Source organism: Alligator mississippiensis, chromosome 15 (genome assembly GCF_030867095.1).
Source record: "Alligator mississippiensis isolate rAllMis1 chromosome 15, rAllMis1, whole genome shotgun sequence".
NCBI classification, from domain to species: Eukaryota; Metazoa; Chordata; order Crocodylia; family Alligatoridae; genus Alligator; species Alligator mississippiensis.
The window spans coordinates 36829765-36901853 of record NC_081838.1 but is presented as its reverse complement, the minus strand read 5'-3'; the positions used below and the strand labels follow the sequence as shown (position 1 = coordinate 36901853).

The 72089-nt window shown below is 46.8% G+C and overlaps 1 protein-coding gene and 2 pseudogenes across 1 annotated transcript; 1 reads left to right on the top strand and 2 right to left on the bottom strand.

Moving 5' to 3' along the window:
- Window positions 1–783: 783 nt before the first annotated feature.
- On the bottom strand, window positions 784–1749 carry LOC132245569 (olfactory receptor 13G1-like; annotated as a pseudogene).
- Window positions 1750–15571: 13822 nt separating this feature from the next.
- LOC132245568 (olfactory receptor 13G1-like) lies at window positions 15572–25072 on the top strand. Its single transcript, XM_059718153.1, has 2 exons — window positions 15572–15838; window positions 24257–25072. The coding sequence occupies exons 1-2, from the start codon at window positions 15572–15574 to the stop codon at window positions 25070–25072; spliced, it is 1083 nt and encodes a 360-aa protein (XP_059574136.1).
- A 16156-nt stretch (window positions 25073–41228) lies between these two features.
- Window positions 41229–43178, bottom strand: LOC132245567 (olfactory receptor 6F1-like; annotated as a pseudogene).
- Between the last annotated feature and the right edge of the window lie 28911 nt (window positions 43179–72089).

Sequence of the window (72089 nt, the reverse complement as noted above, 5' to 3'; positions counted from 1 at the left end):
ATTCATATGGCAGTGGGGCCAGGAAGGCTGGATGGGATAGAAATGGGCAGGGCAGAGAGCATGGGTACCTGACCCCCACCCCACAACTGTAGTAGTGGGGGTGGAATTCAAGACAACATGCCAATACTTAGCTTTTCTACCCAGAAAAGTATAACAAATATATTATTTTTCTATATCTAGAATCTAATTATTGCAGAGTCATCTTGTATTCAAGGTCATCTTATATTTGAGTAAATACAGTGTTATGTTGATATGTTTATAAGATTTTGTAAATCATCTATTCATATCACCTCGTTACAATGTCCCTCAGCTCATTAATTTAACATGTCTACCTGCTCTGCAGGAAAGAGGTGTGATTGTGTTTCAGTGCGCTCAGTTACATGTGTTGTGATTCGCCAGATGGGATAAGGATCTCTTTGTTCAATTTTACAGCTTTCAAATTATACTCAAGTTAGACTTCTAAACAAGTAGCATTTTCCCCATTTCAGAGGAAGGGACAGCAAAAACTACAGAGCAAGTTTACGTAATTTCTGATTTCATGGCCATCGTATCACACATACAAAACATCTGACAATAAATGATCATTTTCATGAAGGTTCTTCCTTTCTCTCTTCTTTCCTTGCTTCCTTTTTTTCTCTCAGCAACAGGGTTTCATCATGTTTCTAAAGTTTCAAATAAGTAAGAAAATACGACAGGTTATAAAGCTGTGAGTTACATTCTTTGTCGAAACCTTAGCAAATTAATTCCAAATCACTTTTCTGGAGGAAAGCTTGTACCAGGTACTCAAGTTTGACAGTAAGCCCATTCTATGTTTTCTGTCGCAACCTGTCTCCCAAGATATGGAATTACTTTCTTAAGGGCCACTTTGACTTCTTTCTTCCTCAGGGTATAAACTAGGGGATTGAGGGTTGGAGTCACAAGAGTATACAAAGCAACTACTATCTTGTCCCTGTCAAAGGCATAGCTGGAGGCTGGCCTGATGTAGATGTAGATAACAGTGGAGTAATAGAGAGACACCACAATGAGGTGAGAAGAGCAGGTAGAGAAAGCTTTTTTCTTTCCTTCACATTTCCGGATCTTCATGATGGCCTTGAGAATGAAGCAGTAAGAGAGACACATCAACAGGAAATCCCCCATGGCTAGGAAGATGTCTGCAGTGAAGACCATGATCTCATTTATCTTCACTGAGGAGCAGAAGAGGGCCAGCAGTGGTGGGATCTCGCAGAAGAAATGGTTGATAATGTTGGGTCCACAGAAAGTCAGCCGCACAATCAAGCCAGTGTTCACCCAAGAATTGGTCACAGCAATTATTGTCAACACAGCGGATAAACTGCAGCACACTCTTTTGTTCATCATTGTGCTGTAATGCAAATGTAGCAAATGGCCACATAGCGGTCATAAGCCATGACAGTGAAAAGCACCATCAGTGCCCAGGCACCGTGTGAAAGAGTAGAGTTGGGCTATGCACCCAGAGAAGGAGACAGTACTTGTGATGGTCACTAGATTCTCAAGCATCTTGGGCATGATGGTGGTAGTTCAGATGATGTCTACTATAGCCAAGTGGAAGAGAAAGAAATACTTAGGCTTGTGCAGTCCGGGGCTGAATAGGATTGCGACAATGATGGCAAGGTTGCCAAGCAAAGCGATGACATAGATGATGAGGAAGAAGGAGAAGAAGAGGATCTGGAGTTGTGGGTGGATGGAGAGGCCCTGCATGATAAATGCAGTCACAGAGCTTTGGTTCTTCATTGCTTCATACTCCAGGAATCTTTGCAGAGGTACGAATTGTTACAACTTCTTTGGGACATCAACAGAATACCTCATGCTGAGATGTTCAATCTTGCCTGTGGGTTTTATATGCACCGTTTTGCTCTGCATCTGTACATGCATAGCTGTGAGGAACATGGAGTTTCTATAGGAAACTCCACAGATGTACGAACACGCGCACACGGCAAAAATTTTAAACTTTAACTTTTTGACAGAATTAAAAGATCCAAACTTTAAGTTGTAAAGAACCCCTCCCCCCCCCCAACACTTTCAAAGGACACAAAAAAGTTCAACAGACCAAATTCAGTTTGAATTTAGAGAACACTAAAATGTTGTATTTGCATTACACTGTTATTACATTTTCCCTAGATGATCATGAGCTGCAGGAAACATGACTTGTTTAATGATATTTATTTTTGGACCCAGTTTATAGCTGAGAGACATTGTAGATGTAAGACAAGCTTGTGGCACAAACTGTCCTTGGGTAACCTGAGGAAAGGAACTTCATTCCCAGAAGCTTTTCTAAGATATAATAGGTCACCCAACAATACTGTTGATCCGGTAGCAAATGTAATCATCCTTTAAACTTTTTGCCAAAATGAACTTTGCTTATTTCAAGAAAAAAATTATACTTTCTGGAAAAAAAAATCAATATTCCCAAAGGGGAAAAAAAACATGATTTCAGCAAACCTACATATTCTTAACCAATTTTTTTTCAAGTTGAGATATTTTAGCCACCTCCACTGACATACCCTTGAAAATCTTTTAAATACATATTTTAAATAAAAAGTAGCAGTGGGGAGAGGTGGGTCATTATATATTATTTTCAAGATACAAATATTTTTGTTCCAGGTTTTCTTTGGTGAGGGGAGGGGGGGAGTTTGGGCTATTTCTTTTTACAAAATAAATACCTTTTTTCCCTTCCTTTAAATATTTATTCTCCAAAATACCCTTTTATATGGGAAAGCATCTTTTTTCACAAACAAAAAAGGGGACTCACCTACAATAATCTGAGATTATTGAAGTCTCTACTCTCAATCTGTTGACTGAGATCTGATTTATTTTAACCACTTGGACAAAGGAAGAGTTTCTCAAATAAGGTTTCAAGCAGATTACAGACCCTATGAAGAGCCTCCTGGGCTTCCATTCCATGACAGATATTCATCATTAAAAAAACAAACAAAAAAAAAACACATTAGTTTTAAACAAGTCAGTGGTCACAGGATGCATATCCAAAACACTGGGTATAGCAGTGGTCATTTTTTTTTTTCTCACAAACTGTTTTTTGATGATAACCCTGCAACCACTGACAGTGCATTGGGCTCAGATCAGGAGGAGCAAGGAGACCCCCCAGTTCCCACTGCTGGTATAAACCAAAGAGAACCCACAAAAGGATCAGGATGTATTTTAGGAGTCCATCCTTCTATTCAGGAGTGGTACTCACATGGTTTATGAGCTGTGACATGACAGCTCCTCCGCCACTGGCACCGATCATTCCAGCACATCCCAACAGACCAGCTTGTTCACATCACGCCCCATAGCCCAATCACCTCACAGTCCCCTTGAGCCAAATGTCTTCTCTATGTTACTGCTGCCTGTCTGTCACTATCCAAGAACACGTTCCCATCAACAGATGCTTGAGACAAGTTAACGTTCTTCCCAGCACTCAGGATTGAGCCAAGAGGAAAGGCAATACTAAACCACCTGTTAAGTTTCAGTGCCCCAGCCTGCTGTCAGTGCTGGTGCTCTTCCACCATACCCTCACACAGGTCAGGGCAAGATGCCCTACATTGTCATTTAAGGAGTAAATAAGCAATTTCTAAATGCCTATAGTTTCAGGGAGACATGCTTTCAGGGTGTGTGAGCTGGGTGGGGGACATGAATCACTTGGGGTTTGAGGACAAAGTTCCAGTTTCTATTTGCTGATGATGGACTTGAGTACCAGCTGGGGTGGGGAAGGCTTGCTAACAATGGGAGGGGGTGTCCTGAGATGGTGGGAGAGGGGGTGGTAGCAGTCAACATTATGTTCCTCAATGTTGGGGCTTGGCATGTGTGCATGGGGTGGTCACCAGGGTGATTGCCATACCCCCCAGGATGATTGTATTCAGAAGCTGTGCTAAAATAGAGGATGGTCACATCAGGGTTTTAGGACAATGGGCAACTTTGTGGAAGTTATGCTGCTCATTCCAGAGAATCATTTGTGGATTTAAATGATGGTTGTCCAATAGCTTACCATTAGGCCACTGAGCCCTATACAGTTTGGTCTGTGAAGGGGCTAACCTTGGCTATTTCTCACTCCCAAAAGTCTGGTGGAAGGAAAATTGCACTTCCTCTCCCCCTCCCTTTTCCCAGCTGTCCTCAATTTTGGTTTAGAGAGGGCTACCATGGACACTAACATCACTTTACTCCCCAACACCATCCTCCCATCATTGCCACTTGGTTGGTGAGGGCACTTGAGAGTGGTCATTGTTGGGTCAGTTTAGTGTTATTAAAATGACCTAATGAATTTCAGAGCTGGAATCTCAGATTCAGACAAGCACACTCAATACCATTGGCAAAAGTGTCATTGGTTTGTTTGCGTACAGAGGTAATTAAAGTTATGAGAATGAACTTTATGCCAATTAAATTAGGCAAATCAGCCCAACACCATTTTTAATTACCACAAATGCTCACAAAATCAGGAAATATGGACAGCTGTTGTAACCTGAGGAGGAGTGGCCAGGCTTCTTGCAATGTAAGATGGAGCTGGTTGAGATGTAAGTCAGTTCTAAGGTTTGATTCTGGGGTTGCCTATTTCTCTTTCTCTGATTGCATTTACAAACAACTTGTATATCTACTCATAAAACACAATCATTCACGACCAGCAGTTGGGTACAGGAATAACCATTAACAATTCAGAAAACATAGCAATGACCTCCAACAGACTGGTTAGACAGAGAAACAGTCATGCTCGTATCCTCTCAATGGTGATGCCCACCTCCCACACAGCTGATCCTGCTGTGGACTTCAGACTTGTTAAGAAAGCAGAGCTGGAAAGGATCCCACTAGGTGATCTACTCCAGTCGCCAGTGTGAGGCCTTACCAGCCTGGAAACTCTCTCTTAGGTGTGAAACTCAGAGTAGGCAAGCTTTCATGCACAGAGTTGTGTTATTAATCAAGTGTGGCTGTCAGTAATGTCTCAGTATTTGAATACACTACCTTTTTTCACCCAGTGATGCTCAGTCACGCGGTTGGGTAGAATCGAGTGCAATTGATGGACTGCCTTGGTTTAAGCCACCTCAAGGTACAGAACATTTCAGTGGGTGAAGCTATAGATTGTACCTGCCTAGGAGGGTAGTACTTGTGAATATCCAGCGGCAGTTAGCTTAATCCTGCCTAATAGGGGTTCACGTGTAGATACGCAGAATTTACTATGGAGCTTATTAGTCCACGCTGCAGGAAATGTTGCATGTAGATATGCCCCTCTAATTCTCTTCCAGGTCCTTCAAAATAGTCTTTGAGGACCTACCCCATGATTTTTCCAGATACTCATGTCTAACATATGTAACTCGTAACTAACATTAGTCTCAAAAGGGACCAAAGATCACACCAAGAATTCATCCTCTCACTTCCATTACAAACTTCTAGGGTTTTTTTTCCCCAAATGAATGGGGATTTTTGTGTTTGGGGTTTTTTTGAGTTACATGACTTCTACTTGTCTCCTCCTTTGGGGCATGTTTGAGTGAAATCTTCAACAAATCCACAAGGACTGAAACATTCTGTGTGGATGTTGAATCTATAAAATGGAAAGCATCTTCACAAATGTAAGCCAGTACTTAAATTATCATTGAGTTGTGATTGGGAGTCATTTGTGTGGATCCAGAAAGAAGTAAAGATTTTTTTTTGATTCATTTGCTCTTTCCTTTCTTAATTTTCTTTTCTTTAGGTCTTAATAAGAACTGCTGTGTCTTAAACAGTCACATAGCGATGCTTACTGTGATCTCTTATGCACAGCTGGCTGATGATCAATCCCTGTTTGGAAACTCATTGGAGTCTTGGACCAGCTCCTGAGATGGGTCAGGGCTGGGACCACCAGTCAGATTGTTGTTGATCCCAGCCACCGTGTCCTGTATCCAGTGTTGGGCCCCATAGTTTAAGATGGATGTGGAGAGATTGGAAGCAGTCCAACACGAAGTAACAAAAATAATTAGGGGGACTTGGATGATTGATGAGGAAAAGATCAAAGAGCTAGGCTTACTTAGTCTGGAAAGAAAGGGCGTATTTGATAACAATCTAATACTGGAAGTGTTATTACAGAGAGAATGGAGATGGCCTTTTCTCTGTGGTCAGGGCTAGGGGCAACAAGTTCAAGCAGCAGTGGTGGAAATTTAGGTTGGAGATGAGGACCAGCTTTCTGGCTGTGGAGGAGATTAAGAATGGGAACAGACTACCAGGAGATGTTGCAGAATGCGCAGAGCCTTGGAAGTTTTCACGGGTAGGTTGGATAGAAACTTGTCTGGGGGTGATCCTGCTTTAATCAGGAGCTGGCGTAGATAACCCTGTGACATCCCTTCCAGCCATGCTTCCTACCAGCCTGCACCTACTTTAAGAAGGAGATGAAGGAGGGTTTCTCTATAGCTTCCTTGACCTCCCCTTGGCTGTGATGGCTCTTTGCTTCCATCAGCTCTCTTTTTGTTGTGCTGGATGTGGATTTCTCTGAAACTGCATGTTTTCTCCGTCTCATACAAAGCTTGAGAGGAGCAAGATCTGTTTGGCCCAGATTGGGACTGCTTGGTTCAGACCAAGATGTTGACTCTGAAGTGATGCAGGAACCAGCTAGAAAGGTGCAACTCTCATGAAGCGCTCCACCTGTTTTAGTTCCTTCTTTGGACACGTGTACCCTTTATGTTCGGGCACTTCACCTTACAAAAGAATGGCCCACTTTTTGTTGGACTGGGCCATCAAGGGGGGCTTCATGGTGCAAGGCAGTGGGCTAGTCTTAAATATGTGACCACATGAAGGGCATGTGAGATGGGTGGAGGGGGTGCCAATATCTTATTAAAAGGCTAGGGATTTGTTTGTTGTTGTTGCTGAATGCTTTTTTGTTTCCTTTGGAGCAATACCCTTCCTCACTTTTACTGTCTACTTAGAATTTTTTAAACCTTTATTTAAAAAAAAAAAATTAAGTCTGTCTATCGATGGGCTACTTCATTATTTTTCTTCTCGGTTGGCTACACTTGTTTATCTTTCAATTTTCACTGTTGTAGAAGCAGAGCCCTCATGAATGGCATCCAATAAGAACACCGGGCATCTGACTTCATCCTGGAGGGGCTCTCTGATTATCCCCACCTCCGTGGTCTGTTCTTTGGCATCTTCCTATGTGCCTTCGTGGCTGCTGTCCAAGCCAACTCCCTGATTGTCCTGGTGATTGTCCTCCCCCCCTGCACAAACCCATGTACTTCTTTGTTGCTAACCTGGCTCTAATTGACCTTGTCTGCACCTCCTCTGTTCTGCCCAAAATGATGCAGAACCTGATACTGGGAAAGAAAACCATTTCCTTTAATGGCTGCCTGATCCAGCTCTTTCCCTTCACCTCCTCAGGAGGAACAGAGCTTATTCTCCTTAGTGCCATGGCCTTTCACAAGTATGTGGCCATCTGTTACCTTTTACACTACGTAACCATAAAGACCAAGAGAGTCTGTATTACATTAGCAGCCTGTATCTGGGTGCTGGGTGCTATAATTTCCCTCTTGCACACACTACTCATGCTGCTTCTAGATTTCTGTGCACCCGGTCTATACAGCACTACTTCTGTGAGATCCCAGCCCTTCTGGCAATATCCTGCAGCAAAATTTACCTCAACAAAATCATGATATTAATGGCTAACATTTTCCTAGGCAAGATGAATGTCTTGCTGGTCACCATGTCCTATGGCTTTATCATCAGGAGCAAGAAACATGTTAAGAAGCATTTGAAACAGGGTTGGAAGTCATGAAAGAGTATTTTGCAATTTCCATTTTTGCCATTATGTTGAGTTATAGATTGTTCTTATAGATAGTTCTACATGGAAAAATGCCATACACTCTTCCCCCCGCCACCCTGAAAGCAAAAAAAAAAAAAAAGATTAACTTTTTTTTTTCCCCCAACGAGGCTAGGGTGGAGAACACCACCATTTAGTTTTTCTTAAGCTATTGTTTTTTGAGGGGAAGACTATCCTAGAACTTATCTTATGTAACTCTCAGGAAATAGTGAGATCAAGGGTGGATACTATTTCACTTAGTGGCCATTTGGAGGACAGCTCATGGTTAATTTGGTGATACCTGTACAAATTGCAGGACTCTCTTTGTCCTGCTGCGAGTGCCTATGTGCCACAAGGATTGGAATTGGAAGATATCTACATGGCTCTGGAGGGCATCCATGACCCACACTGCCCAGCAATGGGTAATAGAATCACTCCTGCACTTTTGTCGGGTAACTCAGAGTTGATCACAAGCTGGGCAGCCACTAGGTAAAATCAGGAGAAAGAAGCATTATTTAAACTTTAAGGCATTCTTAGCGCAAGAATAAATGGAGATAAGCTTCCTGTGAACATTTTTAGGTTGGAAATTGCAGCAAATATCTCACCATTAAAGCAGCAAGATTCTGGTGAGACTCCCCAGAGAGGTAGATTCAGGGCAAGGAAAAACAGCAGGTTTAAGATGGGGTGGGGGGGTGGCTATACGCTGCGAAAGGCAAACTTTGAATATCAGCACTGGGATATTTAAGGGTATATTTTTTGAGGCAAGTCTCAGAATTGACGTGACAAGCTGTCCTACAGGCTAAGGCAGACAGAAGGCAAAAGAACATGGAAAAGGGAGAGAGGCAAAAAGAGGCAGGGAATGAAAATGATCTCTACTGGGGAAGGGCAACAGGAACCAAAGGCTCATAGGGTAGGTGCTCTGGGTTAAGTCCAAGCTTGTGTGGGGAGTGGTGTCAGCTTGGGTCTGCCCCTTGGCTTGCTCAGGAGTCCTTTGAAAATCAGGAACAAGAAGGATCAGTGCAGTCAAGTCATGGTGGACCCTGGGGTTGCAGGAGACTGGGAAGCTGGCAGCCCCAATGGAAAAAAAAGTCACCCTTCCAGTACCAACCATCTGGTTCCTCCCATAGAAATTCCAGTTGGACCAAGTTCCTGAAAACAGCAGTCTAATCCTTGAGTCCAGCTGGAGCCTATGCTGGCCAGCTGCATGGACACTCAGATAAATCATTGTGCATGTGCTGAAGAGGATGGGGGCACACCACCATCACTCCTCTCTGAGATCCTTCCATGAAGCCTACTTATTGAATCAAGGGGAATTTATTTCCCAGTGATGCATGCATACATATTTATGGACTCATGCCAGCCTATGAAACATTGCCATGAGGCATACTCAGAACGACTACCAATGAGTGTACCATCAATAAAGCCACTGACCTTACAATGATGTATCGCTGTTTAGGAACTAGCAAATATTCTGTAAAAATAACATAAATCCCAATTTCATCCCATTTTACCTAAGTGGACCAAACAAAATTAAGTCAGAAGGATTCTCTCAGGTTCAATCAGTTATATAATACCACCAACAAACCTATATTTCATCCTGTTACTCATGTGCCAAAACCTGGTTCCAGGCCTGTACTGAAATTGGGGGGTAGTGAATATCAAAGTGTAACAGATGACCAGTGTGGGCTCACCAGATTGGCTTGACATACTTACCCTGGGCTAGAAGCAGTGCCAATGACCTCTGAGCCACTGCAAGGGTGAAGCTGGGGAGCCCTGCTCTGTGGAGAAGGGGAAGGCAATTGAAAGAAGGGGTTTTCAATCCCCTTTTTCATAGGGAAGGGGGATGGCCGGGGTTGGGGGCCAGCCACCCTGAGCCCTGGCTGCCCAATTTGCAAGCCAGGGAGGGACTGCAGGAGGGGATAAAAGCAGCAGCCGAACTGGTGTGGGGTCTGTTGACAGTGACTCAGGGGAATGATGCAGGAGGCCTAAGAAGACCTGGGGTGAGCTAACCTAGCTGAGGGAGCAGAAAGACCCCTCTGAAGAGCCTCAACAGCCCCGGGAGAAGAAGGCAGTGGCAGTCAGCTGTGCCTCCAGCCCTGCAGCAGGGGGGGAGCTGTGGCCAGGGCTTGGGGCAGAGAGCTGGTGCCCCAAGTCCCCATCACAGTGTTCTGGGTGTGCCAGGTGTCCCAGAGGCTAAGGGCAGCAGTTGGCCCCCCACTGCTCTGCTTAGAAGAAGCAGCAGCAAGGAGCATAGGAGGCATGCTTATCTGGAGCAGGGAGCTGTGCCGGTGAGTTGAGGAAACACCACACCTTCCCTGGGGAAGTGGGACAGCAACAGACAAGGCACTGGGATCCTGAGGAGCAGCAGAGTGCCAGGACGAGGGTCCCAGGGAGCTCGGGGTGCAGCCAGTGCTTGGAGTGGGATTGGTGAGCCGCGGTGTGAAGGGGTGCCCAGCCAGTCATCTGGAGCAGGGGTTTAGAGCAATGACCCCTGGGAGCTGCCTGTGCTGCTGACCCTTTTCCACTGACTGTCCCAGAAGGGACTCAGCCCTGTCCTTTATTCTGCAGCTGATTGTCATTGGATGACGTCCCTCTGCTTTGTGCTTGGGTCATGCTGATTGCTGCAGGAGCCTACTCTGCTTGCTTGTTTGGTTGTCACGGAGGGTCACCCTTCAGCCTCTTTGTGGGGTTGGGGTTTGATACAGTTTGATTGCTGCAGACCAGAAGAGCTGAACCTGTTGCAGTCTGTCGCTTATTGGGAAGCCTGTTGGAGCTGCTGGGAGTGAGCACCCTGCTTCCTTGTGGTGGTACTTCAGCAGCGGCTGAAAGCTGCCAGTTCCCCTACCTGGGGGTCCTGAGTCAAGGGTTGACTAATATATTGGGGTTTGTCTTGTGATTGAAGTTCACTTGTAAGTCACCTTTCCTATTATTCTTGTTTTGTAAATAAAGTGTCAATGGTTAAATCAGTTAAGTGTTAGACCTTCTTGGGACCATGGGCTGCTCTATGGGGAGCAGGGGCTGGCTGGGAAGTAAATTGGTGCTGGCCAGAAGCCCTGCCCCACTCTCACCACACCATGCCTGGTACTGGGCAGGGGTGGCAGCTATTGGGCCGCCACCCGGGTTACAAAAGTCAAAGGATTGTTCTCCTGGTATTGCTGGTCTTCCAAATACTCTTGCAGTCATGAGATTCAGAGGAAGCACGCTTTCCTGCCTATGGTTTTCAATATTAAAATATTGAGACTCTCAATTTGTCAGCATTGTGCCCGACTTCATAGTTTCTACCCAGTGATTATCAGTCCCGGGGTTGGGTAAATAGAGTGAAATTGATAAATTAAATTGTTTTATCATAGTATCATAGTACTTAGGGTCAGAACAGATCATCAGGTCCGACCCCCTGCAGCCCGAGTCCCTGGGAGCCCATTCCAGAGCCTGACAGTCCTAACCATCAGGTAATGTCTCCTAATGTCCAGCCTGAATCTACTCTCAGTCAACTTATGGCCGTTATTCCTAGTAATCCTGGGTGGTGCCCAGGGGGACAGAGCCTCCCCCAGTTCCCACTGGTCCCCGCAGTGGGTTTGTAAACCACCACCAGATCCTCTCTCAGCCTTCTTGTGTGAAGGCTGAATAGGTTCAGGCCCTTTAGCCTCTCTTCATAGGGCCTGCCCCACTGCCCCTTTAACTTCAGTTCAAAGTTTAGCCCATTGCGTTTTCTGAACTGCACTATTTCCTCCCTCCGAGATGGCAGTCTGGCCAACTGACTTCCCAGGCCAATTAAGAAGTAAGGCTTCAGGGAATCGGAAGGTGATGCACCCGTGGTATTAGCAGGGGCGCCGCATGCTAGGTATCCTGGAGTGGAAAGTCAGATTGGATCACAGATCAGCTGCAATCTGGACCAGTGATCAGAGACCATACTGGATGAAAGGTTCAGTCCAGGCCACTCTCATAACTACCACTCATCTAATAAGAGTCCAGCATTGCACCCTGAGAAGCCATCCTTTCTTCATGAGTGATTAAGATGAAATCTGCCTGTGTTGATAGAAACCTGATCAGGTTTACAAAGAAAAGTAGGAGGAAATTATGTTTCCTTTAGGTTATTTCATAAAAGGAGAGAGCTGCTTCATAAAAAAAAAAAAAAACAAAAAAAACAAAAAAAACTCCTAGAGGTATTTTGCCAACTTAATGGAGAATATTTTTCCAACCAGTTTGATTGACGCACACTTTTTTGTTCTCTTTTGGGGTATTGTTTGAGATTGAAATCTTAGATCGGTTCACAAGGGACTGGCTAACTTTTTGTAGAAGGAGGACCTTTGAAATGAGAATCATCTTAATCAATTTACAGCTCACTTGGAGTCAGTACTTAAATTGTCTCCAGCACTGTAAAGAATTATTCTGTGTGGCTCTACAGAGAGGTGAGGTTTTTCTTGATTCATTCCATCTCCTTTTCTTCCTTCCTGAGTTTTTTATAAGGCAAATGATACCCATTGTTTTCCTGAGATCAGACTCCTTTTTAAGTAGTGTACATGATAATATATAAAAACTAAGTATAAATAGGTGCTCTCTCTCTTGTGTGCACACGCACACACACATGCGCACATGCACTAAATTCCACTCTTATATTTTTTCATTTATTTTTGTGGTTACTTACTCTGAAATGCACCTCACTGTCTTGTCTAGAAATACACTTTCTTCAGTTGAGTTAAGGACATTTCATCTGCAATCTGATCTGTGTTACACATGTGCCAATCTGGTCTGAATTCACAGCCATCACCCGGGTTCCTGCGAATTTCACTGTGGTCAGAATCCAAATTATAGGTGGTACAATATAGGTTTATAGGTGGTACAATACTATAATTGATAGTTATATAAGTATAACTATATAATAGTTATATAGGTGGTACAATACCATAATGGTGGTGTCAGTGACAAATGATGATTATATGTGGTACAACACTATAATGGTGGTGTCAATGGCAAAAGAGTCAGGAGAGAGGATGAGTGCTGAAAAAGTTTGCATTCAATCTTTAAAGTGATGCAAAAGGTGCAAATGGTTAACCAGACTTGTTCTAGGAAGATCTCCTGCAGATTGAGAAATAGTGGCCATGGGAGTCTTCCTACTTTCACCGTTTTTCATAGAATCATAGATGTTAGGGTTGGAAGGGACCTCAATAGATCATCGAGTCCGACCCCCTGCATAGGTAGGAAAGAGTGCTGGGTATAGATGACCCCAGCTAGATGCTTATCCAACCTCCTCTTGAAGACCCCCAGGGTAGGGGAGAGCACCAACTCCCTTGGGAGCCCGTTCCAGACCTTGGCCACTCGAACTGTGAAGAAGTTCTTCCTAATGTCCAGTCTAAATCTGCTCTCTGCTAGCTTGTGGCCATTATTTCTTGTAACCCCCGCAGGCACCTTGGTGAATAAAACCTCACCAATTCCCTTCTGTGCCCCCGTGATGAACTTATAGGCAGCCACAAGGTCACCTCTCAACCTTCTCTTGCAGAGGCTGAAAAGATACAGGTTCTCTAGTCTCTCCTCGTAGGGCTTGGTCTGCAGGCCCTTAACCATATGAGTAGCCCTTCTCCGGACCCTCTCCAGGTTATCCGCATCTCTCTTGAAGTGCAGTGCCCAGAATTGCACGCAGTACTCTAACTGCGGTCTGACCAGTGCCCAATAGAGGCGAAGTATTACCCCTTTGGATCTATTCATCATTCATCTGCTGATGCACGATAAAGTGCCATTAGCTTTTCTGATGGCTTCGTCACACTGCCGACTAATGTTCATCTTGGAGTCCACTAGGACTCCAAAATCCCTTTCCACTTCTGTGCCACCCAGCACGTCATTCCCTAGGCTGTAGGTGTGCTGGACATTTTTCCTCCCTAGGTGCAGCACTTTGCATTTCTCCTTGTTGAACTGCATCCTGTTGTTTTCTGCCCACTTGTCCAACCTGTCCAGGTCTGCCTGCAGCTCTTCCCTGCCCTCCGGCGTGTCCAGTTCTCCCCATAGCTTTGTGTTCTCTGCAAACTTGGACAGAGCACGCTTCACTCCCTCGTCCAAGTCGCTGATGAAGACATTAAAGAATATCGGTCCAAGGACTGAGTTTTTATCCGCACTCCGTTTGATACTCCATTTTACGCAACAAATATCATTTTGGATGGTGGGGGAGCATATTCAACACTGGCAATGTAGCATCTTGTAAGCAGAGGCAACTCTGAAGACAATAATACATGCACTAGAGAAGCGGGTATTGAAGTCATTCTTAAATTCCTGCTGTATGTGAAAATACAGGAGCCTGTACTTGTGGGAAAGTCTAACAGAAAACAAAACAAAAACCAGTTTAAATTCTGTGGTTTCTTTTCTCCTGCCATTTAAAAGACGCACATGAATGCCACTCTAATGAAGGGAGATTTTGGCTGTGTCATTCCAGGGGAATGATTCCTGATTGAAAGGAAAGTAAAGACATCTCTTTGCATGTCTTGTTTTCCCTTAAATATAGATATTATTACATTATGTAGAGTTTCTCAGCTGGACCAGATAAGACTTTTAAGCTAATATAGATGGTGGAGCATGTCTTACTTCTGAGCCGTGGTTGTATGAACAATGTTCCAGATTGTACTGTGTGTCTAGCTCAGGTGAGTTTCTGAATACTCCTATCACTAATCTAATATAATGTGGCTTCAGTTAAGACACAACCAATTGTTATTACCCTTGTCACAACTGCAAAATCAGGGGAATGTGGTTTTGGGAAATGAAAAAAAAAAAAGGTTTGGGTTTTTTATTTATTTATTTTAAGTTAACATGTTTTTATATTGCTCAATTTTGGTATCAACTGTAGAACTGTTTAGAGTGGCAGGCTGCGCACCACCTTCAGCTACCAGTCCCCTCCTCAGTGCCTTAGTCCTCCCTGGTGTATGGATCAACTTAAGACCCACTGCCAGATGATATGGCTTCTCAGGTTGGATCCGGGTTACAGACCATATCTCAAATGGACCTGTCCAAGAGATTGGGTTGGATAGCTAGATACTTGGAAATACTTTCAGACATTATTATCTGTTTATCTATCAATCCACACGTCCTTTCATCCATTCCTAGGTTTAGGCTTGCCCATAATTTTGGTGGACTGCACATAATGTTGGTGGACTGCAGAGATCTTTTTCTTGTCAGTTGGCTGCAATCATGTACATTTCTATTTTCATTTTTTCAGAAGAAATGCCTAAGTAAATGAAAACCAGGAACCACACAAGGGTGTCTGACTTCATCATGGAGGGGCTCTTTGAACATCTCCACTTCCAGGGTCTGTTCTTTGGGGTCATCCTGTGCCTCTGTATGGCTTCGATTATAGGCAACTCCCTGATCATCATGGCAATTGTCCTCCACCTGCCTCTGCACAAACCCATGTACTTCTTCACTGCTAACCTGGCTTTAATTGACATTGTCTGCACCTCCTCTGTTCTGCCCAGAATGATGCAGAACCTGATACTGGGAAAAGAAAACCATCTCCTTTAATGGCTGCATGCTCAGCTCTTTACCTTCACCTCCTCAGCAGCAACAGAGCTTGTTCTCCTCAATGCCATGGCCTTTGACAGGTACATGGCCATCTGTCATCCCTTACACTATGTAACCATCATGACCAAGAGAGTCTGCATCGCATTAGCAGCCTGTATCGGGACTCTTGGAACCATGAATTCCCTTGTGCACACATTGCTCATTCTGCATCTAGATTTCTGTGGGCCCAACCTGATCCAAAACATCTTCTGTGAGATCCCACCTCTGCTGGCGTTGTCCTGAAGCTCAGCTTACCTCAACGAAGTCATGGCTTTCATTGATGATATTTTTCTAGCCATGGGAAACTTCTTGCTGATCATTGTATCTTATGGCTTCAGCATCAGAAGCATCCTGAAAATTCAGGGCTCAGAAGGGAAGTCAAGAGCCTTCTCCACATGTTCCTTGCATCTTGTTGTGGTTGCCCTTTACTACTCCACTATCACCTACACCTACACCCTGGCACCCTCCGGCTACTTCCTGGATAAGGAAAAGATGGTCTCTGTGCTTTACACACTTGTGACTCTGTGCAAGCAGGTCTGGACAGGTTGGACAAGTGGGCAGAAAACAACAGGATGCAGTTCAACAAGGAGAAATGCGAAGTGCTGCACCTAGGGAGGAAGAATGTCCAGCACACCTACAGCCTAGGGAATGACCTGCTGGGTGGCACAGAATTGGAAAGGGATCTTGGAGTCCTAGTGGACTCCAAGATGAACATGAGTCGGCAGTGTGACAAAGCCATCAAAAAAGCCAATGGCACTTTATCGTGCATCAGCAGATGCATGACGAATAGGTCCAAGGAGGTGATACTTCCCCTCTATCGGGCGCTGGTCAGACCGCAGTTGGAATACTGCGTGCAATTCTGGGCGCTACAATTCAAGAGGGATGCGGATAACCTGGAGAGGGTCCAGAGAAGGGCCACTCGAATGGTTAAGGGCCTACAAACCAAGCCCTATGAGGAGAGACTAGAGAACCTGGACCTTTTCAGCCTCCGCAAGAGAAGGTTGAGAGGCGACCTTGTGGCTGCCTATAAGTTCATCACAGGGGCACAGAAGGGAATTGGTGAGTATTTATTCACCGAGGCGCCCCCGGGGGTTACAAGAAATAATGGCCACAAGCTAGCAGAGAGCAGATTTAGATTGGACATTAGGAGGAACTTCTTCACAGTTCGAGTGGCCAGGGTCTGGAATGGGCTCCCAAGGGAGGTGGTGCTCTCCTCTACCCTGGGGGTCTTCAAGAGGAGGTTAGATGAGCATCTAGCTGGGGTCATATAGACCCAGCTCTCTTTCCTGCTTATGCAGGGGGTCAGACTCGATGATCTATTGAGGTCCCTTCCGACCCTAACATCTATGAATCTATGAACCTATGACTCCTGCACTGAATCCTTTGATCTACAGCCTGCGCAACAAGGAGGTCAAAGTGGCCTTCAGGAAAATCCTAGCGTTCTGCAAGAGAGATTTGTATCGACATCGGCAAACAACCGTCTCTGTCATCTCATCATTTCTATTCTGGCCCCATGCCTGGTGTGAACTGTTTTAATATCCTGCACTTCAGTGCACCCCAGTTGATACATATCTTCAGAGCCTCTTTTTTTTTCTTATTTTACTGCAGTTAATAATGATGCCTTTTGCCCTTTGTATGAAATGATGCAATTTTTTGGTAAATATTACACAGATTTCATTGTAACCCCATTAAGATTAGGAGTCCATGATGTGTTATGCTACATAAAATAATGTACAAATTGTTGCACGCTTTCCTTTAATGCTCAGAGTAGCAGAGCATTATTTTTTTTTTCAATGGGTTTGAAGCAAGACAATCTATATAAACCAAGCTAAAACAAACCAAATAAATTAACCACCGCCCCATTCTTTCCCTTCAGTCTCTGTTTTCTGTACAACAATGTGACTCCAAAATATTTCATATGTTTCAATTGATATCTGAAAGTTTCATCTACCCATGTGTAGGTCTCTGACAGATTTTTATAAAAATTGTATTTATGAAAATTCACCTTTTAATTCTCACTTAAGGCTTCTGTTCTAGAATTGTATCACCATCACAGATTGGTGGTGTGGAAATGATATTTTGTTTCTTTTTAAATTTTTATTTGTAATTGATTTTCACTTACTGCAGAAATACATTGATATAAATTACATACATATCAGTATAAAATTTATACAAGTCTCTCAGCCATAGTAACCAATAAAATGAGTGGGAAAATGGAGAACAGTGTGGCAAGGGATAAATAAGGAAAAGATTTGAGAGCAAGGAGTAACAGTTCACTAAAGCTAATTTAGGATTTACTTGCCAAAATATTCCGAAACAGTTGTCCAGGTAGTGTTATGCTTTTCAAAGCACTTAGTCTGTGAACATGATTTTCTGCATGGTTGCTATTTTTGGCATTTCATTATTTAAGGGCTTTATTACACATGGGTTTTCGGTAGCTCCTGGAACTCTTAACCCCTGGGTTGTCCACACATTAACACCAGAAACTAGTTCTAAGCACACTTTAGGTGGCTTAAAAGTTAGGTCACTGCATGGCAGGTTAATCTTTGATCTGTGTTACCAAGCATTAATGTGTGGCCACTTCCCACAAATGAACTGCCCAATTGCAATCATCCACCATCTCAGGAGGACATGTCCCCACCTCGCCATACTGTTCTGTGCGGACACATTTTCCACCCCCTGAATTCTGCTGCCCAGAGGAAGATTGTAGCACCAAGCCAACTCCCTCTGCTGTGCCTGGGGCTGTTACCATCTCACCTTGGGTGAGCAACCCCATGCAAACGGTGTGCAGGACACATGCCAGCCAGCCAAGTCACAGGGCATGCATGAGTTCACAAGTGGGTCCGGGGGGTGGGGGGTGGGCAGGGGAACAAGGGGTGGATTGGGGTCCCTGTGAGCTGGGACTGTCTTCCCAGGGCAGGTACTTTAGCTCTCCCAAAAGCATTTTCCCTTACTGCTCCCACCTCCCAGTCACCCCAGAAAGCATGACCAGCACCCCACACACCCCAATCCCAAATCCCAATTTATTAAAACATGAGGCCTTCTTCCATTTATTTCCACTTTATTTCTTGTTAAATACTTTTTAAACTTCTTTTTATTTTATCCTTCATTTCATCACCCTTCCCCATCCCCATTTCCTTTCCACCTCCCATTTCACTACTCATGCCCACCCCACTAATTGTCTACCTCCTAACTTCATAATCCTGCCCCTCCAAGCTCATATCTCACCTCCCACAACACCCACCCACCTAGAGCAGTGATAGAAGCCTATCCTGGCTCACCAGCCCCGTAGGGGCAACAGCTGTGCAGGTGATGGAGAATCAGAGCAGGTTTTTAGCCTTTACATGTAACTGCTCTAAACTTGAGGTAGGACTAATCAACATTTGAGCAGCTCAAAATGGAATGTGTAACAAGGCCCTATGCAATCTTAATAAGATACCTTGCTAAGGGCACAGTAATGAACTATCCCAATGTGCAGGAAGACAAACAAGTGTGGCAGAAGACTGATGTGGCTTAGTAGGGAACTCTTCAATGAGCTAAAACACAAAAGGAAACTGAGGAGAAGTGGAAACTTGGCAAACTACTGGGAAAGAGTATAAAAGTATTGCTTGAGCATGCAGGGATGAAATCAGGAAGCCCAAAGTGCACCTGGAGTTGCAGCAAGCAAGGGCCGTGAAGTAGGTAACAAGATGGGTTACTAGAAGTATGTAAGCAACAAGATGACAATCAGTGAAAGTGTGTGGGTCTCTTACTAAATGGGAGAGGCAACCTAGTGAGGATGATGCAGAAAATGCTTAAGGCCTCAATGACTTTTTTATTTCAGTCTGCACAGGCAAGGTGAACCTACTGTACCTAGTACACAGTTTGGGGAGGAGGTGAGCACATGGTAGTGGCAAAAGAACAGGTTAGGGACTATTTAGAAAAAACTGGTTGTATACAAGTCTATGGGGCCAGATGGAAAGCACCAAGGATGCTGAGGGCTTTGGTCAATGTGATTGCAGAACTGCTGGCCATTATTTCTGAAAACTCATGGCTATCAGGAAATGTCTGGATCAATAGAAAAGGGCAAACATAGTGCCTAAATTTAAGAAAGGGAAAAAGGAGGATCCAGGGGGCCTCACCTCAGTCCCTGGAAAAAATCATGGAGCAGATCCTCGAGGGATCCATTTCTAAACACTTGGAAAAGGAGGTGATTAGGAACAGTTAACACATATTCACCAAGGCCAAGTCATGTGAGATTAACCTGATTGCCTTCTATGATGAGATGACTCTGTGAACATGGGGAGATCAGTGGATGTGCTATACCTTGATTTTAGCAAGGCTTATGATATAGTCTCGTAATACATTGTCGCAGGCAAGCTAAGGAAGTCCGGGCTGGATGAATGGACTGTAAGGTGGATAGAAAACTGGCTGGAGCATCAGGCTTGATGTCTAGTGACATGGATTGTGGAGCTGTGATGGCATGGGGCCAGGGCCTGGAGCAGAGCTGCGATCTGCTCCCCACATGCCCCTGCCCGCAGAATCAGTGTTCACTGCAGCGACAAGGGGAATGGATCATGGCTCTGCCTTGGGCTCCAGCCCCATACTGTCAATGCCTCATGATCCTGGCCCCTACCTGCCCATCCCGCATCCAGATGCCACTTCCCACCCAGCTGTGGCCTCATCCTAGCCACCTAGCTCAGCACGGGGGCCACTCAGAGAGTTTTGGTGAGCTCTTTGGGGAGACCAGAAGTGCTGACCCAGCCTGTGACAGCTCATTAAAGCTCCCTAAGTAGCCGTCAGGCCAAAATAATTTCCCACCCCTGCTTTAAAACATTCTTTTACTCCAAGCTAGTTGTTTCCTTTCCTATTTTTGCTGCCAATTGCATTCATCCTGTGGTAGCTAAACTAATTGAAGAAGATTGAAGTAAAAAAGGCATTAAATGCTGTGTTTACTTGAATCCAAGGCATGGTTCTTTTCCCCCCCCATGCAACATGGGGGGAAAAAAAACCCTTGGATTCAAGTAAGGTCTTGGGCAGGAGGCTCTGGTTACAACTGCAGCATGGACTACAAGTGACCCATGGAAGACCATGCTGTGCACATAACAGGGAGTGCCAGGGAGATCATGCAGGTCAAGCATGGGGAAGACGGCAAAGCGTGCGTCCTGGGGAAGAGTAGTGAAGATCATGGAGTGTGAGGGGGGAGACCATGTGGTGGTGGATAGGGAGAGCATGGGGAAGATCATGCAGTGCAGAAGGGAATGCAGGGGAGATTGTGGGGTTTCAGGCAAGGGGAGTGCAAGGAAGATTGTGTGGTGCATGGGGAGGTCAAGATTGGAGGAGATCATGCAGTGTGTCGGCAGGGGGAACTCAGGGGAGACCCTGCTTTATGGGGTGAGGAGCTTGGGTGGCGTGGGGGCAGGTGTGTGGGGGAATAACATAGTGCGGGGAGGTAAGCGCAGGGGATATTGTGAGGTATGCAGCTCAAGGGGAGTGCAGGTGGTGTGGAGGGGTGCAATCATGGGAGAGATTGGGCAGCGTATGGCCCAGCGGGGAGCATGGATAGGATCACACGGAGCAGGGGAGGTGTGAGGGAGACGGTGTGATGCAGGCTGGAAGGAATAAGGGGGAGATTGCGCAATGTGGAGGGGACAGTGGAGGGATTGCACAGTGTGTGTGTGTGTGTGTGTGTGTGTGTGTGTGTGTGTGAGTTGGGGTGTGGGGGGGTTCACAAAAGAAAGATTGTGTGTGAGACCATGTGGTGCAGGGCCCATGGGAGTACTAGGGAGATTGTTCAGCAGTAAGGGAGCGGCTCCAGATCCAACTCCAGCTCCAGCTCCGGCTCTGGCTCCAACCCAGGGCCAAGGCTACTGCTGATTGGCTGGAGCTGGAGCTGCGGCCAGATCCACAATATAGGATAAGCAATGGTGCATGGCAGGAGGCTGTGAGGAAATAAGTCAGGGGCAATGCACTGCAGGGGGCAAGTGCCCAAAGGGCCAGGCAATAGAAGAGCAAGTTGGAGGGGAGGCAAGAGGCAGGGAGGACAGAAATCAGGCCAAGTTTCAGTCAAGTTTACATTCCAGCTCCACCTTTGCAAGCAATGTCTCGTGTTTGGGAGCCCAAACAGAGAGGAAGTGAAGTAAGTCTGGGAGGATCCCAAGGAGTTAGATCCAGTGTTATTGCCACAGACAAGAATACATTTGATCCTGTTTCCCATGTGCCATAATCCCATTTAGGTAGACAAGTCCCATGTTGCAATGGGGTGTGGCTGTCTATCAGTCAAAGGGTTTTCCACCCTGAAAACTTTCTCCTCTCAATGTGAAACTCAGAGGAGGCTTCTTTTCCTGCCTATTGCTGTTCTGTTAATCAAATGTCTCTCTCAAGTAACAGCTCCAAATTTGTATCTGACTTCAGATTTTTGCACCCAGTGACACTCACCCATTCGGCATTTCAGCCAACTGACCTCCAAAAACCACAAGAGATGTTAGGCACTGCTCCTGCTTATCAAAAGGTGACACAGTTTTAAGGTCACCTTTTTGAGGTTACCATGCAGTTACTGGAGGTATTGCATGGGAAAGTTCCTCCAAAAGAAAAATGAATTTAGATTGTGCACAAAGGGCCAATTATTGCAGAGTACGAGACAGAAGAGGAAATGCTGGCCCCATAGAAGGCTCTTTCATAATTCATCTCAAAGGGGGGCCAACATTTCACCTTGGAAATTCATCCTTGGAAATTATCATTTGAATTTCCTGAATTATGAGGAAACCTGCAGGTGTGCATAGAGACCTGTTCAGGTTTACAAAGGGAAAAGAAAAAAAAAAGTTGATGGAAATAGTGTTTCCCTGAAGTGACTCATAAAAGGAAACATCTATTAAAACATCTAGGGGTATTTTGCCAACTTAAAAGATATATATATATTTTTTCCTGCCAATTTACATGATTCCCACTGGGATTCTCCTTTGGGGCTTTATTTGAGAGTGAAATGTTGGACAAGTTCACAAGGGATTGAAGCATTTTCTGTACAAGGTGATTCTTTAAAATGAAAACCAGCCTCAGAAATGGAGCACAGGCTTGGAGTCTGGCCTTCAGTTGTTGCTCCATTCATTGTAAAGAAGTCATCTATGTGGATTCAGGGAGAGGTGAGGATGCTCCTGACTTCATCCTTCCTTTTTTCAAACTTCTTCATTACTCTTTGAAACGGAAATGCAGAGAGGAAACAATACTCTTTCAAAACCTATCTAGCAATATATATGGTATCTTACATTCTAACCACACTCCAATCATTACTAGTGAAAAGGGAAAGCAAGTGTTATGATGTAAACTTTTAAACTCATCATTTAGTTATTTTGGGTGCTAACTACCCACTCCAACTGAACTTCACTGGGATTGGCACGACTGAGACATCACCATTCTTTTGGAGTTCAAGATTACTTTAATTTGTCTTACTTTTTTTTTTTTCTTTTTATGTATGAATACACTGACTTAGTGATTTAGCTCAGTGTGCTTTGATTTCTTCAACTGAGTTCATGAAATTTAACCTCTTAACTGATCTCAGCTAGACATGAGAAAATCTGCCATGACTCCCCAGCCCTCATCAGAATTGCTCTAATGCCATTGTGATCGGGATCTGAAGTCAGTGGAGGTACAAAGCTGGAGGTACATAGTGGGGCTGATGACAAAAGAGTCAGGCAATAGGATCTGTGCTGAAAGAGTTTCCAATAATAAAAATGATTCAAAGGGGGCCACTAGTTAAATTGGTTTGTTCTAGGAAAATATGAAAATAGAGAAATATTGGCTCAGTGGCTCTTTTACCCTTTTTTACAGCACACTGTATCTGTCACTCCCCTGGCCCAATGGAGACATGCTTGTCTTATTGAAGGGGGAGGGGGCAGTAGTCAGTAAAAGCAATGAAGTGGTTTTAAGAGGTAAAAACTCTGAAAACAATGGAAGGAGATATAGGATCCTACATAGCACAGAAAGGTGTCCTTAGGGAATATTGCAAAAACTAGATATGAAAATTTGGAAGTATTGATGTGCTGTGTAATGGCTTAAAAAAAGATTAAATTCCACGGCTTCCTTTCTCCTGTCAGTTATAAAAGATGCCTAGGAATGCAACTCTAATGAGGGGACATTTCACCGGAATTATTCCTGATTTACCCTAGTGACTTAAAGGAAAGAAAAGTCCTTACTACTTATGCCATATTCCCATCTGAATGCACACCTTGTTATGGGGTGAACAGTTACAGCATTGGAACAGTTCAGCTCACTGGAGCTTATGTAGATAGTGGAACGCACATTACTCTTGAGGTGTTGGTGTATGAGCAACTTTCCAGGTCATATTGTATATGCATACCTCCTAATGAGGGGCATATATTCCAGAATTTGGTATGGTCTGATGCTGCCCCAGTGGAGCACATTTCAGATTGTTATTTTCTTCCTGCTCCCCTCAACAGTTGGAGGAATATAGATTCAAGAACTTCCAATGTCTAACATTTACATGTGTTGATATTGTTTAGCTTTGTCATAAGCCATGTGATTTGTCTAGAAAGTCCTAAAGGTTTGCGCTGAACAGCTGTTTGTAAATCTATGCATCCTGTATTATTTATTATCATCATCATCATTATTATTATTATTAATTATTAATACTACTACTACTACTAATAATCCACCTGTGGCTTGGCTGTCAGTTTGCTAGCCTGCTTATTATTATGATTATTATTAGTAGTAGTAATAGTAATCCATCCACCCGTGGCCTGGCTGTCAGTTTGATAGACTGCTTAGTAGCTCTACTTGTCAGATGATTGTAATTGTTTAGATGTCCATTTTCATTCGTGCAGAAGAGCTGCCTTATTAAATGGAAGCCAGTAACCATACCAGAGTATCTGAGTTCAACATGCAGGGTCTTTTTGACCATCCCCATTTACAGAGGCTCTTCTTTGGAACTGTACTCTGCTTTTTGTTGTTGCCATCAAGGGCAATTCCCTGATCATCCTGGCCATTGTCTTCCACCTGCCACTGCACACCCCCATGTACTTCTTCATTGCTAACTTGGCTCTAATTGATATGCTTTGCACGTCTGCCATCCTACCCAAAATGATGCAGAACCTGATGCTTGGGAAGAAAACCATCTCCTTTGATGTCTGCATGGCCCAGCTCTTTACTTGTACTTTGTCATCTGGAACAGAGCTAGTGCTCCTTACAGCCATGGCTTTTGACCAGTACATGGCCATCTGTTGTCCCTTGCGCTATGTAACTGTCATGACCAAGAGTGTTTACATTGCATTAGCAGCCATTGTCTGGGCAGTTGGAGCAATTAATTCCTTGGTGCACACCTTGCTCATGCTTCAACTACATTTTTGTGGGCCTAACTTCATCTGGCACTTCTGTGAAATCCCACCTCTGTTGGCATTGTCCTGCACCTCAGCCTATCTCAATGAAGTCATGGTCTTCATTGCTGATGTCTTCCTAGCCATGGGGAACTTCCTACTGACCGGTATGTTCTTTGCCTTCATCAGCAGCAGCATTCTCAAAATTCAGAGCTCTGAAGGGAAGCGAAGGGCCTTCTCTACATGTTCCTCACACCTTGTTGTGATTGCCCTATACTACTCTGCCATTATCTACACTTACATTCGGCCGACCTCCAGCTACTCGCTGAAAAAGGACAAGCTAGTGGTCGTTCTGTACACGATTGTGACTCCTGCACTGAATCCTCTGATCTACAGTCTGCGCAACAAAGAAGTCAAAGGTGCCTTAAGGAAAATTCTTCCACTTAAGAGAGAGAGAGCTTGAAAAGAATAGTCTTGACTTTATTAGGACCACTGTGATTCAAACCCAGAGTAGCTGAGCTCGCAGGGAGAAGTGAAGTCTGGGTTCAAATCCCAATGTTCCTAATGGACTTCTTTGAACCTAATTGGGCACATCCCTATGTATAGAGGTGTACAATTCCAGGGACACAAGAATTTACAGCACACATTTGTGCCACTGCTATGTGCCCCAGGGCACGCCCATGCATGTGCACTCTGGTGTGCATCAAATTGTCCTGGGTGGGGTAGGGGAGCTGTGCTGACCCCAGCAGCTTTACCTTGGCTCCTGAGGGCCTCTGAATGCAGTAGCAGCACCAATCTGTTTGCACAGAGTCTGGATGGCAGCCAGAGCATGCCAGAGCAAACTGCAAGTATGCACTCCTCTGAATGTACCCATTGTCTTTATCTGAAGTCCACACTTCATGTAAACTGTTGCAACATCCTGGATTATTGTTCTTGCACTGCAGTGGAACTAGGAGAACGTCCATGCCCTAGACTGCTAGCAAAATGGTGGAAATGTGCTTGTATTCATTTACGTTATTAGTGATCTGCACTCATATTATCAGTCTAGGGTGATACTCTAGACAGCATTAGGAATATTGGCTGCATCTACACATGCAATTAATTTGAAGCAATAACCTCTGCATCAGTTTGAGCTGGAGCAAACTAACATGCCATTTAAACATGCACTCAGGACAGCAGCAATTTGAGCCAAGGCAGAGCAGTTTACACCAGGGCTGCTCAGCCCTGGGCTTTAGGTGGCAGCATTAGGCAGTGGAGGGGCCAGGTGGGGCACAAGGGTCCTGAAAGTACAGATCTGTGTGGCTAGGCAGCAGGCAAGAGTCTGGCCTCAGCTGGCTGGGCCGACTGGGCACAATTTACAATGGCAGTCAGCATCTACACATGGGGTTAATCACAGTAAGTTACCTCGGTTTAAGATATAAGATAGTAATGTCCATGACAGTACTATCTTACTGTGGCATTAATTAGTTTGCTTTGGCCTAATACCATCACACATGTAGTCAGTGGTGCTTTACTCCACAGCTAATTAGTCTGCTCCACAGTTAAGTGCATGTGTAGATGCAGCCACTGGGTGCATCTACACATGCAATTGGCATGGCTCAAAAATTTCCAGTGGAGTTAATGCTGGAATCTGCTGCTCCCAGGCATAGCGTATATATGTACACTGAGGACCACAGCTTGTTTGACCTGGAGCGCAGCAGATATGGGCTGGTAGGGATGTGGGGGGCCAGCCCCGGGCTCCAGGTTGTGGTGTCAGGTGGTGGAGGGACTGGCCAGGGCATGAGGGTGCTACTGCCTGCAGGCAGCCCCAGCCAGCCCTGCTCATCATTCACACGTGCGTTTCAGTGCACTAAATGACTTCACCATAGGATAGAATTGTCCTGGACAGTACTACCCTACAGAGTAGTCAATTAATTTACTATGCCCTAATGTGGGCGCATGTGTGGATGGTGACACTTTACTGCAGAACTAATTAGTCAACTCTGCAGTAAAGCACACGTATGGATGCATCCACTGGGCACATTTACATGAGATGTTTACTGTGGAGCCGACTAATTAACTGTGCAGTAAAGCACATGTGCAGTGTTATTAAGCCAGAGCAAACTAATTAGCTCCGCTGTAGGCTAGTGCTGCCGGCCACAAGTACTATTGTATGGAGGAGTTATTCACTCCACCACAATACATGTGTAGACACTGAGCAGGGCAGGCTGGGGTATAAGGGTGCTATAGTGCAGGCCTTCCTGCCGGCTAGCCCTGCACTTAAGCACCATCATAGCCCAAATAGCCCCTCCTCAGTGTCACAACCAAATTAAGTAGTGCCCATGTCACAAACAAGTAAAACCATTCAAAACAGTTTTTTTTCTGCACTAGGTTAACTAAGGGTTAACAATAATGATAATAACCGCTTTTTTTTCTGCGCATGTCAAAAAGAAAGTTATAACTGCGACACTAACATGAAATAGAACTTAGCCTTCTGTGCTGTACATAAATCGTTATAACTGGTCAGAGAAAACAGGGAGTAACTCTGTGAGATAACACCCTAGCAAAGACCGCTAAATAATTGGCGATTCTAATTAAATTTATGACGTGGTGAAAAGCAATTGGCTATTACACAAATAAAACTCGTCTTCACTTCCGTGAAGAACGGGAGACCTCCGCACACACACCTGAAGAAACCTCTGAACATATGCAGGAGAATAACTGACAAATTGATCGCTTGTCAGTCTCCCCCGTCTCGACCTTATCAGACGTAAATCAACGACCTGCCGGCCCGATTTTTTCTTCGTTTATCTGCCCGATCAACGAACTCTTATGCAGACCGACATACGACTACGAACCTTAAGCTGTAACTAACCAAGTATCTCTGACCTCTGCTATTCACCACCTTGACGGCGTGAGTAAATAATCTTGCTTTGCAACCGATAAGCGTCTGCCTAATTAATTCCACTCCAAGCATCACAAGTACCCGCCTGACGGCCTTCTAAGGCCCCGGACCCTTATCTGCCTGGGTGGGAGTCAGGGAGAGCTGCTGGCCGGCTGCCCTGGGTCCTGACACTCAGCACATTGAGCCAGGTTGGAGCAGACCCGGGCTGACAGGGTGAAGCCTGGGGCCCCCTGCCAGCTGAGGCTGCTCCACCCCAGTTCAGTGTACTGCCGTTCTGAGTGCAAATGTATTGCCCAGGAGCAATACACTCCAGTGAGAGCTGTGAAAGAGTTTATTGCATAAAAATAATGTCACATGTTGTGGTTCTCACGGTGTCACAAATTATTCCTGATTTACTTCATTGTACCATGGCATTATTTTTTTTCAGTAAGTATGTGAGAAAACTGCTCACATGTAATAAAAAATGTTCAGTAGGTATGTAGTAAAACAGTAAGTATGTAATAAAAAAGCTGTTTTCGAAATAGAAATATGTCTGTACTGTATGTATTTCAGCTGATGTACAAATGCCTCATGCCCATGTATCTAACTCAGACCACTAATGTTAATGAGCCAATATTTGTCAAAATTAATTCTTTTTCATTTTTTTCTGGAGACCTGCACTATAAATACACTTTCTGGATCCTAGACTGGCATTTGCAGCCCATCTACTCATTCTTAAATGTTTCATTAATGTCTTATGGAAAGTTTAGTTTGACACCCCATAGTTTGCTGTCACAACAATTTGAAGGGACATCTGATGGGCCCAGGAGTGAACTACACAAAATTTGCAGCAGCACCTGGTGGAAAAAGAGGCTAATTACATGTCTTTGAGTGCCTTTGTGTGTGCACGTAACAAATGCATGGGTGTGATGCTTTAATTCCTGGTGAGTCAAACTAAACTACGTCCAAAGAGTTTTACTTTAATGCACCAGAAGGACTTTCAAAGTGTCCATCCCGCTCATTCAAACAGTCACACAGTTGCAGCACAGGAAAGGGCAACAGAAGTTGTGTGTACAAATGGCCATTGAGGTCCAGGGTTTTATTTCAATTTAAAGCTGATTGCTTCTCCCATTATTTCCCTCTCTGTATTTCTCTTAATTATTTTTTCGAAGTCTGTTGAAGGCAGGAAGGCAGAAAGAAAGGATTGTTACCACAAAGCAAAAATGAGGTTATGACATCTTGAAAAAGGATGGCTTTTGCTTGCTTATCATATACCATGAATAAATAAGTATTTCCTGTCTGAATGTCTTTTTTTGATTGAGCGCCTGATTTCATCTTAACTAGTGTTAATCTGGAGTTAATTTATTGACAGTTATGAATGTGCCTTGCTATCAGGCTTGCACAGTGACCTACAATAATAAGATACCCATATCTATATCCAAAACTGCCTCAAATATTGCAAGCTATCTGTTGATCTGCTTTGCGAAGTTATCACCCTCACAGTTCTTAAAACTCCTCTGTACCCCACATCTCTCTTTATTTCCCTTAAGATATTAGGCAAATTCATTTTCCATCTGTCTATGTTTAGGGTACCGATCACTGTAGTAACCATACATTGAAAACAGTTATTTATTCTCTAAAGGTCTTCTGATTACACTTCCCCCCCCCCCCCCCCAAAAAAAAAAAAAAAGCTAAAACCAGTTTCATTGGTAAAGCATATTTGAAGATCTTCATCTCCATATGCACCTTCAAGGAAGCATTACTCCCTTTTCCTCCAGACACTTAATATGGCTTTCCTTTCCTCTTACTCTCTTTTTTACTGCTCAAAATACCTTGAGTCCTTCAGTTCTTGCAGGATCCTGAGGCATATGGGTTGTGGTAGTTTTGCTACCATAGGAATCTCCCAAGTTGGACAGATTCAACAAGTAGTTGATAGCTAAGGAGTGAAGCAATGATCCTCCAGTTTGGTGGTAGGGCCCATTATTGGTCACAGCATTATATTAAAGGTAAGAGTAACATTAGTTACATCAGTTTTTAATTTGGAAAGAATACTTAGAAATTATGATGATGATGATGAGAATCATCATCATCATCACTGTCACCATGTTCAAATTATTTTATTTCATTTTCACAATTACCATACCATGGAGAATCCGATCTGTTCTCAGTCACTGCAGTCTTAAAGTCAGTCCTTATAATTAGCCTTTTTCTCATTTCTTACCCTTTGCTGCCGTCTAATGACTCTGCCATGTAAGGCAAGAATTTCTTTGACATTGAGAAGCAAGGATTTTTGTGGGTGTGGGAGATCTCTTTTAGTGAACCAACTGAATGGGTGGGATAGACTTAGACAAGCTTTTGAATGCCAAGTATTCTTCTTCAGGTCTTGATATTACACATTTTCTAGGCTTTTTGGTTTTTTTCTTATATCTCATTTCCAAAAAAAGCTTTCTACTTTTCACTCCAGATTGCTAAATACCAAGCGTTCATTAACCACATTGTAAAGCAAACAACCATCCTTGATTTTTCTGGACATTCTCAGATTTGGGGTGTACCCCTGAGGAATTACTGAAGAGGGATTTTTGTCCTTTATGTTGAATACGGGTCCTGAGCTGGTGCAAGGTGATGTTCTGATGATGCTGTTACCAGCCCTGAAACTAAGTGCCATCCATTTCAGGGATGCTTATAAATGTCTTTGGGGCTTCCAGGATTATACTTCCTGAATCTCAGTTGATTTACCAAACTGATGCATTCAAAATTTGCACAAAATCTTACGCTAGATTCTGTTTCCCTTTGTATGTCTAGAGAGGCAGTTTTCTATCTACCTTTTTGGCTGGTTTTCGTCTCTGCTTGACACTTTGGCTCCATAAAACTGACCTAATGGACTTATGAATTAGGCGTGTGTGAAGTGACAAGTATTCAATTCAGATTCGGCTGATTCAGAGGGACAGTGATTCGATTGGGTAATTTGAGTCACTGTCCTGGTTCAATTTGGCTGAATCAGGTTTGAAGATTTGGCGCCGATTCAGAGATTTGGCCATAGACTAAACAGGCAGCAGTCCTCGACCATACTGGACACAGCTGCCTCCAGCTGGTTGTGGTAGGAGGAAGGGGAGGGAAGAGGTGTGGGGCGGGGGGCAGATGCCACGTGCCCGTGCCCTGACTGGGTGAGTAGCAGCAGGGCATGGGGTGGGTGCGTGCACCCAGATTGGGGAAGGGCTGGTGGCAGGGGCCATGGGGAATTTTAGGGTGGTTGCAGCCTCCCATGTGCCCCGCTCCACTATGCTCTGTGGGGTGGGTGGAGCCAGGGCTGTGCTCCAGGCTGCAGCTGAGGCTAGCCGCCTGGACACAGTCCTGGCTCCACCTGCCCCGTGGAGTGCAGCCTGGTGGCGGGCGGCTGGGGCTAGCCTCCCACAGCACAGCTTGGCCAGGCCCACCCTGTGCAGATCTGGAGGCACATGCCCACTCTCATGCCGTCCCAGACCAGCAGTGTGCAATGGCAGGAACCCATATCTCTGAGTCCTGTGCCCCACACTGCCCTGGCTGGGCAGCTTGTCCCAGCCCCAGCCCCAGTCCCTCCCTCACTGGGACAAGTCCTTGACCACACTGGACGCAATTGCCTGCAGCTGGTAAGTCTGCTGTGGTGGGCGGAGGAGGGAGGGAAGGGGAGTGTGGGGGCATATCAACACCCTCCGCCCACCACAACAGACTTACCAGCTGGATGCAGCTGTGTCCAGCATGGTCGAGGACTGCTGCCTGTTTTGTCTATGGCCGAATCTCCAAATTGGTGCCAAATCTCTCCAAATCAATTTGGAGGTTTCAAATTCGATTTGGACCTTTGAATGGGTCTCCTGATTTGATTTGGAGATTCGGCCACCAAATCAGACCAAATCTCCTCCAAATCGAAACGGCTACTAAAGGTTCACACAGCCCTACTATGCATGTAGGTAGCTGAATAAGGTTTGAATTAAGTAATAGGAGCGGGGAAGAGGATCTTTCCATATTTTGCTCCAATAGCTAAATTACAAATGTTGAAATCATTCATCTGGAGCCACAGCAAGACACCTTACATTTTTGGCTACAGCAGACCTATTATGAACTATAGTTCACCTAGGAGGCAAGATATCTGGGTTCACTCTCAAATACCTGAACTCTAAGGTCCCCCTTGCCTAGAAGGGATGTGAACCTACAACACACATTTTTCTCCACATGGTGCTCTAGCTATCATGGCACAATTCAGGCATTAGCCAAGGCCCTTTCCAGCACTCTTTTTGAAGCTAAGATGGAGCCCCTTGCCTTTAATAGCCATTGGATAAAATGCATGGTAAGAAGAATAATGGGAACACTTCTTTCCCATTGCAAGCAAGGGTTCTGATTACAAATGAAGGACAATTCCTTTCCAGGCCACCATCTTTCTCACTCGGATGCACACCTTCACATTTGCTCTCTTTCTACTGGGCCCACATAGATCTCGGTCTCATTTACCCAGCTTACTGGGGCCAGCTTCAAAAGGAGAGACAGAGTCCTCTAGAAAATGCCTGATGTGTAATTACTAAAGTGCTATATGAGAAGTTAGGTTTATATGTGTTCATACCTCAACTGGGCTGTGGGGCTTTACACCTGTCTCTGGCTTCCATTTCGGAGTCCATTCTTTGGTGTTGCTATATCTCTGTGGGTAGTGAAAGGCTTCAATTTCCTGTGGTATCTGGTTACTCCCTAAACAGTATTATATATAACTTAATATAATTTTTTTCTAGATATTTGCATAGCCCTCCTCACCCTAGTGTTTGTTGCCTTCTATGTCACAGCACTCTACAATTTTAGCTTATGCTGTTTTACACACGAAAAAACTGAGGCACAAGATTTGAGAGAGATTAAGATTTGAGTTTAAGAGTCTAGTGAAAAATTACAATGGAAGATTATGACTTCATTTGAGCTACATATATCCAAGCCATGTGGCCTTTTAGACTTTATTACATTTATGGTTTATATCCATCTATCTCCTATGGCTTTACCATGTATATACTGGAGCTATTGATTCTAATAGCACTAGGACAGATTCACATCTTTAAATGAGATGTTTCAAGGCTGCCTAAATATATTTGAGATTTGGATCTAAATGCCTTGGAATCCTAATTTGCGTTCCAAAAAATGAATTTGGCCTAGATTTTTAAGATATTTCTGCACCTTAAAGTGCTTTTAGAAGCACTTACACCAGTCAAGTTACCTAATTCCCTTTGATTTATGTGAAGATTTTTGTGAAGCCTAAGATACTCGGGCACCACATTTCTAATAAATTTATTTTGACTCTTGCTTTTAATGGCCATTGGACAGCTTTCATTCCCAGGGAGTTCCTTGAGAAATGCATTTGTGTGTCTATTTTATATACGGTATATCTAGAATAGCTCTGAGCCTCCTAATAACCCTGAAATTATGACTCATCCTCATTCACCACTCACATCACAAGTATCTTTCCCATTCTAAAGCAATAGCTGCTTCCATCCAGTTTCTATTCAAGTTGCTTATGTATCATTTCTTACCCTTTGCTGCCATCTGGGGATCCTTGAAGGCAAGAAAAATATGCTTGATATTATCTATATTTTCTGTCTTTTGTCTGTACTATTTGTCTGTGATCAGTTCCCAAAAGCTTCCAGTTGATCTGTCCACATTCCAGACTACTGGGAGCTCACTACCCACTTGGAGTCGGAAATGTTCCCTAGTGTTACTGCATCCAAGAGTTTCACTTTATTCTTATTAATTCATCATCAAACATAGCATGTAGGCCCAAATCCTGGTAACCCCGATTTCAAAGGAAAACTAGCTCTGATTTTGGTGGGATAAGGTTTTGAGGTCATTGTTTGGAGCTGCAATATTCTCTAGGTATCAAAATGCTTCCACTCACAGGTATCTCTAGAAACAGTGATACACTTAACCACACATCATTCATAAGACATGGGAAACATCTTCACTAGATAGCTACATAGGCTTCATCCCCTGCAATATCTATTAACTATCTTGTCACAACATTGTGCTATGCTAAAATGATGCTACTGTCCCTTTTCATAGATGGAGAAACTGAGGCACAGGCAGATTAAGGGACTCCTGAAAAAGACCAATGGAACTAGAAAGATTTTAATCAGTTGGTGATCAGACCTATTGCCTCCACAGAAGCCAAATCTATCTATAACATATGCAGATATGACTCCACTGATTGCAGTGCAGCTGGGTCTAATTTAAACCCACTGGGGACTTGGTCCATTGATCACAACTTGGCATGTCTGGTTTAGACCAGCTAGGGATCTGCCTTGCAGACTTTAGAGCCAAATGTCGTCATAACTACTTAGGGGGTCTGAGTACATACTTTCTATTAATTTTAATGGGAAAACATCAACCTGTGCATCATGTTCAGACTTAAATATTATTACCATTGAATTAAGAAGAATAGAGTAAGCTCAGTAGGATGGCACTCTGGCTGAGCAGCTATGCAGCAAAACAGGATCTCCCAGTTACACATCATGCTGGGTGGTCACTAGAGTGAAGAGGGCTATGCAAATATTTGGAAAAAATATATAGGAAGTTATACACAACAACTTTTATGGAGTAATCAGATGCCACAGAAAATGGAAGCCTTTCACTACCCGCAGAGATATAGCAACACCAAAGAATGGCTCCAAAATGTTATCCCACTGATATCAAAGTCCAAATGCACCAGGGATTTCTGCATTGCCACAGAAAAGAAACAAGTAGCCGGTGCTGGAGGAGGACCTGGCTATCTTTAAGGCCAGACCAAAACAAGGGGTATGTAGCTATCGTTAAGGCCACGTGTCTAGTGACTAGGGCACTTTTTGAGAGAATGGGAGACCCAGATTATAGCCCATTGCAAGACAGAAAACACTTTAGAAATTAACCTGCCTCTTTTTGTACTCTTCACTTAAAAATGATACCCCCTCCTTCATTCCCTGCCCAGGCAGCCAAGAGGGAGATACATAGGGCCAGACCAAGCCAAGGGGTATGTGGCTGTGCGAGATGGGTATGCTCCCTCCCCTCCCCCCCCTCCCCTCCCCTCCCCTCCCCTCCCCCAAAAGGGGACTTTTGGATTGAGCCTTGGGCATTACTCCAAGTGGACAGAAACATCTCCACTTTTTCTTTCTTTCTTCCCCTTCCCCCAGTTCCCAAATGAACAGGAAAATAGGAAAAGGGCCAGCTTCAAGAGGAAGCCTGCACAGAGGCCTGGGCAGTCAGGACTAGCAAGGGGAACTATCTAGTTTGTGATAGCCAGTCATGCAGACCACGTGATAGTGCTCTTTTCCTGCCTTACAGCAATCCATAAATACTGTGGCAAGGCATGGTTTGTGCCTGCCACTTCAAGGGCCTGAGCCCAGCAGCCAGCAGGTGCCTGATGAGGGCAGCCATTTTGGAATCAGGGCTACCTATATAAAGTAGGACAACATTGCCTGGCTGCAAGGCTGCTGGTATCAACTGGAGGTAAGGGCAGGAGCTGTAAGGGTTGGTTTATGAGGCTCCTGGTCCTAGGCATGAGCTAAAACTGGAAAATGTTCAGCTGCATGTGGGTGTGTCACGTGAGCACCAAGATCTAGATGCTGAGCATATTCAGGATGTCCATGTAGGTGACTGTCTCTCTGGAAGGAATGATATTGTTCACAGTGTGTGATCGAGTGTGCACTGCCTCCTTCTGGAAGGACTGATGCTGCATTTGTAGCACTGTGTGAGCATGCACTGTCATTTCCTGGAGGGAATGATACTGTTCACTATGTATATGGGAGTGGGAAACAGGCATTCATCCTGACCCATGATGGATGAAGAAAGTTTAGCCCAGCCTTAGTCTTGAATACCCTCTTTTACGGGTATTCGCTGCAACTCTAGTCTGGCCTATGTAGTGAGCATGTTTGTTATTACCCTAAAATAGAATAGTTTTCTGATAGCATACTGTTAGGTTAACAATAATTTGGATTATTAAGAAGTATTAGCTTTGCAGCTGAATACAAGGCATGACCTGTGGCCTAGCAATGCCGCTGACCACAAGGCAGAATGATAGCTAAGCCTTTGCTTATGTTAAGTAATCATTTTAACTGTGTTAACCATTTTCTGAGTAAAATGCAGCAAGTGAATTTGTGCCTGTGTGCTGTAAAATCAGCTACGGAAAGGAACAAGATAAGACAAAGAAGCCATTGTGCTAAGTACAGTGATTGTGTCCTTAAGAAGTATCTACCACTGTGCAAGTTCTTGCTAACGTATCATAATGTTACTGTTACTTAACTTTTAGCTTTTAGAAAGTGCTAGTTCAGCTTAATAGAAATATGCTGTTATGAAGATCTGTGAAGCACCGCCCAAGTATTGCCTTTGTTAACCCTGTAGTCTTGCCTTGTTGTAAAAAGTATAAAAGAATGTTCCACCCTTGGGGGGGGGGGGGGGAGCATTTTGCCATTTTGCTGGCTTTATGGTCATTTCTCGAGCAAATAAACTGCAGTCAATTCTTTACCTGCGTTGCCTGGTCCCTATTGCAGCTAGACAACGAACTCTAGGGAGTTTTCTCCCACCACACCTAATAAGTCCTGCGCTGGGGCAGTTCAAGAGTGGGGCTACCATGTCTGCCTGCAATGTGAGGCCTGGAATAGGCATGTCTGCAAGTCACAATAGGGGCGCAGAGAGAGTGAGTGTGGGGGGGTGGAAGTGGAGAGTATAGTATGGGTCCAGGTGAATTAACAGTTATGTGTCCAAGGCAGGAAACATGAGAGAGAGATGTGACTCCTTACTAAAATGCATTAACACAAATGGGAATCGGGTCCAGGACAGGTGGTTGCTGGTGGCTGCTAACCAAACTGCAATGAGGTCCGGGCTTCTGACATTTGGAATGCACAGACTTCAGAAAAAACTGAGCAGGGAAAATCCAGTCCTAAGGTAGCAGAGTGGGCAGAGCAGGATTGAAGGGGATTGTTAAGGCTGGAAAGGCTTGGGGCTAGGGAGAGTAAGTGTGTTAAAGTCAGGAATAAGAGATGTTTTTAGAGCTGGTGATGGGAGAGCCCAGGTCTGGGGAGGAAGAGGGGCTGCAGGTAATGGTAAGTAAAATTGCCAGGGCTGTGTGGGGAGAGGGCCTAGGAGTTGTATAGCAGGCTCTGTAGGTTGTTTAATGCACATTGGCAGAGCTATGTGTGTATGTGCATGCACAATTGTTTGGGAGCCCGGTGTTGGGTAGCAGGGGGCCTACAGGTCATGCACGAGGCTCCTGGGCATATATTTATGTCCGGCAGGATGGTACCTTACAGACTAACTGGTTATCTGCCACTGAAGGCTAGACTCCAAGCAGTGTTTTTTGAATGTGACACCTGGGCCTGCCCGCCTGTGCTGACCTCCTGGGAATCTGGGCTGCATTTGTATGTCGGTGGCACTGCACCCTGCCCCTCACATTCCTTGCAGATTGTATGAATGGGATTCATTCACAGAATTAATGAATGAAGGCATCACCCTTCCCAGGAGCTGGTGATCATAACTTGACCCATATTACCTTATCCATCAGGGGGCAACTTGACATGCGAGCTGTTCATTTTTTTCCTTCTTAAACTTTAATCTATATTCCCTGACTTTCTTTTCATGCCAGCCCCAGAAGACTTCCTCAGACCTGCATTTCCCAAATTATTTTTATTCTAACAACTCCCAATGGGACCCATCAAGAACAATCAATAACTTTGTTTCTGTCACAGCCCTTAATGCCCAGAGACTTGCCAGATCTCCCTGCAGTGTCCCTGGCTCCTCGCCTCAGCACAGTATTCCTTGGAGCACTTGTTAAAGCACATGATGTTATAATGATGAATGTGGACTCCTACAATTCTCTGGAGCAGCAGGTACTTCACTGCTAATTAGAGAGATTTCTTCTTAGAAGGTGTGCTGCTGAGAGAGTTGTTTTTAATGATTATTGGAACTTTTTTTTTTTTAACTGAAAATTTTATTAGTTTTATCCAAATGAAAAAGTAAAGTTAACATGTTTCAAATGAAATGGATGAGGAAGATTTCCGAGAAGAGGTCTGTCACTCCAGATCTTTGATTAGATGGATAGAAACAGATGCAACCTATTGGCCAATATGTTCTTGCCATTTCCCTTGACTAGTCACGAGGGGCTAGGAGTCTTTGCTTGATCTTTAACCACTACCATTACCATAGCCATGCATAGAAGAGGGTTACAGTTGCATTGCAAAACCTTGTTAGGTTCATTTCCCATTAGCTTTGTCTCTCAACAATTGGGTATATTGTAATGAAAAATATTCTTTAGAACTAACAAAATGAACCAACGGTATTTAAAAAATGAATTCAGTGCTCCTGACATTGAAAATAGCCTCTCTGCAGCCCCTGCCCAATGAAGTTCACTATGCATAAAGAATGTGTTCATAAGTCTTGGGTGCAGAGACATGGAGAGAGAGACAGATAGACAGAGAGAGAGAGAGAGAGAGAGAGAGGATTTATTTGTACATCATTGCAAAATATTAATAACAAAAAGTGATGGCCCTCACAAGGAGCCAAGAATGAAATATTTGTCAGTAATAAAAACACTCATTTGGCTAAACATTGAAACCTGTATAGAAACCACTTGAATATAGAGAATACAGAATTCTTCAGTATCTGCTTAATGAACTCGAACTGCACAAGAGGTGGGTTCACTTCTTTTCAGAAGATCTATCTATCATTTTGCCTTTCTTCCTCTTTCTGTCTTTTGCTTCCTGGTCTGGGCACATTTGGATCTAAATACTTAGCTTTGTAACAAAATGTGGACTAGTTTGTGTCACTCTGGGCCACTGAAGAGGCACTCTGCAACCTAAGTGGTGCACAAAGGAGCCCATGGCCAAGACTCCATGCAGCAGCACCCACTGGAAGCCACCAGTTCTCTTGGTGATGGGTACCCTGCACAGGGTGTGCCAGGATAGGTTGTCTTACCCTGGTCTTGTTGTCACTAAGCATCACCTCCAAGTCATGTCAGGCTATTTTTAATATAATCTCTGCTGCAGTCAGGGCAGGCAGCAAAGACAGGGATGTGGCACGCTTCGACCGTGCATGTGAACAGTGCCTTCCCAGACAGGATCTCAAGGCAGATCACCTGCTTTGTAGCTGGGCACAGGGAGGGACAGCAGAGTGCCAGGCCTGCCACTCTCATTGCTGTCCACCACAGGAGAAACAGGCAGTGATAGAGGTGGCCTGTCTAGTGAGCTACCACTGAGGAGGACTTGTGGTGTTCAGAGGTGGTCTTCTAGTAGGGAGGAAGGAGCAGAGGCACCTGTTGCTTTTAGGCAGAATTTGGGGGTGGGTTGGACCTCCACAGCAGCTCTCTTACTCCCTGCCTCTGGCCTGCTTGTGAGAGGTGACAGCCTAGAAATGAGACAGTAAAGCCACTCCGGGGATGTCCTGTCTCTCAGAGGTGCTCTTAAGACTGTTTGGAAAGTGGTATGAGCATACACACTGTTATAATAACTATGCTGTAAGTTCCTACATAAAATAGAGGAGAATGTGGCTCTATTAGGTGTGTGATGGATGTAAGCCAGTGGTTCTCAGCCCCTACTGTGTATGTGCAGCTGCCCACTGATAGCTGCTCACCTTTTGCAATTTATACCCATGCCTTGAGTCATGAAGGTTAACACACTGCCTCACAGTGGCTATTACAAGCCATTTCCCTTGAGGAAATGGTTACCTCTGAATAGACATGCATACACTACACCTTCACCAGTGTAATTATAACTGCTATGTACTTCAACCTGATTGTTCCTGCAGTATTCCTACACAAGATTCAAACATGTTACACAAATGTAGGGCTGTACATCTTGTGGTTTCTTGTCTACACCAGCATAAGGCAGGTGACTGATTGATGTACCCTATATGTCTGATCCCCATAAAAATTCACCTTTCTAATACACTGCTACAGGGGTATATGGTAGCACAGAGTGCTAGGCAGAAAGAAGTTAAAAGCTTCAACAGATCTAAGGCTTAATACAGTAGTTTCCAAATTGTGGTACATGTACCATTGATAGTACAAATGGACATGCTGCTTAGATTTTCACCTGAACAAGTCTTATTGTATTTAGTCTGGGGTACAGCAGGGGTCTCCCCTGCCCCCAGCACCTTTTATTTGTGCTGTTGAGATGCTTGTGCAGAGACTGAGGTGGGACATGGTCATTAAGAGGGCTCATAGATTTCTGGGGTCAGAAGGGACCTCGTAGATCATCGAGTCTGACACCCTGCTCTAGGCAGGAAAGAGTGTGGGGGTTAAGTGACCCCAGCTAGGTGCCTGTCTCTCTCAATCTCTTCTTGAACACCTCCAAGGTAGGGGAAAGCACCACCTCCTTTGCAAGCTCATTCCATATTTTGGCAACCCTCACCATAAAGAATTTCTTCCCGATATCCAATCTAAATCTACTCGCCTTTAGTATGTGGCTGTTATTCCTAGTAACCCCGAGGGTCCCAGTGCCAGGTGGATGAGAGTAAGAAGTGGAAGAAGTATTGTATATGGATGATATCAATGTCATGGTAAGGGACAGATTGTGCCATACGACTTGTTCTTTGGAACAAGTCTAGAACAGGCTTGGCTATGCCCCCAAGCCTGGCATTGCAGTAGCAAGGGGGGGAGCACCTGGTGGACTCTGGCTCAGGTCCATGCTGGTGGGACAGGGAGGAATTAAACCCTTTCCTTGGCCAGGTCACTCCAGGCTACTGCTGGGGCTGGCCAGGCCTCTCCCATTGGAGCTGCAAGGGAGAAATGCCTGGCAGATCCATGCTGGTGGGACAGGGGAGGGAAGAGTAGAACAAAACTCTTCCTGCTCCCTTCCAGGGACAGTGTCTGGCCAGGCTCCCGCCCCTGCCCATCTCTGCTCTGCCTGGGGAGCAAAGGGGCAGGACCAGCCCTTCTTGGCTTGGGCAGAGAGCACAATTCAGCCCAGAGAGCATGCTGGGATGCTAGGGGATTCTGGTTTAACTTAACCAGGAAGAGGTCTGGGACAGAAATTGCATAAATCCGTTTGAGCTCCACCAGTTAAATCTGATATTGCATTCAACCAGGTTTATCTCAAACTGGTTTGGGCCATTTTAAAACTGGTTTATGTGCACTGCACTTATGTTCTGTTACAGGTTTAAACCAGTTTCTCATCACTTAAACTGGTCTGTGTGTAACTTCTGTCATTAGCCCTAAACATTATTTCCAAATCACAGATTTATTTATCTTTTCACCGTGCTTGATATTTACTCAGTAGTTGGACTGCATGTTTAAAGGAGCCTCCGTTACTTTTAAATATATGAGTCAATAGTTACACTGTCTTCCAGTTCTTTGATAGATAGGAACATGACAGCTTTGGGTAACCATAGCACTTGCGACCTAGAGAGTAATAATGACAATGCATCATATTTTCAGGGGAGCTAAAGGGAGATCATAACAAAACCAGACACTTTTCCTCAGTACAGTCCAGAAGGCTTTAAGAAAATGAAGCCAGCAGCATTAACTTTAGCTTGTGGATGGCAAAACAGGCTCAGAGAACTGGAGCAACTTGACCAGGTCACAGACTTCCTCTGCAATAGGCTTGGAAATGGAGCCCGGGTCTACAGGGCCCAACCTCCCACGCCAAGACATCCTCTTTCTAGCACGCTGAGGTCATAGTGACTTCTGAGAATAAGGGATATCTCTTATTCTTATAAGCGCCTTGGGGTAATAAAAATGTCATCAAACAGGATATTGTTTATCTACTGACAGTAACATTTTTTAGAGAATGAGTCATGCTGCACTGACCACTTCTCTCAAAGCATCCTTCACCTCTTTGTTCCTCAAAGCATAGATAAAGGGGTTCAGCACTGGAGTGACAATACAGTTTAGTACATGTACAGTTTTGGTCAAATCGAGTGATTCCTTTATGGAAGGCTTGACATGCAGGAAAATGGTGGAGCCATACCAAATAATTTCATAGACGTTAGGTCTGGAAGGGACCTCGGAAGATCATCGAATCCAGCCCCTTGCCCAAAGGGCAGGAAGTCAGCTGGGGTCACAGGATCCCAGCAAGATAAGCATCCAGTTTGCTCTTGAAGGTGTTCAATGTAGACGCTTGAACCACCTCCGGTGGCAGGCTGTTCCAGACCTTGGGGGCTCGGACAGTAAAGAAATTCTTCCTTATGTCCAGCCTGAAACGGTCTTGTAGTAGTTTATGACCGTTCGACCTAGTCGTCATCCCTTGGGGCGCTCTGGTGAACAAACGTTCCCCCAGATACTGGTGGTCACTCCTGATAAACTTATAGGTGGCCATCAGATCATCCCTGAGCCTGCACTTTTCCAGGCTAAACAGCCCCAGGGCTCTCAGCCTGTCACCGTAGGGTCTGCTTCCCTGACCTCTGATCATGCACGTGGCTCTTCTCTGGACTCTCTCAAGCTTCTCCACATCCTTTTTGAATTGTGGAGCCCAAAACTGGACGCAGTACTCCAGCTGCGGCCTCACTTAGGCCGAGTACAAGGGGAGAATGACGTCCCGGGATTTGCTTGAGAAACATCTATGGATGCAAGCCAGCGTTTTGGTTGCTTTACTAGTCGCAGCATCGCACTGCATGCTCATGTTCATCTTGTGGTCAGTGATGACCCCCAAGTCTCTTTTTTGCATAGTGCTAGCCAACATAGCACTGCCAAGCCTATAAGGATGCTGCGGGTTTTTCTTCCCAAGGTAGAGAACCTTGCATTTATCGACGTTGAACACCATAAGATTCTCGTCCGCCCACTTGCTGAACCTGTCCAGGTCAGCCTGGATCACCCGCCTGTCTTCTGGTGTGGATGCTTTGTCCCAAAGTTTGGTGTCATCGGCAAACTTGGCCAGTCCGCTTCTGACTCCAGTGTCCACATCATTAATAAAGATGTTGAGCAGTATGGGTCCAAGGACAGAGCCCTGGGGAACCCCAGTGGTCACAGGACACCATGATGAGTGACTTCCAATAATCACAACAATCAGGTGAGAAGAACGTAGAAAAGGCCTTTTGGCTGATGGGATGATCAATATAGTGGAGATGATGTAAATGTAGCATACCACAGTTATTGCACGTGAGCCCAGGATGACAATGAATGAGATGATGAAGGCCACCAGCTCCAGTGAATGTGTGGCAGTGAAGGAGAGAACTAGCCATGGGGCTGTGTCACAAAAGAAATGATTAATGATATTATGTTCACAGAAGGACAGCCTGGAGATCAAATATGCTGGGGCAGAAATAGCTAGAAAGCCACAGAGCTGAGAGCCAAGAGCCAGCTGAGCAGACATGGTGCCATTCATAATGGAGCTATAGTGCAGTGGGTAGCATATGGCCAAATACCGGTCATAGGCCATGACAGCCAGGAGGAAATATTCTGCACAGCCAGGGAGAAAACAAAGTAAATCTGTAGGAGGCAGCTGAGGAAGGAGATTGCCTGACTTTTCTCCAAGAGGACTGCCAGGGCTTTCGGGACACAAGCTGTTGTGTACCATATTTCCGGGAAAGAGAGGTTGCAGAGAAACCAGTACATGGGTGTGTGTAGTTGTGGGTGAGTTCTCACTCAGGTTACGATGGAGACATTTGCTGTCGCTGTCAGGATGTACATGAAGACAAAAAGCATGAAGAGGGAGACCTGAAAATAACAATTGCCAGGGAATCGTTGGTGGATGAAAATGTATGGACTGCTCTGGTTCCCCTTGTCTGCACTGGCTGTAACATTCATCTGTCAAGTCACAAGACACAGTAAGGGATACAACTGAATATTATCCAATACGTTGCTAGACATTGTAAAATATATTCAATAACATACTCTATATATCCTTTTGGAACAAGCTTATGAAACACTGTCATCTATTGTTCTCTCCTCTGTTATAACCTCTAGACATGACTCAGTGTGACTCGGGCTCCCCCAGCAGCTCAGGTAACACTGCAACAATCATAGGGAGAGAGTTTTAAAAGAATTGAATGGGTTGGGGTTTTTTTGATGATGATGGTGATGATGATGATATTGTCGTGGGAGAAAACTCCCTGGAGTTCATTGTCTAGCCACATAGGAACCAGGCAACACGGGTAAAGGCTTTACTGCAGTTTATTTGCTCGAGCAATGACCATAAGCCAGCAAAGAGGCAAAATGCCCCCCCACCCCAAGGGTGGGGCGTCCTTTTATACTTTTTACAATAAGGCAAGACTACAGGGTTAACAAAAAGCAATACTCGGGCGGTGCTTTACAAATCTGCATAACAGCATATTTCTGTTAAGCTGAACTAGCACTTTCTAAAAGCTTAAACTTAAATAACAGTAACATTATGATACATTAGCAAAAACTTGCACAGTAGTAGATATTTCTTAAGGACACAATAACTGTATTTAGAACAATGGCTTCTTTGTCTTATCTTGTTCCTTGCTGTAGCTGCATTTTACTCAGAAAAAGGTTAACACAGTTAAAATGATTACTTAACATAAGTAAATGGCTGGCTCAGCTATTATTCTGCCTTGTGGTCAGCAGCATTGCTAGGTCACAGGTCATGCCTTATATTCAGCTGCAAATCTAATACTTCTCAATAATTTAAATTATTGTTAAACTAACAGTATGCTATCTGAAAACTATTTTATTTCAGGGTAATAACAAGCTTGCCCACCACAATATTGAGCGACCAGTTCAATACACTTTAGAAAGTGTCCTCATTTTCAAAAATGCTGCTATCTGAAAGTCAAGCCTACCTGTAAAAGCTGCAACTTATGCCCTTGGCGCACATTCAGTTTTTGTCATTCCAAATTCTTTTCCAACATCCCAAAGTGTAAGCAGAGGCACATTCAAGCCATTTGACAGCAGAAGACAAAAGATGCCAACTTGTGCTTTTTTGACTGAGGTTTATCTTGGGATCATAGTATCTTTGACAGGAACATCAAACATGTGCCTGACCCATGGAGATACTGCTGTCTTGCAGCATCCCAGAATGCACCATTCCCCATCCTTATTTACAGCTTTGGAGATGGGAATTAACCCTCAATTGTCCTAACAAGCTGCAAGCTAGCTCCTTGGCCTTTCCCACACTGCACACAGGAGCTAAGCTTCTACTAGAGTACCCAAGGCAAGAGCAGGGTTGGGCCCTACCACCATCATCTGTCCCCCTAAACCTCAGCTTCCCCCACAAGCCAAAAGCAGGCTGTCAGCCAGACAGGCAATTTGAACTTTGCTCAGTTCTCAGGAATCAATGTAGCAAGGCATGCTGGAACATCTGCTCAGCATCCCTATGGTGGTAGAGCATGAGCACTGCATGCTCAGACTCATTGGGAGTACCTGCTTCTGTTATGTCCCAACTTTACTGCAGCACAAAATCCCCCAAATTAGGAATTGCACAAACTGAATATGTCCCAAGGCCCATTGGCACCCAAAATGGGACATGCTGAAAACCCCTTTTCAACTTTGTGTATCTTGGCACACACCAGCTAAAAACAAGAGAACAGGAGACTGTGAAGAAATGGATCTGGAGAAGGAATTTAGTCCACCCCTGTGCCAAGGTAGGGTCATGTAAGTCTAAAGTATTCTGAACAGATATTTGTTTCACATGCTGTCAATAACCAATTGCATACATTCCCTGGGTAATTATTAGGACTAGCCTGTGCTCATTTAGAGCAGCATACCTAGAGAAACTGGAATCTCCATCTTTGGAGCAGGTTAGACAGACATTTAGCCGGGATGGTTTAGTCAGGGTTGATCCTGCCTTGAGCAGGGAGCTGGATTAGATGACCTTCTGAGGTCCCTTCCAGCCAAGGATTTCCAAAAGAAACAAAGAGATTGAAGCACCCAAGTCATAGTTGAGTCTTTGGCATCAAACGTCTCCTTTTGAATATTCAATTGGAGTAATATATTGATGCAAAAAGCATTCAAATATGTAGAAGCAAAGGTCATTAAACTGATTTTATATTACTAAGAAACAACTTGGATGACACTTTCAAAAAAAGGCTAATTGAATTTGCTACCCACATGAAATTCGTTGGAAGATGATTGCTAAATTCCCTTGGACTTCCTTGGAAAAATAGTCATATGATCCATTTCTGTTTCATTCATTCAGGTTCACAGAGGGGAAAACTTCTCATAAATTAGGTTTAGAGTCAGTGTGAAGAAGAGCGAAAACTTGTTAAAGTGCTTTTCAGAAAAGGGAAAGCCTGTGTAGAATGGGTGTGACCCACTTTCACCATTGCAGAAACAGAAAGCTTATATGGTTGTACAGAATAATTTACACTTTAAATTGGAACACGCACAGTTGCTTAAGGATGGCAAGATGGAACTAAAACACTTGTGAAAGGGGGACTGATATATGTGTTTAGTATAGATAAATATAGAAATTATAACTGAAATTAAATAGAGAGAGACTGAAGGGATATGAAAATACACATGGATACACACATGCAGGCAGAGGGTGTCAAAAGAAAGGGGTGAATGTATGCATGTGTGTGGAGAGAAAGAGAGAGGCTAAAGTTAAGTTTGAGGCTTTCAAAGAGTCCTAAGAGAGTTAAGCACCTGAATGCTTTTGACATTTTATGAGAATTTGATACCTGATTCTCTTAAGTTCTTTTGACAAGCCTAGACTGAATAGAAATGGACACTTATCCCAACAACAAAAATTGTTATAGAAGTTTAGTTCAGCTCTCTCAAGATTAATACATTGCACATTCATTTGGTACAAATCAATGTAGCTATGTTGAAACAAGTGGGACAAATATTCCTTTCATGTATAAAAGTACAACTCCAATTACATCACTTGAGGATCAAAACAAAGATAACTAATTTGGCATGCACCAGAATGTTGCTTTCTAGAAACTATTGTAACAGGAGTGTCTAATTAGTACTGTAATATTTGTAAATAAGAAATTGTGGGAATAGGATAAAAAACAAATTGATGCAGCGGGCAACAGAGATTGAACAGAATGAGACAAAATAAAGTAACCCACAATATTAAATAGTACAAAGAAGATAAATTAGTGATAGCTGCTCTTTCCCATAAAACGTTTGAACTAAAAATATTATAAACTATGTTATGATGATGTTTATGATGTTGACAATGATGATGATGCAATTACCCTTTGGAACTCATCATTACCAGTTATTAAAAGAATCCAGCCCTTGGCAGAATTTAAAGGAAAGGAAAATGATATAGGTAATGAGACTATCCGTAGAAACTTACTTTTGATTTTTTATACAGGTTTTATGTTAGTTATTATCAAAGAAAGCCAAGACAGAAGTGATGTATCCAGTTAGAAGAAAAAAGGGGGAGAGAAATGAAGAGAAATAGATGAAAAGACAGAATGAAAGAAAGAAATGCACATCTAGAAATACAAATAATCAAAGAGAGGAATACTGACACTGACAGCAGCTCAGAATGGTGTCTACGAGGAGTGCTGCTAGGGCCTCTGCCCAGGGGGACAAGGCTAACTGGGGCTGGTCTGAGGCCTCCACCCAGAGAGAGCGCATGGGGGAGCTGATGTCCCCCTACCTCCTGGCCTGTGGGGGATCCCTAGCAGGGCTGGGGGGGGCAGAGATTGGGGGCCCCAACACCTGTCCAGCAGGTGCCCATCTTAGGGCTCTGGAGGCGCAGGTGAGGGAGCTCCGGGAGGAGGTTAGCAGGCTGAGGGGGATCAGGGAGGTGGAGGATGAAATTGACAGATATTTCCTTTCCCTGCAGGACCAGGCACCCAAGGAAGAAGCAGCCCGGGGAATGCCCTCCACAGCAGAGTGGCAGACAGTCACAGCCAGGACCGGAGCAGCTCGCAGCGAACCAGTACCAGCTTCTCCAGTCTGACTGGTGAACAGGTATAAGGCCCTGGCATCCCTGCAGGAGATGGAAGGGGAGGAGGAAACCCTTGGGCAGGAAGAAACACCACATTCTTCACACTCTGAACAGGTCAAGAGATCCACGAGGACCCAGAGGAGGAGGCAACGAGTGCTCGTCATAGGCGACTCCATCCTGAGAGGTACGGAAGGGCCCATCTGTCGCCAGGACACCTCAGCACGAGAGGTATACTGCCTCCCTGGAGCAAAGATTTGGGATGTGATGGAGGTACTCCAGGCCAGGATCAAGCCCACCGATTACTATCCCAAGGTCCTAGTCGATGTGGGTACTAATGATGCGGCCAGGAGAACCCCCGATCACCTGATGGCGGACTACAGTGCTCTGGGCTGCATGCTGAAGGAGTTTGGTGCACAGGTGGTTTTCTCTTCCATCCTACCAGTGAACGGACGCGGAAGACGGCATGAGACCTGCATCCGAGAAACCAACTGGCGGCTTCGGCAGTGGTGTCTCGAGGCAGGCTTCGGCTTCCTGGACAACGACCCGCACATTACAACGAGGGACATGCTCAGCTGGGATGGGCTTCACCTGTCCCCCAAAGGTAAGCGTGTGTTTTCTTCTAGGTTGGCGGATCTCCTCCAGCGGGCTTTAAACTAGGCTCTTCGGGGGGAGGGGAAGATGAGGGCGGGGGAAGCTGTGGACCACCAAAGCATGTGGCACCCACAAGGACAGCCCAGCCTGAAGAAAGAGAGCATTGGGAACCTGAAAGCCATGGGGAGGCCAGCACTACGGCACAGGTAAGAAACGAGAAGGTAAGAAACAATGGGCCCCTTGGGACTCGGAGCAGGGGGGCAGCCAAGGCACCAGTCGCAGGGCTCAAGTGCCTATATACTAATGCTAGGAGCATGGGAAACGAGCAGGATGAACTAGCGCTCCTGCTTGCACTAAACACCTACGACTTAGTGGGGCTAGCAGAAACCTGGTGGGATTCATCCCACAACTGGGCAGTACATATTGAGGGCTATAGATTGTACAGAAAGGACAGGGTGGGGAAGAAAGGGGGAGGGGTTGCGCTCTATGTCAGAGAGCAATATACATCAACCCTCATCAAGACAGAATCCAAGGATGAGGAAGTAGAAGGATTGTGGGTTAGGCTACATGGGGGGCAAGGAGAAAGGGATTTGGTGGTAGGGGTCTGCTACAGACCCCCACATCAAGGGGAAGAAAGAGATTCGGGGCTCCTGAGGCAACTCTCAGAGACCATAAAAGCTAAAGAGGCGGTAGTCATGGTGGACCTAAACTACCCGGACATCTGCTGGGAGTCACAGACAGCAAAGTCCCACCGCTCATGAAGGTTTCCAACCTGTGTACAGGACCTCTACCTGACACAGGAGGTACACGGTCCCACTAAGGGGAATGCCATACTGGATCTGGTATTGGCAACGGGGGATGACATGGTATGGGACCTCCAGATCGGTAGCCATCTGGGGGACAGTGATCACCTAATAATAGAATTCACCATAAGATGTCGAGTGGGTAAAGTAACTAGTAGGGTGAAAGTGCTAGACTTCAGGAAAGCTGATCTCAATGAACTCGGGCGATTAGTCAAGGACGCACTGCAGAGCAGGAGCTTTGAAGGGATGGGAGCCCAAGAAGGATGGCTGTGCCTTAAGGAAACGATCCTTCGGGCACAAAGCAAGATGATCCCCGAGCAAGGCAAAAGAGGGAAAGGGGCCAGAAGGCTTCCCTGGCTGACCAGAGAAATCCAGGACAGGCTAAGGGCCAAAAGGGGAGCACATAAAAAGTGGAAACAGGGAGAGATCACCAAAGAGAAATATACCTCCTCTGCTCGTGCTTGTAGGGAGGCAGTTAGACGGGCCAAAGCTACCATGGAGCTGAGGATGGCATCCCAAGTAAAAGACAACAAAAAATTGTTTTTCAGATATATTGGGAGTAAAAGGAAGGCCCAGGGAGGAATAGGACCCCTGCTAAATGTGCAGAAACAATTGGTGACGGACAGGGGGGACAAGGCTGAACTCCTCAACGAGTTCTTTGCCTCAGTGTTCCTAAGCAAGGGGCACGACAAGTCTCTCACTGGGGTTGTAGAGAGGCAGCAGCAAGGCACCAGACTTCCATGCATAGACCCTGAGATGGTGCAGAGTCACTTGGAAGAACTGGATGCCTTTAAGTCGGCAGGCCCGGATGAGCTCCATCCAAGGGTGCTGAAGGCACTGGCCGACATCATGGCAGAACCAGTGGCGGGAATATTTGAACGCTCGTGGCGCACGGGCCAAGTCCCGGAGGACTGGAAAAGGGCCAACGTGGTCCCCATTTTCAAAAAGGGGAGGAAGGAGGACCCGGGCAACTATAGGCCAGTCAGTCTCACCTCCATCCTTGGCAAAGTCTTTGAAAAAATTATCAAAGCTCACATTTGTGAGAGCCCGGCAGGACAAATCATGCTGAGGGGAAACCAGCACGGGTTCGTGGTAGGCAGATCGTGCCTGACCAATCTAGTCTCCTTCTATGACCAGGTTACGAAACGCCTGGACACAGGAGGAGGGGTGGATGTCGTATACTTAGACTTCAGGAAGACCTTCGATACGGTATCCCACCCCATACTGGTGAACAAGTTAAGAGGCTGTGACTTGATTGACTACACAGTCCATGGGATGGGAACCAAAGCTATGATGTAAATGTGGAAGTGGGTGAACTGGAGGAAGCACAAGCAGAAGGGGACAACAGTGGAAGCCTTCTAATTCCTCTTGAGAATGTAGGATAATCAGTTATCTAATGTGTCTGTACATGAATGCACGGAGGCTGGGAAAGAAGCAGGAACAACTGGAAGTCTTCACTCAGTCATAGCACCATGACATGATTGGAATAACAGAGACTTGGTGGGAACTCACATGACTGAAGCACTGTCCTGGATGTTTACAAACTGTTCAGGAAGGGCAGGCAGGGGAGAAAAGAAGGAGGAGTTGTGCTATATGGTAAAGAGCCCTATGATTGCTCAGAGCTCCAGTATGAAACTGGAGACCAGGCCTGTTGAAAGTCTCTGTGTTATGGTTGTCAGGGAAGAAGAAAGGTGATGTCATGGCAAGGGTCTGCTATAAACCACCAGACCATAAGCATGAGGTGCATGATGTTTTCTTCAGACACCTAAGAGAAGTTTCCTGATCATAAGCCCTGGTTCTCATGGGGAAATTATTTCACCCTGATATCTGCCCAGAGGGCAATATAGTAGTACACAGGCAATTCAGGAAGTTTTTGAGTTTTTGGAAAATGTTGCTGAGAACTTCCTGGAGCCAGTGTTGGAGAGACCAACTAGGGGCTGTGTTCTTCCTGATACGCTGCTCAGACATAGGGAAGAAGTGGTGGAGAATTTAGTAGAGGATGGCAACTGGGGCAGCAGTGCCTACAAGATGATTGTGGGCAGGATCCTGAGGAAAGGAAGGATGGAGAGAAGTGGAACAGGGAAAACAGACTTTGACTCCATTGGGGAACTCATGGGCTGGATGCCCTGGGAGGCCTGTCTGAGGGGGAAGGGGCCCCAGAGAGCTGGCTTTGTTTTAAGGCAACCTTACCGAGGGCACTGAGACAAACCATCTCGATGTACATGGAAGCTGGCAGGTATGGCAGAAGACCAGCATGGCTCAGCAGTGAACTCTTCAGTGACCACCAAAGGATGCTGCAAGAAGAGTACACTTAGATCAATGACTAAGGAGGAGTATGAGAGTATTTCTCAGGCCTGCAGGAATGAAATCAGAAAGGGCAAAGAGCAGCTGAAGTTTCTGTTAGTTAGGGACATGATAGGTAACAAGAAGGATTTGTATGTCAGCAACAAGAGGAAGCTGAAGGAAAGTATGGGTTCCTAGCTGAATGGGGGAGGCAACTTAGTGACCGATGATGTGGAAATGGCTGAAGTGCTCAATGCCTTTTCTACCTCAGTCTTCACAAAGAAGGTCAGCTCCCAGACTACTGCACCGGGCAGCACAGTTTGGAGAGCAAGTGAGCAGCCAACACTGGCAAGAGATCAGTTTAAGAGCTACTTAGAAAAGCTGCATGTGTACAAGTCCAAGGGACTGGAAACAACGCACCTAAAGAGAGGAGCTAGCTGATATGAAGAGGTGTGCAGAAAAGAACAGGCTTCCTCAGGTATATGAAGAAGGTGGGGGAAGTCCCAAACTTGTAGTTGTGGAAAGCACCCAGACCACTAATGTTAGAAGCTGGAGAAGGAGACAGCCCTCCTCACTTCTCACAGAATCAGAGGAAGTAGACCTAGAAGGGACGTCTGGATGTCATCTACTCCAGGCCTACGGGCACAAAAGATGGCATACAATCAGTGGAAGCAAGGGGCTGTCACCGAGGAGGATGACACCTCCATTGCTCGGGACTGCAGGGAGGCGGTTAGGAAGGCCAAGACAGAGATGGAGCTGGGGCTGGCGACCAGAATTAAGGATAATAAAAAGTCATTTTTCAAGTACATAGAGAGTGAGAGGAAGGCATCGGGTAACATGGGGCCCCTACAGGACAGGCATGGCAATCTAGTGATTGCAGCAAAGGAAAAAGCTGATATCTTCAACGAGTTCTTTGCATCCATATTTCCAAGCAGGGACCAGGACAACTCCCCCACTAGGATTATGGACAGGCTCAGGGGATACAACGGCATGCCTAGGGCCAGGGATGATCTAGTTAGGTTACTCTTGGAGGGGCTGGACATGTTTAAATCAGCAGGTCTGGATGCTCTTCATGCCAGGGTACTGAGGGAATTGGTGGAGGTCATAGCTGGGGCACTGGCATGTCTGTATGAGTGCTTGTGGTGCTCAGGCCAGGTCCCAGAGGACTAGAAAAGTGTCAATGTGGTCCCCATTTACTAGAAGGGGAGAAAGGAGGACCCGGGTAGCTAGAGGCTAGTTAGTCTCACCTCAGTCCTTGGGAAAAACCTCTGAGAAAATTATCAAGAAGCACATCTGCAGGGGCCCAGCATGGGAGGTAATGCTCAGGGGCAACCAACATGGGTTCATTGCGGGCAGAGCCAGCCTGACTAACCTTGTTTCCTTTTTGACCAGGTCACAAAGTCCTTGGATGTGGGCATTGAGGTGGATGTTGTCTATATGGACTTCAAGAAGGCCTTTGACACTGTTTCTCACCCCATTCTCACAAAAAACAAACAAACTATGTGACTGTAGCATTGATGCCTACACCATCATATGGGTGGCAAATTGGCTCGATGGTCACACCCAGAAAATGGTGGTGGACAGGTCATTTTCGACCTAGAGGGACATGGGGAATGGAGTTCTCCAGGGCTCAGTCCTTGGGCCTATGCTATTCAACACCTTTATGAGCGATGTGGAGGTAGGCGTGGAAAGTACACTGTCCAAATTCTCTGATGACGCAAAGACATGGGGAGAAGTGGGCACACTGGAGGGGAGGGTCTGAATCCAGCTAGTTCTGGACAGGTTACAAAGGTGGGTGGATGAGAATAGGATGGAGTTAAATGCAGACAAGTGCAGGGTGCTGCATCTAGGGAGAAGGAACCTGCAACCCACCTGTAGGTTATGGAACACCCTTCTCAACAACACCCTTCCCAACAACAACTTTCAGCACCATAGCTCTCAGCCTGTCATCGTAAGGTCTGTTTTCCTGACCTCTGATCATGTGCATGACTCTCCTCTGCACTCTCTCAAGCTTCTCCACATCCTTCTTGAATTGTGAAGCCCAAAACTAAACACAGTACTCCAGGTGCGGCCTCACCAAGGCCAAGTATGAGGGGAGAATGACGTTCTGGGATTTGCTTGAGAAGTATCTATGGATGCAAGCCAGTGTTTTGATTGCTTTACTAGCTGCAGCATCGCATTGCAGGCTCATGTTCATCTTGTGGTCAATGATGACCCCAAGTCTCTTTCTTCTGTAGTGCTAGCCAGCGTAGCACTGCTGAGCCTATAAGGATGCTGCAGGTTTTTCCTCCCAAAGGTGGAGAACCTTGCATTTTTCAGTGTTAAACACCATCAGGTTCTCGTCTGCACATTTGCTGAGCCTGTCCAGATCAGCATGGATCGCCCTCCTGTCTTCAGATGTGGATGCTTTGTATGATTGCTTAGAGCTCCGGTATGACACTGGAGATACGCCTGTTAAAAATCTCAGGGTTAGCCTCAGAGGGGAGATCAAGAAGTTTGAAGTCATGGTGGGTGTGTGCCATTGACCACCAGACCAGGAGGAAGTGTTGGATGAGATTTTCTTCCAGCACTTGGGGACGTTTCAAAATCAAAAGCCCTGGTTCTCATGGGGGACTTGAATCACCCTGATGTCTGCTGGGGGGGGGGGGGCAATACAGCAGTACACAGACAATCCAGGAAGTTTTTGGAGAGTGCTGGGGACAGCTTCCTGCTACAAGTGCTCGAGTAGCCAACGAGGAGCCATGTTCTTCTTCATCTGCTGCTCACAAAGAGGGAAGAATTGGTGGTGGATGTACTAGTAGATGGCAACTGGGACAGCTGTGACCATGAGATAATTGAGTTCAGGATCCTGAAGAAAGGAAGGATGGGGAGAAGCACAGTAAGAACCCTGGACTTAAGAAAGACAAACTTTGACTCGCTCAGGTAACTGAAAAGCAGCATCTCTGGAGGCTGGTCTGAAGAGAAAAGGAGTCCAGGAGAGCTTCATATTTTAAAGAAACCTTCCTGAGGGTGCAGAAACAACTGATCTTGATGCACATGGAGACCAGCAATTATGGCAGGAACCATCTTGGCTTAGCAGGGAACTCTTCAGTGAACTAAAACCCAAAAAGAAAATTAAAAGAAGTGGAAATGTGGACAAATGGCAAGGGAGGAGGATAAGAGTATTACTCAGGCCACCAGGGATGAAATCAGGAAGGGCAAAGCACTGTTGGAGTTGCAGGTAGCCAGGGATGAAAAAGGTAGCATGAAGATGAAGGGATGAAGAAGGTAACAAAAAAGGTAACAACTTTTCAGGTTGGCTGATCTCCTCCAGGGGCTTTAAACTAGGTTCGTTGGGGGAAGGGGAGGATGAGGTCGGAGGGAGCCTCGGATCACCAAACCAAGTGTCGCCCACAAGAAGAGCCCAGCCAAGACTGATGACAAGCACAAGAAATACCCAGGTAAGAGACAGGATCCCAAATAGTCCTGGGGTTGATGAGGGGTGGGGGGAGGGGTGTGCATACACTTTCAGGAGGCCTTCAATGCCTATACACTAATGCTCACAGTATGGGGAACAAGCAGGAGGAACTTGCCCTCCTGCTAGCTAACACAAACCCAGACATAATGGGGCTCACCGAAGCTTGGTGGGATCCAATGCGCAACTGGGCACTGAACATCAAGGGCTATAGGCTGTACAGGAGGGATAGGACAGGGAGGAAAGGTGGGGGTGTGGCGCTCTACGTCAAGGGGGAATACATATCCTCAATGAGCAGCATTGGGTCAGAGGAGGGGCACACTGAAGTGCTTTGGGTCAGAATACAAGGAAATCAAGGGGAAAGGGACTTAACGGCGGGGGTCTACCACAGACCACCCAACCAGGGAGAAGAGCTGGACCGGGAATTGTCAGGTCAGCTCACGGAGGCAGTTAAGTCAAAGGATGTGGTCATCATAAACTATCTGGACACCTGCTAAGAAGAGCAGTCAGCCAGGTCTGACCGCTCACAAAAGTTCCTAGCCATGTTACAGGACCTCCTTCTAATCCAGGAAGTGCACAGTCCCACCAAGGGAAAAACCTTGTTGGACCTGGTCCTGGCCACAAGCAATGTCCTGGTGAGGGGACTGTGGGTGCTTCACCACCTGAGTGATAGCGATCATCGCCTGCTGGAATTCAATATCCAGTGCAGGGTGGCAAAGGCCTGCAGCAAGACAGCAGTCCTGGACTTCAGGAGAGTGGATTTCTTTGAGCTAAGGAGACTATTCGGGGAGGCACTGATGTCCCGGAGGGGAAGGGAGTTGGGAGTCCAAGAAGAGTGGTTGTTCCTGAAGGAGACAATCCTCCAAGACCAAAGGGTGGCAATCCCAACACAGATCAAAGGGGGCAAGGGTGCACAAAAGCCCCCATGGCTCACCAGAAGCATCCAGGAATATCACAAAGCTAAAAGGAAGCATACACCCAATGGAAGGGAGGACTATACCTTTGTTGCTTGGGATTGGGGGGGGGGGGGGCTCTTAGGAAGGCCAAGGTGGAGATGGAACTGGGGCTAGTGACCCAGATCAAGGATACAAAAAAATCTTTTTTTAAATATGTAGGGGGTAAAAAGAAGTTTCCGGGGAACATGGGGCCTCTGCAGGACACGCAAGGAAATCTGGTGATCTCACCAGACAACAAAGCTAACCTATTTAACAATTTCTTCGCCTCCATTTTTCTGAGTGGCGACCAGGTCATCCCCCCACCGGGATCCCTGATGGTCCCAGGGGAGGTGCACCCAGGCCCAGGGTCAGTGAGGACCTAGTCAGGAAACTTCTGGAGGGACTGGACATGTTCAAATCAGCAGGTCCTGATGTTCTCCACCCCAGAGTACTGAGGGAATTAGCAGAGGTCATTGCGGGACCATTGGGATGGCTTTATGAGCACTCGTGGTGCACTGGCGAGGTGCCGGAGGACTGGAAAAGGGCCAATGTGGTCCCAATTTTCAAAAAAGGGAGGAAGGAGGACCCAGGAAATTATAGACCTGTTAGTCTTACGTCGGTCCTGGGGAAGGTCTTTGAGAAAATTATCCAGGTGCACATCTGTGAGGGGCAAGCAGGGGAGTGTATGCTTAGGGGCAACTGACACAGGTTCATTAAAGGCAGGTCCTGTCAGACCAACCTGGTGGCCTTCTGTGACCAGGTCACAAACTCCCTGGATGCAGGTGTCACGGTGGATGTAGTCTTTCTGGATTTTATGAAGGCCTTCGACACTGTTTCTCGCCCGATCCTCATTAAAAAAAAAACTATGAGATTGTGGTGCCAATGCCTACACAATCAGATGGGTCAACAATTGGCTGGAGGGCCACACCCAGAGAGTGGTGGTGGATGGGTCCTATTCGACCTGGAGGGATTTGGGCAGTGGGGTCCGGCAGGGCTGGGTCCTTGGGCCCGCACTGTTCAACATCTTCATCAGTGATTTGGACAACGGGGTAAAAAGCACCTTGTTCAAATTCTCAGATGACATTAAGATGTGGGGAGAAGTGGGCACACTAGAAGGGAGGAATAGGCTGCAATCGGACCTAGACAGTTTACAGGGGTGGGAGGATGAGAACAGGATGGGTTTCCATACTGACTAGTGCAGGGTATTGCACCTGGGGGGGAAGAACCAGCAGCATACCTACAGTCTGGGGAATGCTCTTCTTGTCAGCACAGAGGCAGAAAAGGATCTTGGAGTTATTATAAACTCCAAGATGAACATGGGCCACCAATGTGGGGATGCAGTCAGGAAAGCTAACCTCACCTTGTCATGCATCCACAGATGCATCTCAAGCAGGTCCAAGGAGGTGATCCTCCTCCTCTATGCAACACTGGTCAGGCTGCAGTTGGCGTACTGCATCCAGTTCTGCGTGCCGCACTTCAGAAGGGATGTGGACAGCATTGAGAGGGTCCAGAGGAGGCCACTCACATGATCAGGGGGCAGCAGGGCAGGCCCTACGAGAAGTGGATATGAGACCTGAACCTGTTCAGCCTCCACAAGAGAAGGCTGAGAGGGGATCTGGTGGCCATCTATAAACTGACCAAGGGAAACCAGCAGGCAATGGGAGAGTCCGTGTTCCCCCGAGCACTACTGAGAGTAACAAGGAATAACGGCCATAAGTTGAAGGAGAGTAGATTCAAGCTAGATAGCAGGAGGCGCTACTTCACTGTCTGGGTGCCTAGGATCTGGAACCAACGTCCAAGGGAAGTGGTGCTCACTCCTACCCTGGGGTCTTTAAAAGGAGGCTAGATAGACACCTTGCCAGGATCGTTTGATCCCAGCACTCTTTCCTGCCCATGGCAGGGGGTCGGACTTGATGATCTGCTCAGGTCCCTTCCGACCCTACCTACTATGAAACTATAAGAATATTGACAGCTGTCAGCAACAAGAGGAAGGTCGGGGAAAGTGTTGGTGTCTTGCTGAGTGGTGGAAGTAACTTAGTGACAAATGATGTGGAAATGGCTGAAATGCTCAATGCCTCTTTTTACTTCAGTCTTCACAGGCAAGGTCAACCCCCAGTCTGCTGCACTTGACAGCACATTTTGTGGAGAAGAGTAGCAGCCAGTAATGGCAAAAGTTCAGTTTAGGGTCTATTTAGAAATGCTGGACCTGTACAAGTCCATGGGGCCAGAAACAAATGCACCTGAGGCTGAGGAGGGTTTTGGCTGATGTGCAGAACCATGCAAAGAAACAGGCTTCCTCGGGTGTTTGAACAGGGCAGCATCAGTCCCAAACGTGCCGTTGTAAAAAGCACCCAAGCCTCAGGTGTTGGAAGCTGGAGAAGGAGACAGCCCTCCTGAGTTCCCCTAGAATCAGAGAAAAATAGAGCCAGAAGGCACCCCTGGATGTCATCTACTCCAATCCTCCACTTGAAGGAGGACCATCGCTATCCAAAGTCAAACCCTGTCTAAATTTTTAGTAAAAGTGCACAGACAACCCTGCTCCAATGGAGGATGGGAAACCCTGCCATGGGCCTCCCCATTTGACCATAAATTGAAATTCCTCCCTGATCCCAAATACAGGAATTGGTCTGACCCTGAGTGGAGGGGAACACTCTCTAGCTAGCAATCTTGGGGTTTTAGTTTGAGCAGGAGCTTTGGCACACTGAAAACCCACTGCCTTGGCTACACCCAACACCTAGTGCTTCTTAATGTGGCAGAAACAGCCTCCTGACACATGTAGCAAAAGGAAGGGAAATTAAAATCTTTCTGATCCCATTTAGCAAACTGCAAAGACCAGGAGAATGGGAAAAAACGCAGAGTAGAGCATAGGCATCGCTATTCCTAGATCATCCCTTACAATGCTTATCCACCATCTTTTTGAACACCTCCAAAGATGGAGATTTCACAACATCCCTAACCAGTCTAGTCCACTTCCTCACTGGTCCATCATCAAAAAACCTCTCCTGATACCCAATCTAAACCTACATTACCAGTGTTTTGGATTCAATCTCTTCTCCCCTTCTCTACTGCCCTCTGTCCTGCTTCCCCCAGCCCTTGCCCCTATTCCTTCAGATCTCCTATAGTAACATGTATGTGGACATCATCCCACCTTTCCCCCCAGCTCTGGACATTATGTGTCACCCTCATCTGCTCATCTACCACATGCTGCCATGCCATTGTACCCTCTCTTTCCACACCTGCATCCTCCTGGGCTGGTGGGCTCTCCTCCGTTGCAGTACTTAGGAAGAAAAAGCAAAGAGAGCTGTAAAGATGAACAGCATCTAATTCCCAGGAGAAGTCTTAGTTAGAGTTCACATTGGACAATAGACCAGGGGATGGTCCCATGTACAAGTCAAATGTGATAAATCACAGACTAGCACAAACATAGGACTGAAAGCAGCTCTGTAGGTCAAGCCTCCTGCTCAAGGCAGCATCTTCCTTATCCAAACAATCACATATGTAACCTTATGTAAACTGTTTCTAAAACCATGCAGTCTCCCTATAACACCACTACAAGGTATATTGCCCACAGACACTAAAACCACTGAAATTTGCCACAGGTAAAAGAGGGAGATGAAGACTGTCTGTGTCCTGCTGCTGCAAGGGATTTTGAACTCCTTTAGGAGATGCACATAAAGCAGCCGTGCCCTGTAGTACAGAGCAAGGACTCCCTTCTCCCCACAAGTTTCCACCAATCCCACTCTGCAGTAAAATTCCCCCCTGCTCCCAAACGTGGTGACTGGCATGACTATGAGTGGCCCGGGGGCAGGGAGGGTAGACCCTTTAGGTACGGCTAAATACTGCCAATTAGCAGCCAGTACTGACTGCTTGTGAGAAAAGCAGGGTTGTGGAATGAGGTGAAGCCAGACACTTGTAGCAAAGGGAGGGAGGAAAAATCCTTACCAGCCCCATGTGGCTATTAGCAAAGCCCAGAAACATTGGTCCACTGATAGACACAGCCTAAGTTAGAAGCCAGAGTGAAGTCCTCTGATGTGAGATCAGCAGTAGGTCAAATGGGAGAATTGTGACACTCCTTCTGGCTTCAAAATTATACATTTCATAGACATTAGGGCTGGAAGGGACCTTGTAAGATCACTGGGTCCAGCCCCCTGCCCAAGGGGCAAAGGATCCCAGCATGATAAGCATCCAAATGTTTCTTAAAAGTGTTCAGACCTGGTGCTTGCACCACCTCAGGGGAAGTCTATTCCAGTGAATCGGTGAATCCATGACTAATCAGTGAATCTAGGGGTGTTTGTCCCTGGCCTCTGCTTGTGAGCTGTGCAAGGCTCTAGGGACTGAGTCCCATGAGCTCTTAGGAAAGATGCATAGAGAAATCACTGCGCTGAAGCTTCTGTCCTTTTATTCCAGCAAGGCTCCATGAGAGCTACACCCAGAGATCTTTCTCAGAGAGAAATCATCTTGATCTCCCCCTCTCCATTTTCTCATGGAGTGAGGGGCAGATGACTGCAAAATCTGTGCCCCTGGCATCTCGATAGTGCAGTGATAGGGGGACAAGGGATTAGATATAGTAGAAGACAGTCAGTAACCAAACTGTCCTGGCGTTCAAGGATCTAATGTAGGAAACCAAAGACAAATCCATTAAGATGAGCACAGAAAGTAAAATATGCAATTCAATAAAGTTTGGGTATTGAGACAGAGGAACATTTGCAACAGAAATATAAATTACAATTAAGCATTGTTTGAGAGTTTTATTCTCCATGTAGTGACATTTCTTCAGTTTGTCAGTCAAGTAAATATGTTTTTACAAAAAGAAAAATGCAGATTTTCCATTTTCTACAGTAGTATAACTGAGGTGAACGACCAGGGCAGAGCCCCAGGCACTGCCTTTGCAGAAGGGTACAGAATTAGAGTTCTCATCTGCATCTCAACTTCCCTGGGCTTGAAGAAGCCCTGCTAACATGTCTTCCTTTTTATCAATAATCCCAGGAGTATTAAGGATAATTTAGTTTCTTGCCCACAGAGGGATTTCAGCTTCAGCAAATAAAGAAAAGATGATCTTTTCAGATGATCAAACATGATCATTTTTTTTTTTAAATAGATGAGTTACAATACTTAAAGCAAAACTGGGGGTCTTGATAGCCCATGCATATACATATTTGTGAGACTGGAAGCCAGTTTGCAATCAAGTGGCTGGCAGGATGTGAACAAAGCTGTGTGCAATCTTCTCAGTTGGCTCAGAGATTAAGACATTGGCTGTGTCTATACTATACGTGCCTAGGAAAATAGAAATACAATGGCATGGCCTTTTTGACTTCATACCTTCATGAGCAGCTCCTTGTGGGTCAGACTCAGGCACCAGCATTCATGAAATGGGTAGTAACTGTTCTCCTTTCTGAAGCTATATCATGGAATGGACCTGAACCTGATGGGGACTGACACAGCTCCTTGGACTGCGGAGGAGCTAGGCCAATTTATGCCAGTGTGACAGTGCACTGAAAAATTCTGCATTTTCACAGACATGGGAAATGTATCCGCTCTAGTCGGTGCCAGTGACACGGTCTGCACAAAAGCACTGGCAAAATACCTTTGCTGCCCACTTTTTGGATGAAATACCACAATATTCTGAAATGACAAAAACAGTTTCTTAACAATTTTGTTACTTTAGGAGCCCTAATTTTTTCATTTACCCGCCCCCCCCCCCCCCCACCACTGCCTTTCAACTGAAAATAAGATGGCACTATAAAAAAAAAAAAAGACATGCATGATTGTGGACAGGAAAGGTGGGGGTATTCTCTTGCTTGCTTGTGTCCTTACCACAGTCATTCCCTTTCCCTCCACAGGCAACCCAAAAGGCACTGTGGATGATGACGTCCAATTGCACCGCTGTGACTGAGTTCCTACTCCTGGGGTTCTCCGATGCCCTGCAATTGCAGATCTTGCACTTGGCCAGTTTTCTAATAATATACCTGGCAGCCCTGATTGGCAATCTCCTTGTTATCATGCTCATAGCCTTGACAGCCACCTCCACACCCCATTGTAGTTCTTCCTCCTCAATCTGTCCATCCTCGACATCGGATCCATCTCCGTCATTGTCCCCAAATCCATGGCCAATTCCATACTGAACACCAGGCTGATTTCCTACTCTGGATGTGTCACCCAAGTTTTTTTCTTCTTCTTCTTCATTGCAGTAGACCTCTCCATCTTCACCATCATGGCTTATGACCGATACATCGCCATCTTCAAACCACTGAACTATGCAACAGTGATGAACAGGAGAGCTTGTCTACAAATGACAGCTACTGCCTGGAACGCTGCTCTTCTGTACTCTGCCCTGCACATGAGGAACACCTTTAGGCTGCTCTTCTGCCACTCCAACATCATCAACCAGTTCTTCTGTGAAGTCCCCCAGCTCCTTAGGATCTCCCGCTCAGAGGTGTTTACTTGTGAAATTCATATTATCATTTTTGGTGCATGTTTAGGTCTTGGTTGCATTGTGTTTATATTTGTGACTTATATTCAGATATTCACTACTGTACTGAGAACCCCTCTGAGCAGGGCCGGTATAAAGCAATTTTCACCTGCCTTTTCCACTTCATTGTAGTCTTCCTGCTTGGTAGCACTGGTCTGATTGCCCATACAAAGCCCATATCTGAGTCCCCATCAGCTCTGAACCTCATGGTGTCTGTTCTGTGTTCTATGATCCCACCAATGATGAATCCAGTCATCTACAGCATGAGAAACAACAACATCAAAGCAGCACTGTGGAAACTGCTGAGATGGAAGTGGTTTATTCAAACAAAAATGTCAGTTATTCTCCAGTGACTATGGTTTCACTGAACATTTTTATAGAATCCATCAACTGTGTTACTGATATGGATTAATTGAACCATTATCAGTTGTGTTCCTTTAGTTTTAAATAGCCTCTGTATCTAATTTTAAGCTTGTGTCTCCCTGAAGTAGTTGATCTTAGATGATGCTGTTCTGCTCTAGCTAATGTCTTTGTATCTGTTGAATTTTACCTTTGATGCTGATGTTGTCATTTGTTACTGCACTGTTGCAACATCTTTTACATTCCTCCTATATCTTCTTTAATCCTTGGTGGAGAATATGACTGGTTCTTTCTCTGTTATGGGTTTAAATGTAGGGCCTGGACGATTGGACTGTGAGGTGGATAGAAAACTTGCTGTGTGGTTCAGGTTAGGCATAATAATCAATGGCTCAATGTAGCTGGAAGCCAGTATCAAGTGAAGCTCCCCAGATGTTTGGGCCTAGAACCAGTTTTGTTCAATATCATGATTGACAAGTGGGAAGATGGCATAAAATGCACCCTCAGCAAGTTTGCAGAGGACACTCTGCTGTGGGGAGTAGTAGGTATGCTGCAGTGTAGTGCTAGTGTTCAGAGTGAACTAGACAAATTGGAGGATTGGACCCAAAGAAAGCTCATGAGGTTCAACAAGGACAAGTGCAAACTCCTTCAGACAGAACAATCCCATGCACCAGTGGAGGCTGGGGGCTGATTGGCTGGGTAGCAGCTCTGCAGGTAATGACCTGGGGGTGACAGTGGACAATAAGCTGAATATGAGCCTGCAGTGTGTCCTTGTTGTACAGAAGGCTAACAGCATAATGGGCTGCATTGGTAGGTGTGTTGCCAGCAGGTCAAGGGAAGTGATTATTCCCCTCTGTTCAGCACTAGTGAGGCCACATCTGGAGTACTGTGCCCAGTTTTGGGGCCCCCAACACAGAAAGGATGTGGACAAATTGGAGATAGTCCAGTGGAAGGTGACAAAAACGGTGAGGGGGCTGAGGGACATAAGTTATGAGGAAAGACTGGTGGAACTGTGCTTATTGTGTCTAGAGAAGAAAACAATAAAAAGGGATTTAATAGCAGCCTTTGACTACCTGAGGCGAGGTTTGAAAGAGGATGGAGCTAGACTGTTCTCAAAATAGTGGCACATGACAGAACAAGGAGCAACCATCTCAAGTTGCAGCGAGGGAAGTTTAGGTTAGATATTGGGAAGCATTTTCTCACTAGAGGGGTAGTAAAAAAAAACAAAGAACAGGTTACCCAGAGGTGGTGGAAGCTCTATCTTTGGAGGTTTTCAAAACCTGGCTAGACAAAGCCTTGGCTGGGATGATCTAGTTGGGGCTGGTGCTGCTTTGAGCAGGGGGTTGGACCAGAAGTGACCTCCTGAGGTCCCTGCCAACTCTAACTTTCTATAACTCGATGATTCTGTGACATCATCTTGTGTCAGGACACTGTGGGTGCCTGTCACTTTAAGGGCTGAGCCCAGCAGATGCTTAATTGTGGCAGCCATTTTAGATCCTTGGCTACCTATATAAACAGGGCAGTTTGCAGCTGGCAGGCTAGGTAGTAACATTGCCTGGCTGCAAGCCTGCTTGGAGTATCTTGGAGGTAAGGGAGATCGCTTCTCAGCCTCTTGAAGGCTCAGATCAGGTTAGCGGACGGGCCTAGGTCCGGCCGCTGCCTGGTCGGGCCTCGAGAGGCCGGGCGACGGGAGTGGAGATGGTGGTGCAGACAACGAGTGCGATGAAGGAAATGGCGAGGTGGACGGAGGTCGGGGAGCGGAGGAGATCGGAGAGGACGGGGGCCAGGGAGCGGAGGAGATCGGAGAGGACGGGGGCCAGGGAGCGGAGGAGATCGGAGAGGACGGGGGCCAGGGAGCGGAGGAGATCGGAGAGGACGGGGGCCAGGGAGCGGAGGAGATCGGAGAGGACGGGGGCCAGGGAGCGGAGGAGATCGGAGAGGACGGGGGCCAGGGAGCGGAGGAGATCGGAGAGGACGGGGGCCAGGGAGCGGAGGAGATCGGAGAGGAGACAAGGAGACCCAGGAGAGAGCAGGGAGAGCAGTCGAACCATCGGAGGAGGCGAGTGGAACAAAGAAGAAGGTGAGCAGACGGCGGCGATGGAGGGTTGGAGTATCATAGGACACCGGGGGAAGATCCACCTGGGAGCAGGGGGGGAATGGGAAGACCCCCGAAGAGGGAGGACCGGCGGCGGTGGCAACGACTGAGGGCAGACGGAGGAAGGAGGCCAGGCAGGAGAAGGAGGCGGCAGGGACAGCGAAAGCGGCGGGCACGGAGAGGGAAGAAGACGACCGAAGGAGGGACGTTCGTTGGAAGGTGAAGGTGACTCTGGAGAGGGAAGGATTTCAGGGAGCAAAGACTTTGAGCCACTGGGACTTTATGTCTAAAATCTTGTTGGGAGTCGTGAAGGTGCAACCCGTAGACTTAGTCTGCGTGGTAGCATTCGATAACTATCGAGAGTGGCATGTGTCCTTTTGGAACGTGAAAGCATATAATGCTTTTTGGGATGCCCACGGGGCGGCCGTGGAGCGGGGGGAGCTGGAGGGGCTGAGGTTTGAGGTGGGCCAGAAGACAAGGGAACGAGCAGTGTATATAAAGAGGTATACGGATATGGTGGAGGAGGGAGATGTGGTGAACTGGCTGGAAGCAAGGGTGCAGCAGGTGAAAATGGTGGAAAAGTGTTTTGACCGGTGGAGGGTTTGGACGGGGGGGAGGGGTGGAGGCCACGAGTAATCTTACATGAAGAAGTGGGGAATCCGGGGGTGTGAAGCACTTGCTACCAGTTGTGCGAATGGGGATGCATAAGGGTTACATTACATATAATGACCAGCCAAAGCTGTGTAGCAGGTGTGGGTTGGGGGGGGCACTTGGCAACGTTTTGTGCTTTAACAATTTGTTTTCAGTGTAGGGGGATGGGGCACAGGGCACAATTCTGCACTGAGAAACTGGTGTGCACGGGGTGCAAGCGAGAGGGGCACTTTCAATGAGATTGCCCATTCTCGTATGCTAACAGAGTATGGGTACAAGAAGACCATGGGGAACAGAGGGAAGAGGCGGAACGAGGGGATGGGGAACACCTGGAAGTGCGGGCGGAGGGGGAGATGATGGTAGAAATGGTGGAACGAGGGGATGGGGAACACCTGGAGACGCGGGTGGAGGAGGAGGAATTGATAATAGAAGAAACACCTGAGGGGGAGGGAGGATGAAGACAACAAATTTAGGAAGCAGTATTGGAGTTGGTAGAGGAAGAGTTAGAAGGAGAGAAGAAGGGGCAGAAGGGAGAGAAGGAAGGAGGGGCAGAAGATTAAAACACCTGAGAGGGATGGTGGAGCGTTTGAGGGAAGCGGAAACACCTGAAGCGGGGAGCTGGGTGGAGGAAATGGAAGCCCTGGAAAAAAGGGCAGGAAGGGAGCTTAAAGAAAAGGAAAAAGCAAGGGCAGGGTGAAAGGGGGTAACAAAAGAGTGGGAATGGAAATGGAAGTGGGGGATTTGGGAGAGATGGGGAAAGAGGGAGGAGGGAAAGGGGGACAAAAGAACAAAGGGAGGGAGGGAAGAGATGGGGTGGGGGGGAGAGAGGAGGGGGTGGTATTTGAGTCCTGGAGCGGTGGAAGTGTTGGTCGTAACAACAGGAATATGGAGACAAGGGATGGTGTCTCCGAGGGATGGGTCTGAGAGCGAACTGGAGAGTGGGAGTGTGAGTTGGGTAGAGGGGTGAGGGGACAAAAGTGGGTGGTTTTGTTTTTGGAAAAATTTGAAATGGTGGTGAGGATAGTTTCATTAAATGTGAGGAGTTTGTTAACAAGGAAAAGGTGGGAGAGGGTGGGAGGGTGGTTAGAAACACTGGAAGCGGATGTGATTTATGTTCAAGAATGCGGGATAGGGTAGGAAAGGGGTTATGGGTTCCTGAGGAAACGTTGGGGAAAGGGGCAGTCTTGGTGGGCCGGGGTGGGAGGGAACAGAGCGGCGGGGGTGGGTATTTTGCTGAATGGGACATGGGTGAGGGTGATTGGGGTGGAGACAGTAATTGAGGGGCGGCTGCAGCATATGAAGGTGGAGGTGGGCAGGGAGGAGGTGGGGATCTTTAATGCATATGCATCGGCGGTGAAAGCTGAACAAAGGGAATTCTTTAGGAAGTTGGGGATATGTGGGGGAGGGGGAGGGAAGAAGGTTGTCGTGGGGGATTTTCATTGCATTATAGAAGAAGGGGATAGGGAAGGGGGTGTTGGGGGTGGGCATTTGGACACTACGGGGAGATGGTTGAGTAATTGGATTCGGGAAGAGGGGTTGCAGGATGTGTGGGAGGCGGAGCGGGTGGGAACAAGGATGGATCCGGGAGGAAGAAGGGTGTCAGGGATAGATTTTGTGTTTGTGTCGGGGGGGGTGAGGGTGAAGGGTAAGGAAACAGGAGAGGTGGGGTTTAGTGATCACAAGTGGTTGAGGGTGGATTTGCGGGTTGGGGAAGGGGCGGGGGGAGAGGAAGGGGAGTTTGGAGATTTAAAAAAAAAATCTTGGAGGTAAGGGAGATCGCTTCTCGGCCTCTTGAAGTCTCAGATCAGGTTGGCAGACGGGCCTAGGTCCAGCCACTGCCTGGTTGGGCCTCAAGAGGCCGGCCGCCGGGAGTGGAAATGGCGGTGGAGACGGCGAGAGTGGTGAAGGAAGTGGCGAGGCGGACGGAGGTCGGTGAGCAGAGGAGATCGGAGCAGACGGGGATCGGGGAGCAGAGGAGATCGGAGCGGACGGAGGTTGGGGAGCAGAGGAGATCAGAGCGGACAGAGGTCGGGGAGCAGAGGAGATCAGAGCAGAGACAAGGAGGTCCATGAGAGAGCGGGGAGAGGAGGCAAACCAGTGGAGGAGGTGAGTGGAGAAGGAGGTGAGTAGGCGGCGGCGGCGGAGGGATGGAGTGTCGTAGGACACCGTGGGAAGGTCCAGCTGGGAGCGGGAGGGAATGGGAAGAACCCCAAAGAGGGCGGACCGGCAGCAGCGGCGGCGACGGAGGGCGGACGGAGGAAGGAGGCCGGGGAGGAGAAGGAGGCGGCAGTGATGGCGAAAGCGGCGGGCTCATGAGGGAAGAAGATGAATGGAGGAGGGGCGCTCGCTGGAAGGTGAAGGTGACTGTGGTGAGGGAAGGATTCCAGGGAGCAAAGACTTTGAGTTGCTGGGACTTTATGTCTAAAATTTTGTTGGGAGTATTGAAGGTGCAACCTGTAGTCTTAGTCTGCGTGGTAGCGTTTGATAATTATCGAGAGTGGCACGTGTCCTTTTGGAATGCAAAAGCATATAATGCATTTTGGGAAGCCCACAGGGCGGCCACGGAACGGGGGGAGCTGGAGGGGCTGAGGTTTGAGGTGGGATGGAAGACAAGGGAACGAGTGGTGTACATAAAAATGTATACGGATGTGTTGGAGGAGGGGGATGTGGTGGACTGGTTGGAAGCAAGGGTGCAGAGGTTGAAAATGGTGGAGAAGGTGTTTGACTGGTGGAGGTTTTTGACAAGGGTGTGGAGGGCACGAGTAATTCTACAAGAAGAAGTGGGGAATCCAGGGGGCATGAAGCACTTGTAACCCCTGTGCGTCCCCATTTGCACTACTGGTAACATCACGTATACTGACCAGCCAAAGCTGTGCAGTAGGTGTGGGTTGGGGGGGCACCTGGCAGCATTTTCTTCTTTAACAGTTTGTTTTTGGTGAAGGGGGATGGGGCACAGGGCACAATTCTGCACTGAGAAACCTGTGTGTGCCGGGTGCAAGCAAGAGGGGCGCTTTCAATGGGATTGCCCCTTCTCGTATGCAAACAGAGTACGGGTGCAAGAAGACCATGGGGAACAGAGGGAAGAGACGGAACGAGGGGATGGGGAAAACCTGGAGGTGCAGGTGGAGGAGGAGATGACGGTAGAAGTGGTGGAACGAGGGGATGGGGAACACCTGGAGGCGTGGGTGGAGGAGGAGCAGTTGATGATAGAAGAAACACCTGAGGGGGAGGGAGGATGAAGACAACCAATTGAGGAAGCGGTATTGGAGCTGGTAGAGGAAGAGTTAGAAGGAGAGAAGAAGAGGCAGAAGGGAGAGAAGGAAGGAGGGGCAGAAGCTTTAAAACACCTGAGAGGGATGGTGGAGCATTTGGGGAAGCGGGAACACCTGAGTGGGGGAGCTGGGCGGAAGAGATGGAAGCCCTGGAACAAGGGCAGGAAGGGAGCTTAAAGAAAAGGAAAAAACAAGGGGGAGGTGAAAGGGGGTAAGAAAAGAGTGAGAATGGAAACTGTTCTTCTGTCCCCCTTTCCCTCCTCCCTCTTTCCCCATCTCTCCCAAATCCCCCACTTCAAAGGGAAGGAGGGAAGAGATGGAGGGGGGGGGGGTGAGTCCGGGAGCGGTGGAGGGTTTGGTCGTAACAACCGGAATATGGAAGCAAGGGATGGTGTCTCCAGTGGAAGGGTCAGAAAGCGAACTGGAGAGTGGGAGTGGGAGTGGGGTAAAGGGGTGAGGGGACAAGAGTGGGTTTTTTGTTTTTGGAAAATGTAAAATGGCGGTGAGAATAGTTTCATTAAACGTGAGGAGCTTGTTAATGAGGAAAAGGTGGGAGAAGGTGGGGGCGTGGTTAGAAACACTTGCAGCGGATGTTATTTGTGTTCAAGAGTGCGGGATAGGGTGGGAAAGGGGTTATGGGTTTTTGAGAAAACGTTGGGGGAAGGGGCAGTCTTGGTTGGCCAGGGCGGGAGGGAACAGAGCGGCGGGAGTGGGTATTTTGTTGAATGGGGCACAGGTGAGGGTGATTGGGGTAGAAACATTAATTGAGGGGCGGCTGCAGCATATGAAGGTGGAGGTGGGGGGGGAGGAGGTGGGGATCTTTAATGCTTATGCACCGGCGGTGAAAGCTGAACGAAGGGAATTCTTTAGGAAGTTGGGGATATGTGGGGGAGGGGGAGGGAAGAAGGTTGTCGTGGGGGATTTTCATTGCATTATAGAAGAAGGGGATAGGGAAGGGGGTGTTGGGGGTGGGCATTTGGACACTACGGGGAGATGGTTGAGTAATTGGATTCGGGAAGAGGGGTTGCAGGATGTGTGGGAGGGGGAGCGGGTGGGAACAAGGATGGATCCGGGAGGAAGAAGGATGTCACGGATAGATTTTGTGTTTGTGTCGGGAGGGGTGAGGGTGGAGGGCAAGGAAACAGGAGAGGTGGGGTTTAGCGAGCACAAGTGTCTGAGGGTGGATTTGCGGGTTGGGGAAGGGGGGGAGGGGAAGGGGAGTGTGGAGATTAAATACTAGGGTGTTGAGGGGCGAGCGGGTGTGTGGGACTTTTGGGTTGGAATACGGGAGGTGGAGGACAACAAAGGCTCTGTGCAAGTCGAAATGGGAGTGGTGGAGAGTGTCGCGGCGCACCTCGCTGCCCCGCTCCTAGAGAGGGGAGAACTGCTGGGGAAAAGCCTTAGCAGAAATAATGAGCACAGCTGCAGGTTGCCAGGGCAACTAATGAGAGTAAGCTGATCCTGAGGGGGCAGGGCCTGGCTCCTATAAAGCCTAGAGCCAAGGCCAGGCTAGCATTTCCCTGCCAGCAGCCAGAGGGGCAGGAGCTTCTGGAGTTAGGATGTGGAGAGAAGCCTAACAGCAAGTACCGCTCGATCAGAGTTGAACAATGTTAAGTTATAGCCAGGCGGCTTTGAGTTGAGTTATAGCCAGGAGGCTCGAGGTTATGTTTGTGTTGTTGTGTATTACACCGGTGGCTAGGGTGAGGCTATAAGGGGTTGGAGGAGGCCTCATAGGGACCCCAGAGGGGTGGGGCCCCAGCGCCTGAGGAGGGCGCAGTGTACTCATAAGGGCCCACAGGGTGTAGGGCCCTAGCGCTAGTGAGGTTGCAGTATCCTTATCGGGGACTCACAAGGGAGTGAGGATTCCGGCGCCAGTAAGGGCGCAACTTGCGGGGTGCATAAACCCCAGCCCTGGAGAGGGGCATTTTGAGAAGCCCCAGCACGGGCACGACGAGCCCCAGGAGGGGGCACTACCAGGAAGCCCGAACGTGGGCGTGGCGAGCCCCAGGAAGGGGGAGCGTCCTTTAGAGAAGCCCAGTGGGGCACTGAGCCCCAGAGAGGGGTGGCACTATTAGGGAGCCCCGCGGGGCATAGAGAGCCCCAGAGAGGGGGTGATATTATCGAGAAGCTCGGCACGGGCATGTAAGGTCCCCGAGAAGGGAGACTATTGAGGAGCCCAAGATGGGCATAGCGAGCATGGCTGTAGGCTAGTGCGGCAACAGCCCTCAGATAGGGGCCGGGTGCTGCGGTGGACCCCAATGGAAAGGGTTAGTAGGACAGCGCCCCAGGAGAAAGGCAAGGCACTGTGATGGTTCCTGGGAAAAGGGGATAGCAGCGCGGAGAGCTGGGATCAGAGAGGGTAGCCGTGCGGTTGGCCTAAAGGACTGGAGACCCACTAGGAAGTCCCGTAGTGGGCTAGATTATTTTAGAGAAGCCCCAGGGGGGACTCGATGAGAGTCCCAGTGAGGGGCTGTATATCGGAGAGCCCAAGAGAGGGCAGCACAGAAGAGGAGGCCCCAGAGAGCGGGCGAAAGTACATAGAGGAGGCCCGAGAGACGGGCCATGCACATATAGAGAGACATACCAGCGTCTATCCCATCAGTGAGGCTTGGGGCGTGGTATTAGGGGTTGGTAGGAGCCACGCGTAGTCCATAAGGCTAGGGTGCCCCAAGGCACCCATGGGTGCAGGATAAGACCCACGAGGGGTCCAGGACTTTATGTGCCTAAGGAGACACAAGGCAGCCTCCCTATTATATTTACCAGCAAGACGTGGCGGACGAGAATTGAGCATGCCCTTGGGCCAAATTGGCACGGAGAGAGGGCCTTAAGGAGAACACGGCCCTCCTATAGGACACCGCCGTGACAGAGAGCAACAAAAGAGAAGATTCGAAGGTGGTTTATACGAGTGGGGAAGCAGAAGGCGCGGGGAAGGAGAAGGGAATTGGGGACACTACAGGGGAGGCTGCAGGAGTTGGTTCGGGAGGCGATGGGGGGGAGGGATGTGAAGTGGGAGTTGGGGGAGGCGAAGCGGGTGGTAGAAGAGTGGTTTCAGGGGAGGGAGAGGGAGAGGTTTTTTTTGGCACTGGCACTGTGGGTAGGGGAGGGGGAGGAGTGGGGAACATATTTTGTGGAGAGGGTAAGGAAAGGGAGGTGGAGGCGGTGGTTACGGGGGAGGGAGTGCGGATAGAGGAGCAAGGGGAGGTGTTGAGGGAGGTCACGGGTTTTTTTTCAGGGTTGTACAGGAAGCGGGAGGTGGACGGGGAGGCAGGGGAGAGGTTTTTGGAGGAGTTGGAAAGGAGATTAGGGGAAGGGGGGGAGTGGACTTGGAGAGGGATATGAGGGAGGAGGAGGTGAGGGAGGTTTTGGGGGGAATGAAAAAGGAGAAGACACCAGGGTTGGATGGACTGCCGAAGGAATTTTATGAAAGGTTTTTGGAGGTGTTGGGGGGGATGTGGTGGTGGTGTTTCAAGAAATTATGGAGACGGGGGCAGTGGGGGAGGGGTTTGCGGTGGGGGTGGTGGTGTTATTATATAAAAAGGGAAGCAGGGAGGCGCTCACGAATTGGAGGCCGATCACTTTGTTAAATGTTGATTATAAGTTATTCGCAAGGGTGTTGGCAATACGGATGGGAAGGGTGTTGGGGGAAGTGGTGGGGGAAGATCAGACGTGGGGTGAAGGGTAGGAGGTTGGTTGATACGCAGTGGGTGTGGAGGCATGTGTTGGAGTATGTGGGAGAGAGGGGGTGGAGGGTGGTGATGGGAAGCGTGGACCTTGAGAAAGCTTACAATAGTTTGGAGCACGGGTTTTTGTTCGAGGTGTTGGGGCGGATGGGGTTTCCTGGGAAATTTGTGGGGTGGGTGAGAGCACTGTATGGGGGGGGCATGGAGCAGGATTTTGGTGAAGGGGTTTTTGGGAGGGGAATTTAGGGTGGA

Coding starts and splice junctions, on each gene's coding strand:
- LOC132245568 (XM_059718153.1), top strand. CDS start 15,572: ATGGCTTTCATTGATGATATTTTTCTAGCCATGGGAAACTTCTTGCTG. Junction 15,839..24,256: donor TTGTGACTCTGTGCAAGCAG/GTCTGGACAGGT, acceptor GTTGCCATCAAG/GGCAATTCCCTGATCATCCT.